This window comes from Haliotis asinina, chromosome 12 (genome assembly GCF_037392515.1).
Source record: "Haliotis asinina isolate JCU_RB_2024 chromosome 12, JCU_Hal_asi_v2, whole genome shotgun sequence".
Taxonomy (NCBI): Eukaryota; Metazoa; Mollusca; class Gastropoda; order Lepetellida; family Haliotidae; genus Haliotis; species Haliotis asinina.
Genome location: NC_090291.1, coordinates 48,348,039 through 48,414,304, shown reverse-complemented (window position 1 = coordinate 48,414,304; position 66,266 = coordinate 48,348,039). Strand labels below are relative to the sequence as shown.

Below are 66,266 nucleotides of genomic sequence, written 5' to 3'. Positions count from 1 at the left end.
ATCGAACAATGTGAAATTCGAACCCAGGAACCTATGATGGTAGGACGGATGATGGACGCAACTCGAAGCAGGCAAAATGAGTATATAACAACTTTGGTGAAATTGCAAATTAAGATAATGATAAAAACGTAATTGTTTCGTGTAAATACATCAGTTGTACTCATGGAAACGAATAAGGAAACACGGGAAATTGCAAGTGTTCCTGTATTCTTTTCAAGGTTTATTCCCAAGGTATATATTGCACTGCGAGTGAAATACTTGAAATAAATAAAGGAACACTTGTACGTTCACGTGTTCCTTTAATCGTTTCTAATTTTTACTTCCAACACATAATTTTCAAATTACGTCTGTCAACAGGCAAGTACGATGTCAGTATCCAACCCAACACTCACTCTGCACGATTAAACCTCGATGGAAAGTACACGCTGTCAGTGACCACCAGTGACGTGTCCATTCAGTCATCAGATGGTGGTAACGTCATTAAATGGAACCTTGGTTCCCTGAAGAGGTTCCACCTGGACACAGAACCAAACGCCAATCAGAGAAAGGTGTTGGTCATAGAAAGTGGACCGTAAGTTATTTTTTTAACCCTCCTTCGCTGATTTAAAAAATGTGTTCGATCTAACACTGTAATGGCGGTGTTCGGTATTTGGTTTTAAACTAATTATGATTGACCATGTCCATGTCAGAGATTTTCAGTTTAATTGCACAAAACATGACAGATGAAATTTTAAGGGCAAGTCATGCTGGGATAGACGACGTATGTCTTCAGCGTAGTGTGTTTGTGTGGTTTTACATCAATACTAGCACCGTTTCAACAGTATCACTTGGGGGTGATTCAAAAGATGGGCCTGGCGAATATCACCTATGTGAGGAATCAAACCTGAGTTCCCTTGTCAACATTGTGGCTATAAGTATACATGCTGGTTACACCTTTGTATTCCAGAAATTCCTACACCGGAGAAGGCACATTCCGCTTTTTGTCCAGTCGTGCAGAGGCTATCCTCAGTGCCATAAGAATGTGCATCAAGGAAGCAATTGCTCTAAAACAAAAGCAACGAGAGTTGGTACCTCCGGATCCCAACAGAGACAGGGCGGTGTCATTCACCGCCAGCGAGAAGAACTTCTCTGTGTTACTTGCCAGTAGCAAAGAGGACCGATCAGGGTCGATATTGTCATCGTCCTCGAAGGGGTCTACTATGCCTTCCCCACCATGCTCCCCAGCGTCCATTTCCGACAGTCCACCTGTCTTACCAGCTCGTACAGTAGGGGAGCCGAGGGGGATCCCTAAAAATGCAAGTGTTCCCAATATGGTCGGACATGGTGAGGATACGGGGTACAGCCATATCCAGGGCAAACTTAGAACCATGTCCCTCACGTCTCGCACTTCCGTTTCATCACGTGATTCGGGAGTAGTGTTCCCTGAAGCTGATGGAAAGGGACCCGCGGAGAGAGTTCGGAAGGTTTCTGTGGAAAAAAGATGCTTCAGCAACTCTTTCGATAGTGCCGTGTCCAATGGTTCTTTTGAAGAGGCCAAGCGGAAAATCAGTGACGTTGAACAGTCCATAGAAGAAGAGAGCCATCCATTACCTATATACAATGATATTGACGAGAAACTCGTCATCAACGATTCTAGGAACAAATCCACGGATGGGAAACAAAGGAGGCATTCTACGGGTACGTGTAAAAAGGAGAACGACTATGAGGATTTAGATAAGTTCAGGAACAAAGATAAGGAAAGTGAAGGAGCAACAGCGAAGAAGACACAAGACATCCCACCGGCGTTACCAGAAAGGCCTCTTATCCTTCGTCTACGTCAATCGTCCAACGAAGAGAGTCCATTACAAAGAACTGGATCGGGCTCTAAAGCGTTCAGACACAGCTGTATGGCCAAACTTCCAAACTTTGATCAAGGACGAAGAAGTTCTTCAGCTGACGTTACGAACGAAGTCGGTGATAATACTGACCTCTCAAGATCAAGCAGTAAAGACTTGTATGCATCAATTCCAGACTTGGGTTCACGAGACAGCGTGGTTTCTGATGCGATTCCTATACAAGAAGGTAAAAGGCAGGCTTCTCCTCCAGGAGACGTCAATGATGTCTGTCTAAACATCTTTGCCCCCTCTGTTGGTGACTGGAGGATTTCAACAGGAACATCTCCACCTGAAGTAATCTCCAGATCATTGCCACCTACCCCTCCAGAAACAAAACCTTCAAACCATACTCCAGTGGAAGACCTTTTGGGCCTTGACTCTCCTCTGACAAACACAGATCATCTGCATGCTCCTCTTATCGATATTACAGAAAGCGAGGACATGACTGTGACCAAACCAGCTGATTTGTTGAAAGATTTTGATCCTTTTGATAGCAACTCAATGAGCAATGACTTATTGATCCAAAGTGATTGGACGTGTGCAGTAGCCGATAATAAGACCGATACAGGCCAGGAAAACCCTTACTTTGACATGAGTGGGAACAATAAGGCCGAAACAGAAACGGAAACAGAACTAATTTACGTAGCGCCCTCAAAGGAATGAAGACATGAACATATCACTCCGCCTTGGGCGCATGTCAGTTTCTGTATTGAGGAGGAAAACCGGCACTGAGGCTGCTTATGCACGTTCAGACGATGATGGTGCGGAGACACCTGGGATGACACCGAACGAATCCTGAATTCGAACCCGTGATCAGCAGATCCTGACACAACAGTGGGACATAACTCTGCACAGCACTCGTTCTCAAGGATTGTTGTGCTGACATTTAACATAAGACTAACTGTAGATATAATCAACACTCAATATAATGTGTCCAGAACTATCATTACGTCATTATTTATATGTAGTGATGTGATAGAAAATAGATGATAATGTGCAACCTGAGACAAAAAAGTGCAATACTGCGACATCTTCCAGAAACTATTGGAGCATCTAGCTTTGCCTGACAAGAATATTTCCTATGGAGAATTTGTCTGAGGTCACCGTTGATGACATTATTATGACAAGGTACACTTGTATATGCTGTTCGTCAAAATATGTCGACGATATTTATAAACAGACGTCGGGTCACATTGTGTATCACAGTTACCCCAAAATCAGTTTTAAACATGAACATGCCCAAATATGGAGTTAACCCTTCCATATAAAGAAATAATATAAAAGTACATTGCAGTGGCTATGTTTAAATCAGTAGAGAACATAATGCTCTTCAGTATTATCTAAGTTATTTCGGTCCACTCTGTCTTCACACCAGTTCCAGAGCATTACAAGTTGGCAGAACATCCAGACATAGGACTTCTTCCTTTTATTCTGAGTGTCTCCAAATCTTGTCACGACTTACAGACATACATGGTGAAGTCAACGTGACCTTACATTTTTGTCACAGCTACTGGTGCCTATAAACATAACTTACAACGTCGACTCACTGTTGGGTGTGAATCCGTTTATTGAATCATATCATGGGAAGACGAATACCCCTTCTATAAGACGAATTTACCCTTAGACATCTGGTCGATGTGAATAACACTAGGAACATGTGACTAGGTGATACAGCTGGTGACTGCTCCTACTCAACCTCACATTGTGAGCACTCAGAACCCAATGTCAACCACAAGACACGAGGTATGATCACTTTTAACCAGATAATCCATCCAACCAATCAAAATCATCCGTGTTATAACAAAGATTCCCATAAATATGGAATGCACGTGAAATGCTTATTCATCAACTTGGCCTACCCAGAGCAAGCACAAATACAGTTGGTCACAAAACTGAATAACATCATGAAACGTTTTTGTATGATTTTTATTGACATTTTAAATAAAACAAAATATAGAATACAATGTGGAACGTCACTGCTACATTTTATTCGTACGTGTATATAAATGTAGACCCAGTGTTATTGTATTGATACGTCATCCCCATCAACGTTTTCAGCAACATCTCAATCACCTCTTGTGTTTCAGAGAATGAATCAGTACAACAGTACAGTTTAGAATTGCGTTACAATTGATCTTCGGTAACTCACACCAGCCCCTGGAGGCGACTAACGGGCCCTTTGGTTGAGACATGCCACCGAATCCCAATTGCGTAAATTGATGCTCATGCTGTTGATCACTAGATTGTCTGACAAATATTTTCAGACCGGCGTCATATAGCTAGAATATACTTAAGAGCGATGTAAGAAAACTAACCAAGCTAAACCATAGTGCCAGAACGCTCTGACGTTAAACAGAAAAATTCGGTTTGATTAAAATGAAAAATCAGTGGTCGTTTGAAACATGGGGTGCAGACGTTGTAATATAACTGCGTGGAGCTCTTTGTCAGGATTATCTATCATAATTCACCTACCGTTACACTCCGAAAGAAGAATAAAGTTTAACATTGTGCTAGTGACGTATACTACGAGTAGGAGAAGGAATTGTTATTTTTTACCTGGAACATCTTGTGTCATCACTGAAAAGCAGCCGTCCAGCCATATACTGTCATATATATGTTGCCCTTTGCGCCCTATGATATTTGAAAGTTTGGCATGAGGACTGTCTCTGTCCTTACCTTTAGATGATTAAAATTATAAACGAACACTGTACATTGTCCAGATTGCAAGATGTCGAGACAATCGATTCTTCGAGTAATTACGACTGTACTCACAAATAAAGGGCATTTTGAAAGCTTTTCTGTGATATTTTGCTGAAAAATATTTTTCTGTAAGTGATGACACTTGAATACTTTAGCCGATTAGAAGACACCCTCCCCCCACCACCCCCCCAAAAAATAAATAAAAATAAAAATAAAAAGGAAAAACTAGTAAACAAATGACCCCCCCCCCATATAATAATAATAAAAATACACAAGATATACACGCTGTTTGTTTATGAAGTGCCTTGTTGAGCGACTTGTACATAACTATTTGTGTTGCAAAACATTTTACTAGATGCTAAACACACACTATTTGTTTATGAAAAACCCAGTTGAGTTGCACATAGCTGTTGTCATAGTTCCGCACCTTTTGACCAGTTTCAAAATACTGTACCAGAGGAGATTAATTGATATACAACCACATGTTAGTTTTTTTCTAAGGATAGACCAATTATCAATCAATGTATCAGACGTCATAATGAAAATTTTTAATATGTATTTGTGTATCACCATGCTCATCAATAAAGTGCTATTATCCTACAGCTGTTCGTTGTTGTTATGTGACCATCTGTCGGTGTAGAGGTTAGAGCGTCCACCTGGAGAACAGAACATCGCGGGTTCCATCCCCGGCCGCGTTATGCCAAAAGAACTTAGGTACTTGTTGGTCCCTGCCTGGTGCTCGGCATTGGTGGGTGAAACAAGGACTCGGAGTCAGTATAATGTGTATGAGTGAGCTGGCTCTACAAACCTAGCATAAGTCTGGGCTAGTACAAGCAGCCACACATTCACACGCATGCACGTCGCCATTTGCACGAAATAATCATAACATGACGAACCCCATTTCACCCCACCTAACGTCATTATTCCCCCCACCCCCTACACACACAGACACAGACACTCACACCTCAGATTAACAGACACACAGGATTTCGACCAACAGCGTCATGAGTCCTTTCTGTAAGTATTTCGTGCATGTGACTATTACATCTACCTTCCACTGATTCCAATGACGAAATGATGTTAACAAAAGCGGCCAGTGGATTAACAATACTTTCTGTTTGTAAGCGGGCTATAGCTTGTGGAGCTTGTCTGATATCTGAGCAATGTTTGGGTGTGAAACAAATCATAGAGAAGATGAGAATAATATGAACAGGCCTGTTGTTACACTACAACTCACACAATGCAAAACAATAGCAAACCAGACACTATTTCAGTTGGCTTTTATTGTCCAGAAATGTACCTTCAAACTGTCTTTCCTAAAGACATACAACATTCAGGTGCAATGACAATGTTGCCATACTATAATTACACATGGACGTACGATAACACTGTACAGTCATTTCAACAGGGTATAATAGATTTGATCACTACCGACCTGTTCGTCAAATATCTTCCACAGGGATCAACTCATTAGATCCATAGAGGAGGTGCAGGGGTGTGCACCCCTCATTTGTCCTCAAGACTCATCAAATAACCACTGAAACTTGTCATGGTAAAAATGAACAGTGCAGACACCTGTGCAGCTGTATCCACTCATGTACATGAGCCTCTTTCCAAAAGATGCCTATTCACCATAATTTAAAACTAACAGAATAAGCATATCTTAGCAAGTCTTGTAAGTAAGGTTCGGGCGGCTTCTGCATCAGCAATAACACCACAGTATATCTGGTGGGAACACAAAACATTACAGTATATTTGGTGGGGACACAAAACATTACAGTATATTTGGTGGTAACACAAAACATTACAGTATATTTGGTGGAAGGACACAGATAAAATTGACAGGACAAGGATACATCTCCAGAAGCTTGCTTTGGTCAGTACGGGCGTGGAAGTCAATACAAGTGTTTGCCATTTATCACTAAAAATATGCAGTGTTGGCAGATCTGCAGGGAAAAAAGTTTGGAGATAGCTTTGTTGGGGTGAAGTTGATCTTGAATTTTTTCTTTTCTTGCCCACACAGTTTAACACAATGAGTAGAGTGTTCTGCTTGAGGCTGGTTTAGTTGACAGGTAGGTAGTACCCCTACAGCTGCATAAAAAAAATACATGTTTCTCGGGCACATTTTTTCAAAAGTGGCAAGAGTGTTAGGGCTTTTTAAATTTTTTTGAAAGAATAAAAGAGGTGCGAGTGGAACACATTTTTGTGTTTTTTTTCTATCAGAAATACAGCTTAGGAAGTTCGGCATGTGTTAATGAACTGTAGATTCAGTCACACTCATTCTCAGACTCTCATCCTGATAGTGGACAAATGGATGATCAGGACATGGCAAGTCAAAATTATTTTTTTCAAATAGCAATAAAAAATTGTTATGAGCACAAAAAAAAGTGACGTGCTGATGCTTGAGAAACATTTAACTTTTTCTGTTTAGCCTAACCAGTGTTTGAAAAAGAAAATAATGCAAAGCTGTTGTCACAATCCATAGATTTTAAACGCAGGTCTTGATTAAGATTGTTCAGGTGATACATAAACACTCCATAAACCTGGAGCTTATTTCACACATTACATGCACATAACTTCACTTTTGAGCATAAAGGCACATGCAATTGTGAAATTACCTGCTGACTTCAAATCTGTCAGGAGCCTGAGGGGAGGCTTTGATTTCAACTTTACCATATTCATATTTCTAAAAAATAGCTGTAGGAAGCAGTTTTTATGCTGTTTTCAGCAATATTTTAGCAATATAACAGAGGGAGACACCAGAAATAAGTTTGACACATTGTTCCCATGTGTGAAATCGAACACAGGTCTTTGGCGTGATGAGTGAACACTTAAAACACAAGGCTACCCCATCGCTCTATCATGGTAGTATCATTAAAACCACATATATGTACTGTGGGAAACCTGTTTATTCTGGATCTCAGTAATCAGAAAAGAGGTCAACCTATTACATGATTACTTTTTGGAATGACAACACATAGAAACATGTAACTCTCTATCCTTGATTTGACAACCTGGGTGAGATACATCATTCTTGATTAACATACTTTTCTTAAAAGAAATTGTAACATATACTACTCAAAGGAACTTAGGAACACTGGATTATTTCATATTATTACATCATGTGTTCTCAAGCTTCCAATAAACAATATCTGTATTAATCACAGCTTAAAATATACCAGTTTGCATTACTTGCAAAATCTAATTTTGAAGATGCTCAATATCACTTGAATTATTTACTTCATGTCACTAAACACTGACTAAGCTAGTCTATGAAATAATGGCGGTGGGAGTTGGTGATATGTTAGCCATGAGTGAATCAGTTGAATAATCACATTATTACACTGTCAGCTATCTACAGCAAATCTTACTATGGACTCTAGATCTTCTTCATTACTTGATGAATATCAACCATACAGGCCCGACAAGCATTCATGCTGTGTGTGAATTACATATATGTAGAATTAACATAAACATGTACCCTGAACAGACTTTCAAATGAAAGAATTCCTCCCATTTTTAAGAAAAGTGGAGGAAACTTTAACCATTTCGTCAGTCATTGTCATTGGTCTAGTCTGAACAGACATTCAGTTGCATCAAAATGTGTCAACCAATTGAGGCGGGAAAGTGATGCAAATCTCATGCAAATGTACCACGCTGGTAGAGTGAGTCATGCCACTTTCAGCAATATTAAAGCAATATCAAGGCAGAGGACACGAGAACTGAGCTTTAAACATTGAACCCATGTGGGGAATTAAACTCAGATCTTTCATGTGACAATCAAACACTTTAACCACTAGGCTACCCCATGAATATATTGTTGGAACCACAAACATATGGGTATGGTACTAATATACCTAGAAACATGATTAACTACCCTAACCTATAGTTCCAAGTTCCTTGACAGCACAAGGGAATCAAGGAGCAAACTGTAATGTCTTTGATAACTTTGCCATCAGTGGCTACTCTACCACTTTAATATGAGCAACAGCAGAGCCAATTGCTAAATGGTCATGAAGTCTGAAATGACACACTGTAATCATTGTGCTGAAATATTGAGGTTTAATATCGGATTCTTAACCTGATATACAGATCCTGAGAAATCCAAGGGAAGCAACCCTGCATAACAGTATATAGATATGATTCTAACAAGAACATTAAAAATAAACGTTTCCTTGCTCACAGCAAATGATCATGAGAGAAAGGATTCAACACAAATTATTTTCTGATGGAGCTCAGTGAGACAACCTCAACAACCTTGCACATTGACTGATTTGAAAAGCTGGTGCAAAATGGGGACTGACAAGCATGACAATGACTGGTTATACAGACTTACATATATACAGACAATGTACAGTAGAATGTTCATCAGTCAGGGGGAATTTGTGGTTGCTATGGAGACTATCAAGGTACATAAAGTATTTTATACATAATGTTGCTTTCCCTCCCATCACAACGTTAATTTAAACAACACTCTTATATTTTGTCACTGTGTTAGCTAGGGTTTTACGTTTTATTTATGAAAATGATTTTTCATTAAATGACATTTGTCCTTTTGGGTCTTGTTAACCAGCCAAATCAAATACTTATTCTTGTCATTTCTGATTGGCATTCTTTAAGTTGAGGAGATGAAGAATGAGAACAATTTTGTGTGGATATACAGCTTCTCCATTTTGTATAGACAATGTTCCCACATAGATTTCTAACTTGCTTCACAACGACATTAGAATCCACATCGAAATGCCGCCTATACAGAATAAAAAGGTTGTATGTCCCTAAACATTGTCGTCATTTTACTTTTTCTTGTGTTTACTCCAGTTGAACTTGAAAAAAGAAATTGCCCATGAATATTTCCTGCTTGTAGTCAAATCTGAGATTGTTTGAAAATATGAAAGCCATTGCCAAACCTTTAACTTGATTCAGACAAAACATTCAAGCAAAACAATCATAACAATTGGAGTTGTGATTATTATTGCACTTTCAGTTATTATGAATAATGAGTTGTAACTCTGTTGGAGACAGCTCTACCCTCCTGTCTTCATTTAAAGCATCTTTGAAAATTTGATAAACTTCTAAACAATGTTAACATTTCAGGATGTGAAATGGAATGTGATTGTTATAAAAGCTATACAATCCTTGGAATGAGTTGAAACAAAACGGAAAGGTATTTCCTTAAATATTTTGCTGAATTTAACATGATCATATTGAGAGCAATATGCTCAACTTGTATAAAATTTGATAGATGCAAGCAGAGATCATATAATAAAATCACATTCTCTCTGATATGAGCCAGTATCTTAGATACCAACATCCACAGTGTTATACCTCCATGTATGAAGAGTTATGAAGGCTGTTCCAAGTTGTCTCCCTTTGTACAATTTTGTGAGCGCAATCCAATCAAATAGTTGAATGTGCATCAGGCTGGGCAATAGCCTTTGCATCATTACTAATAATAACATTAATTTGACAAGCATTGTAAATATTGTCAGTAAGTAGTTCATAGCATATAACATAAACAAACCAATAAATATTCCATCTTGTCCTGTGATATGATACATAAAGAAGGCTTGTCAACTGCCAAGAGTCAACAATGCAGTATCTGTCAGATGAATTTGTTTGGATTTTTTCAATACAAAAAACTGAAAAAAACCCCTCTGAATATAAACTATAAATATTAAACATATTTGGTAACATTTATTTTGATGAAAATGCAAGGTGTTTGACTTAGCTCAATGAGTAAAAGACAAATGGCAATAACAGTCTCACCCACTCCTTCTAATAAGAGCCCACTTACTCAGGCAGGGGTGAAGAAGGAAAGAATGAAATATGATCCAAGATTTCCCAAGCCATAACTTCTCTTAAAACAGCTTGCTCTATAAGGTCTGAGTGAAAGCAGAAAGTTTTAAATAAACATTGCACAGTTTCAAGTGACAGTTCATTTCCAATATAGTTGAACATCCTAAACATGCCGAAGTATCCTGTCACCATCTTAAATAAATCAGTGTGTTAGTTAGGTTTCATGCTGCTTTTATCAATATACCAAAAATGGGTTTCACACATTATACCCATTTGAAGAATTGAACCCTGGCGCGACAAGTGACAGCTTTACCAACTAAGCTACCCAATGCCCCCCAGATAAAGACACTGGGGGACAAATGTGGATAAAAACAAGGTCTGTCCCTAGCAAGGTGAAAACAGTAGAATTATGGGCCTTGGATCTCAACAGTGGGAATACATCCACTGTTTGTGTGATGAGCAAGACTGACACTGGTAATCAATGACAAGATATATCTACATGTGTACATCGACACACGTCAGTTTTTATGTGACAACATTTATCTGTTGCATGTCATTCTCAGTATTATTCCTGCTATATGACAGAGACAACTACACACTCCATTTGGGACCAGGCGAAGGGTAGCCACTTCAATCTTAAGCCGAACAAATGTGTTTTTCATTTTGGTTTGAGTATCATTTTTAGTAAAAATAGCGTGATTATGAACAGGAAATTGAAAGACATTCACCACACATATGAAAAGATTTTACTGTGATAAAAATATAATTATCAGGAAGTCATATTGTTCATGATATATCAATGATATTAGCTTCAATGTGAAACTTATCAATACATTTCCTTGTCAACATGGCTCAACACAGGACACCTTATGTCGATAAAACATGCACCAAATAGCACAGATGTTTCATTAACTGTACAAACATGGCTGAACAGAAAATAAAGTCTCTTTGATTATAATTAAAAACAAAAAAGCAAGCACAATAAATAAAATAACATATCTACAGGTTATGCACACACGTTCATGGTGAAAGCATGGTCAAGGCTACAGTGTGTTCAAAATATATACATATATATGTATAAAACAAAACATGCACAGACAAAGTTACTCTGTGTGATTACCTTGGTTTTTCCTTCTGCTTAGATGCAAAATATACAGTGCATCACTAAAAACTATGCATTGAGAGGACACCTATTTTCACATGTTTTGATTGTTTTTATTTATAATAATACTGATCAAAAATATATACTGACAGTTTTTAAAGCCCTAAATTAATATTTTACACTACTGTCATCTTCAAAGCTTCAATATTTTCAATATGCTTTATTACCACATTTGTAATTACCATTTGAAAGACAGGACTTTAAAGGAAAAACTCTACCATATATGTTTATCACATCAACATGAGCAAATATTTTTCAAAATGACACTATTACTACTGATAGTCATAGTTTATACATCTCATCATAAAAATAATACATGTACCTTTTGGTGACACCTGAATCTTATTTAAGTAGCCTAAGGTGGGTTTTCAGTCCATACCACGGTCGAAGAAGACTGGTTTCATTATGAAATCTGAATGAATATTGTCCTGTTAAACAAATTAATTTTAATCATGAATTTGTAAAAATATATGACAAGCATACCGTGCAGGTCTCTTGATATCAATACACATGGCACTGCACATGATACGGCACCTTTTCACATTACCTTAAAAGTTCAATCTTTAATAACAAAGCAGGCAATATGCTGAGTCATCAATATTTACTAAACATTAAAAGATTTAAACAGAATTTTATTGAATATGAATTCCAATATCTTTGTGATAAGTCTGTTTGGTGAAGCGACTGAGTGAGTATAATTTTACACCACTTTCAGCAATATTCCAGCAATATCTTGTTACACAGATGGGCTCCACATACTGTACCCATGAGGGGAACACGGGTCTTCGGTTGGATGAACAGATATTTCAATCACTAAGTTACCCCACTGTTCCCCTCTTAATTTGATATTTGGAACTTTCTGCCAGGCATCAACTAGATGATGAAGACAGCAAACTGGACAAATAACTATCACTGCAGAGAAAAAATACTGAATGTGTTGTTTTAACAGTATTCAAAATAAATCATGGCATTTGTGCTTGGTGTATGAGGAAAGACGTTTATTACTTGGGTGAAACTCACATGCATGAGGCAATATACTGTAAATCATGAAATTTATGCATCATGAATATGAGTCTAATGCGAGTACAAGGGTCTAGTCTAAAATGCATCATAAAATTAATGTAGGCCGAGGAATCTGTGTTGATGATAAAAGGTGACACACTGAATCACTGATGTTGCTCATGTCTTTTCACACTTCACAAATATCCTGAACTGAGCTTGTTTAGCAATGATTGGAAATGAGCTGACAATGTTTTGATTACGCTGCCATGTTTAATCAGGTGATTGCTTGTTACCACTTATTTAATGACAAGATTTATAAACATATTTGGAGAATGTCTTTTCTGGCTCGTGTGCTTAAGCGACTTTAAACAATGAACAGTGATTGTAACCAGTGATAATTCATGTGACTTGAGTTACTTGTAAAGAGGAAATATCAATTAGTGCCATGGAAATTAGTGCTCATTTGTCAGTTAAGTTTCTGACAGATGTCTAAATTGTTGCTATGGTCTATATTGTTAAGAGATTTATGTTTTCTGTCTTTTATTAAATTCTCAAAGTAGACATGGTCAGACACATTTTTCACATTAATAAAATGCATGGGTTAATTTCATGATTTACAGTAATCAGAATGAATCTGGGATTCAAACGACTATCACAAGTTCCTGGTATTTCTAAGGGAGGTAATTCATTTATGGACTATGTCAGCGATCAGAGGGTAATTGTGATGTAGGTCTTAAACTTTTAGTAATAAAGGGGGAAAAAACAATCTGGAGTATAATACCAGCGCCTTGAGCAAGCAATAGTTGCATGGATATGTGTGCTATATAAATATCCTATAATAATAATAATAGTAATAATGCTGATAAACACAACTATATAATCAGGATGAATCTTGGTTCCCGGCAAACCTAGGGGAGGTAACTCATTTGGACTGTCTCGATGAACAACAGAATATTACAACAGACAATAAATGTATAGTGCATGGGACAGGCAAGCACGTGACTGAAAGAACATAAATGGAGTCATGCTGTCAGCGCTGACGGCACAAAGGCTGTGTGACTGAAGTGAACATCTAGTTCAACACAAGATTGTCCACACAGCACTAACACTTTGTGATCAGAACTTTCCCTCAGTCATGAGTTTTTCACATAGTCTGCAATCACAGGTCCAAGGGAATGGATCCAAGGGTTAGTGTAGGAATAATGAAATGTGAGCCCTAGGTTTGGTTGTATAAAAGCAAACTTCAGGTCATTGAATGGCATTTAGAAGCAATCTTAGTGCTACACCAATCGTAAGTCTATGTTATGTTCTGGGAATAATGATCACAATAGCACTGCCCTAGTAGGAACTCTGTGTTATGGTACGGGAGTTACGATCACCTTAGCACTACACCAGTTGTAAGTCTATGTTAAGGCATGGGAGTTACAGTCAACTTAACACTACACCAGCTCTAAGTCTACATAATACAATGGGAGTTACGGTCATTATAGTGCTATGCCAGTTGTAAGTCTAAGTGAAGGCATGGGAGCTACGATCACCCTAGCGCTGAGGCTGCTTTGTAGGATGGCACCCTAGAGCAAGATATGGAGTTTGGCTCTCCTAGAGAAACAACTCTGCTTACACATGTTAGATGCAGAGAGGAAGGTTCATAAATATAACAAAAACATTTTCTGTAATATGTTTTGGTTGTTTGGGCAAACAATGTCTAGTACACATAACTCTATTTAATGTCTTCTAAAGGAACGCTCATATAGTCATAGATATAAATTTATATTCTTTGAAGACATGTTGAACCGGCAACACAATACAGATGGGCATGTAATTTGAACATGATACACAATGACGAAAACTATTCATTCACTCAAACTTGTGCTCTTGTGAAAAGGATGACTAAATAATTAAGACTACTTCCAATTTCTTGTGTATAAACAAATTCACTTATTATGAATCATCAAAATGTACATATAGTCCATAAAAAAGAATAAGCCTTATGTTCTGATATCAGTGCAAAATTGTTACATATGTTTTTTTTCATTATCAGCCTGTATTCCTTCTTCTTGGATAAAAGGTCAAGGCCAATGTAAATATTGCATGCCTCGTGAAACATGCCTGAGTAAGCTATACTTCTCGGTTAACAAATAATCCAAAATAAGAAACAATATGTGTATTCATAAATGAAATGACATGGGAAAGACAATGGTTTCCTTAAAGAAGCAACTTTGGTATTAGTGTCAAGTCCCCTTGCTTGACCTTGACCTTGCTCCATCTGCCTCTCCGCCTCCCCCTCCTCCTCCGCAACACTTCCCCTTCTTCCTTTGTTCATCTTTGCGGCGGAGGTTGACTGTGCTGCCATAACGTTGATTGCTGAAGTCTTCTGGAGGCAGCTCTTTTGCTGGGAACATCAGACATTTACGAATTAATACTGTACTTTCTTGAAAAATAATCTAAGGGCCATAGAAATTGCTGTTTATAAAATTCAACTCCCCGAAAAGTATACAACCTAAGTCGCCTGTGAGGAGCTCACCATACCATCTCTTCCTGTGTAACAATTTACATATGAGAGCAGTGAGTGAGTGAGTGAGTGAGTGAGTGAGTGAGTGAGTGAGTTTAGTTTTAAGCTGTACTCAACAATATTCCAGCCATATGGTGGCACTCTGTAATTAATCAAGTCTTGATCAGACAATCCAGTGATCAATAGCATGAGCATTGATATAAGAAATTGAAATACAATGACATGTGTCAATCAAGTCAGTGATCCGACCCCTGATCCTGATAAGACAAGCGTGGGTTACTGCAGATCAATTCTAACCAGGATTATCAAGGGTTGATGAAAGCAGAGATGTACATACGGAATATATATGACAATGTTAGAAGACAGGGTTGAACTGTGGGAGAAGAGGATGGCAAACATAGAGAGGCTAAGATAACACAATTTTTTCGAAATTCTGTGATGGTCTCTATCCTTTACTAAGATCAGATGATTTTACAGTGCTCCACACAGACAAATCACACTGGGACATTTGAGGATCTTAACAACTCTGGACAGGATATTCTTCTAAATCATTACTAAATTCAAAACTTAAATTGAGACATTTGTCACAAGTACAGATAAGTGCAGGTAACATGTTACATGTATGGCAATACAAGACGATGATTGGTTGGTTTGTTCTTAAACGTTTCATTCAGCAATATTCCACACTGAACGTACTAGGCTACCCCACCTATCAGGACAGAATCACAGTCTGACTTACATATGGCATCAAACAGCTGAGGTACGTTGACGGCTGTCAGAGCGCTTGTTTCACAGAATATGGCATTGATGTCTCTAGCGTAGTCTTGGGCATCTGCAAAACACAATAGGTATTGACTTAATTTTGATAATTCATGATGGTGTTTTTTCTATGATTTTATTGATAACACACAAAGCCAGTAAGTCTCAAATTACAGTTTCAACAAATGTCTTATGACATGTTTTCTACTATCTTCTAAAACTAACCATTTTTGAAGTGGCTGAATGCAAACAAAACAACACTTGACAAAACTTATGAATGGGAAAACTTTGTTCTACGTTGTACTAATTATGTTCCATGCTCTGAACATTTTGTTGCAGTCTTTCTACTTAGAGACTAAAAGTACTAAGCTGCAAAAGATTCTAGATTTCATAATTCTAGAATGAGTCAGTTGCTGTAGCTTGAAACTGGCAGACATTGACTAATGGAGGGCAATGTTGGATTACAATTACAGCTTACAAGCAGTGTTAGAAATAGATTCAAACTGTCCCGAGCCAGTGGGGATAGTGATCCAAAAATTTCACTGGCCGTTCAGACACCTCACTGGCCCAAATGATTCAAGGTAATTTGTAGTCAATAAAGCAGTGCATAGAGAACAGTTCAAGCATTCATTTCACAGACTAATTGTTTCAGACTATTGTTTCAAACTCTGAGTCGCTGACATTGATGGGACATACGCTAAGAATACCCATACATTTTCAAACAGGAAGACAAAGTCATCAGCATCCCACACAATGGCCAAATATTCTTTGTGAATATGTCTACTAGTTATGATGATGTCAAATGTTTTGGTGTGTATATAGCAAAGTGGCAGGAGAGTTTAATAGGTTTTTAAGTTCACTCCAGAAAGGAGCACTGCCACCAGTTCATCACTAGATAAGTGTATGTACGAAATTTGGTGAAGAAACAGTGACTGATATACAGGTTCTACTCCAGAAAAGATCATTACCACTAACTGAGACAAGTCAAACATGTTGCCATGGAAAAGCCAAAAATAATTAATTTTATTCAGAATCCCCAAACTACCAAAAGGCACCAATACATAACCAGACTTATCTATGTGCCATGTTTGGTGAAGAAATATTGAACGGATTTTAAGATCTGCTCACAAAAAGACAAATGTGCACACGCTCATGGACAAAGTCAATTTTAATACCCCCACAAGATGCATTGTGGGGTACAATTATCTCCATATTAAATTATCTTAATTATCTCCATATTAAATTATCTTAAGGACTTCAGTCATCAGTGGAAGAATCCTCCACATAATAATTGTCTGCATCTGAGATGCAGCCATCACTATCATTGCAGCTGTCACAGTCAGAATCTTGAGCTGTTTGGGTCTCACCATCCTGTGCCTAATATGCATGCAAATCTATCTGCTCATCTTCTATGACTTCCTAAGATTTTTGGAGTTGGCTCCTTAGTGTTTGCTTTCAAGCAGTGGTGAATTGGAGGAGTCATACTCTGGCACTTCCGAACTGACCAATGATGTTACTGCTTAAGATTCAGAGAGTTTTTGGTAAGAACCTGCATTTGACTATTTGTTTTTGTCTTTGAGGATGATCATTTTGCAAAAATTTGCAAGTCGTGATTCCGGAAACATAATCAGCTCCTAAATAATCACTAGCCATATGGGACAGCTTCAGTAACTTTTGACAGGCCTGAGCAAAGGTCAGCTAGCATTTTGTTACCAGGCTGGCTGTTATTTTGAATACTGGTTACAAGTACAACAACATGATTCAGGTATGTCTGGAAATCAGAAATTATGAATGCTCCTTTTTAAAAATCTACATGTTGTACTTTAACTTAACATACTCAAAACAACATTGTTTTACAAAGATGTCCTCTACCTTCTGATATAAAGCACTCACCCTTTTTCCTAACTTCCCTGAGATCCTCCAAGTCACACTTGTTGCCAGCAATTGCTATGACGATATTTGGTGACCCTTGCCTTCTCAATTCTTGGACCCAACTTTTTACTGATCTGAATGTGGACTGAAATACAAAAAAACATGGTAAATGTCTGAACAAATCATATCAGTAAGTTAAAGAATATTAATAAATGTGACTAAAACATCTGCCCTCAACAAAAAATCTATACGAGGAGAAAGAAACATGCAATACTGATCACATGCTGAAAAGGAATTATCGACATCAGATCAGAGGCAAATACTCAGATACAAATCAGTTTGCAGCAAATGATCATTAAAATCCCAACTTTGAAATTAAAACATCTCCATTCCTTGGAATTAATGAAAGGGGCAATAACAAAAAATAAAATACATTTCAAACAATATTTTTATAAAATTTGCCTGCCAATGTCACTTAGTTTAGAGTAGAAGGCAAGGCCGTAATTTATCAGTCCTCTGTTGAAACTGAAACCAACTCGTATCCATGGAAACCCTAGAAATACAAATGTTAATGTTTCGTATTACAAAGAGGCAATCTTTAATGAAAAGGATTATGCTGACTGGGCTTTAAGCATACACCCCTGTCTAGTTACCTCTCGTGTGACGTCGTACACTATAATGGCGGCAGCAGCTCCCCGGTAGTACATAGGCGCCAAGGCTCGATACTGAAACACATGACAACGTTTGAAGAACAGAATGACAGGAGTGAGTGAATGAGTTCAGGTTTTTGGCGCTTTCAGCAATATTCCAGCAATATCATGGTGGGGGGTAACAGATATGGGCTTCACACATTGTTCCCATCTAGGGAATCCAGACGCTTTAGCCATTAGTTGAATGGATATTGATAGATAATTCCACACTGTAACTGTTACTTTGAAACAATTTCAATGCCACCATGTGACAGATGCACTGCAGATATTATTGACAATTCCTACAGAATATCGTGGTCTACATTCGTGTCGTGGTCAAAATATCTGGCAATAGCTACCTGTGTTATTCAAAACAACCTCGAAACTGCGGGGGGTCAGGTTAAAACGATACATATACTTGTAAATTATAATCTATAGCATATATCCTTTCCAGCTATTCTCCATGCAATTGACATGTTAAAAAGAAACTATATCATCTGACTATAAAACCAGGGTCCCGTTTCACAAAGCTCTCGTAAGCCTAAGATTTCGTAACTTTTGTCGTAGCATTCGTACCCCCGAGTTCGAGTCCTATAGTGTAACATAGAAAGTAGGAATGCTACAAGAAAGTTACGAGACTTTAGGCTTACGAGAGTTTTGTGAAAGGGGCCCAAGGGCCTAGATTTTCAAAGCTCTCTTAGCGCTAAGATAGTCATAGATGCCATACCTTAACATTAGCTTGCGACTATCTTAGCGCTAATACAGCTTTGAAAATCTGGGCCCAGTTCACCACAACTGTATCACACCTTCACAAGGATTTTGTGTAACAGTTTTCAGTAAAGAGATAATACTGTTAAAACACTTATAACTTCCATATACTGGAATGGAGATGGATCACTCACGCAATTAGGCTTTTCTATAATACAGAAACACAACAGGGACTGGGATAAAGAACCTAGGCAATAGGCCATTTTCAGGATTATTAGCCATTTTCTGAATTTAGAATGGGCTACTGCCCTTCTTTCATTAGTAAAGTTCAAAATGTTAAAGGGCCATTTTTTGTTCTAATGTGCAAAATGGCCCATGGCTTCTGCCTTTCCCAATCCCTGCTGAAAAAATAATCATCCTCAAGTGTGAGATATTATGAATATTCAACAGTTAAAGATTAGTTAACTGCTTTGAAACAAACCTCAAAATCCTTGGTTTGTTTATAGGGTTACCATTCCAAAGACCAATGTGTATTTTCTAATAATAATACGCACATAGTCTTGTAAACTCCATTCACCAGGTGAATGCCTATGGTGCTAACATTCGAAGCACAGCACATTATTACCTTCAATAACCCAAGCTGCCTGCTAACTGCTAGAAGGTTAACCGTCACATGACTTATACCACCAGGTACCCATTTTCTGCTGGTCGAACAGACGCAATTTTGAACAAACTCACTTGCATGAGGTGCATGACTGAAGTCCTAGAAACTTTCAGGAGTCCAGCTGCCAAACATGGTCAGCCATGGAGCACTTTCCATGCCCAACATGGCTGAACTTCATCTGCTTTGTGATCTAAGCTCTGTGCACTGGACCATACACCACCACCAATAATTCATCCTTTTTGGGGTGATACTTTATTCAGAACAATTGTAAAAACACAGTATAATATAATAATAATGTGTGAAGCACATCCTTGGCTCAATGCCATTAACTGATTAAGAGGCAGGAAAAGGCCAGGATAGAATGAACCCCAAATCCTGCACCTGTTCATTTACCTTTTCCTGGCCTGCTGTATCCCATATTTGGTACTTGTATGTATTGCCATCCACCAACAGTGTCTTGGTCATGAAGGAGGCACTACAATATATTCAAAATATACATTTATTCAAGCAGCTGGTGGTTTGGTCTTCATATGTTAGGCCAAGACCAATTTTATTTCTTGTTTTACAGATTTTTGTCCTCAGAAAACCCACAGGCAGGAGAGAAAAATAATAAAATAAATAAAATAAAACCACCATGAAGTGTATATGGGGTGAAAACAATCTAAAAAAAGATTTTCTCGTAAGTTTATATTTTTGGCCAATGAAAACAATAGGATTTTATTTTTTAAGCGGGGAAAATTCACTTTTTTTCTAATTCTTGAAAAAATACGGCAGGCGGATCTGTAAGACAAGAAATAAAATTGGTGTGGCCTTAGAGCTGTCCAAAAAAAGTCAGTCCATATATTTGTGCTACAATGATGGTCCAATGCCATCTATATTTGCAGGTAACATGTTATATTTGGGGATTACAATTTCTCTGTTAAATACATCCTCGATAATCTCCAAAGTACATGTTCTGATAAATCTCCACAATACCCTGGATGCATCAATGGTTCGGTGTAGTGATTTTATTACCTCCCTTGGCTGGCTTTTCATCCAATGAGGTGTCTAAGCTGAGGAGCTGAGCATACCAATTCCAACCCACTTTTGATTCTTAAATTATCTTAACTTGGCAACACAAATTTGATGATACTGAAGTCATTAAACTGACGTCCAGGCGATAGTACAGTGTTTAAAGTACTCTAGTAGTATAGGGAATGGGGGTTCTGGACCACTTTCACAAAAAGTCTCTACAACGCCTTATTTACTAAATAAGACGTTGGTGGGCCCCTTAGCTCTTGCTACTATTACCCCTACTACAACTGTGCCTTGGTAGGAGGTAATACTGTGCTGTACGGTACGATCAATAATTCTTCTCTTACAAACCCCCTACCCGGCCCATCCCTCAAGTAGTACAAGTTAGGTTCGTCGGCTTTCATATCCACTTTATCTATGTTGTAAGTTTTGACTGACCATATAGGATCGGTGGCTCACTTACGGCTATCGCCCTCGTGTTCCCCCGGCTGGTATAGATACCTCACTAGGGCCCTATCTGGTATCTGTTTCTCCTTCCCACGCAATGGAGCGGCCGACTCTGCAACTATTGATTTTAGTTTGATAGCGTCTGCCGGTTTCTTACCGGTGAGACGGGTGACTTCATGGTTGATTGCCGACACCACCTTGGGTAACCTCGTGACCCATTCAGTCGATCGTTTTCCAGGGGTGGCCATCTCCCTAGCATACTGATAGCCGAACAAGCGCTCAGCCAAAGTCCTATTAAATCTCTCAACTATGGCTTGGCTGCGATGGGCTCCGGCCGTGCCACGCCTGACCTTTGTATCGTGTTTGGCTAGCAGTTGTGACACGGCACCCATGAACTCCCGTCCGGGGTCAACTTGCAGCTCTGTTGGCCACGTCAGTGGGCTGCGTTTGTATATGCGTTCAAATCCTCTGGCTACCTGGGCCGAATCTTTCGTGGTCAAGGGTTCGGCTTCCTTGTAACGACTGGCTACATCCACTACGGTTAAGGCATACTTGTACCTCTTATCGTGGGGTAGGAACAGTAGGTCTGCCTGGTGAACGCTATTAGGTATGTTAATACCGAACCTCCTTCTAGGCACGTAGCGTGGTGCCGGTAAATAGATCTGCCACAGGGCTTGTTTTTTAAGCCACGCTTTGGCTTCCTCCGGGGGTACTCGCGCTAGTTTAGCTAGCTTATCTACTGCGCTAGCTCCTTTCCAGTACCCACGCGGGCTGTAGTAAATAGCCTCAAATTTTTTCATGTCCATACGCGTATGTGTTTATACCATCAATAGCTATCCAACGTTTCGTGTCCATAGGCGACAGGGACGTCTTGTTTATAGTCAGTCCGTATATCTTATGTCCATCACTTCTAAGTGTGTTCATTTTATGTCTAAAGGTACGGGTCTTGAACAGGGCTTCCTTGAATCTGGCGTGTTTGATGTGTTGTTTCACCACATACTTCTTAACCCCCTTAGCCTTCCGGATCTCACTATTGTCGGCTTTCAGTATGGAGTACATCTTAGGTCTCAAACCTATGTACTCGGCTATGGGCGTGCCAGCACACTCGTCTTTCATCTTACCTAGGACCTTTTTATTTACCGTACTGTGTAGGGTATGGGTCTTAGGGTAGTCGCTGGTGTCGTATAAATCGAGGTGTTTTTTCATGTCCTCGTACACGTCCTCGGTTCGAATCTCCATTAGTAGGGAATCCGTGTCAGTGTACAGTACTTCACACCTGTCGCCGTACTGTTTCTTGAGCTCGTTGTAGTAAAAGTCGTACATCAGGTGTTTGGATAAATCGAGGATGCTCATCCCCACGTAAACAGGTCGGTTGAATTTTATGTGGCTTTTCTTCATGTGTATGGCAACCAGGTTGTCTGTAAATATTTTATTACGGTTGAATGCCGGACTGGCTATCAATTTCCTGAGCTTGTCTTCCTCACTAGATCTAACCAGCTTCACGGTCACGCGTTTCCTCAGGTTCTCCATAGTCTTACCAAACACCGAGTTGTTCATGAGCTTGTAGAGATTTTTCTCAAAATCACTGGTGGCTTTTTTTCGTAGGTCTGTGTTCATTCTGATGTAGGGCTCCATCCATGGGCTCTGGTCGAACATGAGCACCCTGTGTATTTTGGTCAGCCTCATACCCAACGACAGGTACAGCTGTAGGTTGCGATAGTGAACGATGTACTTGGTCTTATTCATTAAGTTAGGCACGAGTTTTTCAACGTCGGTCACACGACCACCTGACAAGTTATGTTGGTACTCAGACATCCAGTCTGGGTTGACCCTCATACGTTCGGGTGCAAGGGGATAGCTGTTGTGCGATGTGTGTAATTCCTTGGGATACTCTAAGTCAACTTCGAGGATATACCCTTTGTTCGAATCTGGTGCGACCCCCATAACATCAACGTGGGGTACCCATTCGAATCCCCCTGTAGGTAGATACTGGCTCATGGCCCAGCCGTACAGGTTGTTTGCGTCGAGGTAGAGAATGTGATTGGTTGGTTTGTTAGGATCGTAACCTTTCACGTATTGATTATTTGCTTTAGCGTATCGTTTGGATGCCATGGAAATCCCACCTCGCAAGCCTTTCTCAATGAATAGGTGCATGTCGTAATCTGTGAGCAATTCCAAATTAACTCCGGTCTTTTTAAGCAAGGCGTCCCACGACAGACCTGGGCTGGTGTAATACCATGCGGGGTCGAGTTTATACTGCTTTAAACACGTCCACCGAAACGTTTCAAACACGTCGGCTAACAGCAGTACATCTGTCCTCAAGTACAGGTCGTGATAATCACCCAGGTTCTTACAACCCAGTTTATTCCATACGTTAGTCGCGTGCGAGTAATCATCTCGTGAGACGGACGCCTCATTCAGCTTGCTATAAAAGCAGTCAATAGGGGGTAGTCTGGTCTCGGTGAACTTGGCCCAACTATCCATGTACTCATAGGGGTACACACCCTTCCTCATAAGCAGGGGTCTAGTCTCGGCGTCTGTGTATCGATCGGTGATAGGGAAGGTATTGTTGGCCTTGACCAGACTGTCGAGTGACGACAGGAGGAACTGAAACGAGTCAATGAACCTAAGTCCGTTTAAACTGAAGGAGATGTATCTCTCCATGTTGTTGGGGATGCACGTTATATTACCATCGATTTTCGCGATGGCCTGCATGATCAAGTGTGAGTCGTACCCTCTCAAGTTGTGAAAGACAACGGGGATGTTTATTGTCTTAGGGTTGATTTTAAGCTTGAGGTTGCACGCGTTGTGAGCGGCGCCTCTATACTTACCAGTTATGTGGCAGTGATCTCTCACCGAATCACCGTTAAGTGGTGAGTCGCACACGTGACAGTTAGTGCTACTAGCGTGAGCTAGCCTGTCGGCTCGGGTCAGACGCATGGGAGCGATTTTATACAATGCATTCCTAATAATTTTTTCTTCCTCCTGCAAACACTTTAGAAACCTTTCAGCCGCGTCAGGCCCCCTATATACTACCGGAGCTTTCGTTTCCCCGTCACAACGGACGACAATGTATCCAAACGAACAGGCTTTATGCTCTTGTGTCTTGTGGGTGAAGCTACCACTGGGGGGTGTGGGGGATTCACCCACAACTAAGGCTTCGAAGTCGGCGTATATGATATAAGGCACAGACATTTGGTTCTTGTGGTTACTGAATTGTAGGATATTTTCACCTTCCTTAGGCATGTCGACTGGTATGGCCGTCTGCCCCACACCTTGACAATCATCCCGGTGGGATTCTAATAAATTAGCTCGACTGAAACCGTGTAGGCATCGTTCACAGAAGTGGGTCTTTTCTCTGTGTGCCGATTGGTCATACAACAGCCTGCTAAAGTGTTTTATCCATGTGTAGTGATACTTGTCACCTCGCTGGATCATGAATATATTGATAACTTGGCGATCCTTCACCGGGCTGACCCTGTGTACTATTGTTGTGTTACCTTCGTGCCCAAAGACATTTATAGCCAGGTTATTCTGTTTTTCTACTTTAGTGATCTGGGATATTGGGGTTGGTTCATCTATACCATCCCAATTAAGCCCATCATCTTGGGGATAGCTAGAAAGCCTATCTGAATGAGTGCCAGCTGGAAATAAGGCTGACCTGATAGCTAACCTCAGGCAATCGTTTCCTCTATTCTTAACGTTTACTATGGCATGTTTGTTCCTATAGTAGGGAGGCAAGGCTAGGTATGACCCGCCTCTGAACGGCACGTAGTTAGCTATGTCTAGATAGACATTATCGATTTTATCTACAGCCCACCCGGACCCCAAGTGTGTGTAGCGTTCTAGGTATTCTCGTATCTGCTGAAAACTGGTATCGATTGATGCGTCAATGGTCTCTGCATGTGTGACGACCTCTTGTTTACCTCGGAAGTAAGGCTGAACATACTCAGTGGCCCCTGTGGAGACCTGCTTATCGAGCGACATTTTCACTGTGATCTGAAACTTGATACTTCCTAGGTTATTTAGTTCCTGGTTGACCTTATCAGCTATCAGAGGCTTGATATCTGTAATGTTTATGTTTCTATCAACGCGCATGCGCCAACCTCTCAAATAATTGCCTACGGCGTGCTCAGTGTGCACGAACTGTAGGTCAATAGCTCTATTCTGTCGTAATAATTCTACAAGCTGTGGTTTCCTCATACGAGAATACCCGCCTAAACCCAAATCGTGTGCCTCGGCTTTCAGTTGTTTTACAGTGGGACGTGCTACGGGGGCATGTGATAACAATGCGGTTAACCCGGCTCTCCCCAGGTTTGAATAACCCGTGTGTCCAAGCTGTTTTGCTTGAGCTTTTAATTGTTTTACCGTAGGAGGGGCTTCTAAACCTAGTAATCTCAACAATGCTGACTTCCGCATTCGAGAATACCCGATGACACCTCTCTGTTTTGCGACCCGCTTGAGCTCGCTTACAGTAGACATCGTGTTTACACCTAAGAGAACTAATGTCTAATTGGTTCACAGTAAGGGGAGGTAACCCTTAAGTGGCTATCTTGAGCAGTCGCCTACGTTCTTTTATGTAGCCTTTTTTATTCTCGTAGATGAGTTGATGTCTGACTACGTTCGCTCCGTGAGCTTTACATAGACAGTAGTGTCCTTTAACCCCGATACCACACACAGAACACGTGTAGTTAGGACTTCCCATATGGAAACAACAGAACCCCTGATTCCTGCATTTCCTACCACAGGCCTCGGTCTTCCCCATAAGTATGTATTCGCATCGGTATGGAGCGGGTCTCATGTTTACTTATATAGGTATTTTAGTTTAATTGCTTCGCAACCAACGCAGTAGCTGCTATACCCAAAACTATGAAGCCCAGTTCACGATTCATTTGTCCCTTGGATGGTGTGTAGTACTGAGCGAGTGTGGGTTTATTGAGCGGTTCCAATCGTTTACCAGTTAGTAGGTAGTATTCTTTCATTGCTTCATCGACATCGTTGAATGTTTGAACGGCATGGTTTTCACGCTTGAGTTGTTCGTTAATAAAATCGATCCTCTGGAGGCGTTTTTTAGCGTACTCAGCCTGTGCTCTTTGTAATTTCTCAGTAGCGAGATCGTGCCGTTTCCTTTCTTCCTGTATTTCAGCCGCGTGATCATCTCGTAGTTTCGAGAAGAGGAAATTACTCCCGGAAAATGCCAGGGCATTCACTAACGCCCCACCGACCATCATAGCTATCGTGGCCATCCCTATATTTATTTCATTATATTATCAGGTATTATTCCTTGTTTTACTAGGATGTCTTTTGTGGCCATCGCCATACCAAGGTTCATTATGAGCATACCCATATCCTGTAGGTTGAAATCTAGCTTGATAGTTGGTTGTTTAAGCACCATTTTAGTCAACCGAGCGTACCCTACGGCTAGACTGGCGACCACTGTGGCGTGGTATGCGTCGTTGACGAACGTTTTCCCCTCAGACATTATGTATATGATATAAAATATTAAAATTATAACATGATATGCGGATCTACAGTGGGGCCTGCCGGCGGCGTGGGGGGCTCACTGTTTGGTGGTGGCTCACTGTGGGAGGGTACCCCCACGTATAACCATGTTATAACCACGGCAGCAGTTACACCTACAGCCAACAACAGTCGGGTTGGGTTGGTCACTTTATGTTGCCACCGTTTTTTACCGGCAGCTACTCTTTTAGGATTCTTCTGCCTGGTCACTTCCCTCACTGGTTCCTGTGAAGGGGTCACTGTTGGGGGTACCTCCACTGGGGTTTCCTGTGCAGCATCCATCTATACTATTATTATTATTCTTTCTCTCAAATTGGCAATGTTTTGCTGTGATAATCGCCGCCGTCACTGGAGCCAACAACATGCCATATTTGTGGTACAGCCCGCAGCTGATAGAGCTCACGGCGTGTTCGATAAAAGGGTCTTTCTCGAGGTCCTCCCACAGGTAAAGTCGGCGCTCTGGTGGAATGGGAAGGAAATGTGACACAATACCGGTGTATATCTGGGTCATAGCCGATCCTATTGTCTTTGTCATTTCTGCTCCGAGCCGGGACTCGTATCTAGCGTACAGCTTATCGATTTCTTCGGCTGACATTTTGTGAATTTTATCAGGAGTGTAGTCTCCAAAGTAATGTTTGGGTTTACTGCCAACAGCCAATGCCACCAGTTTCTCTCGCTTGGGGGAATCCCCCACACCCTCCAACGACAATTGTTCGAGCAATTCCTCACACTCCATCTTATAATATAACAAGTAAGATTTAGTTTTAACTATATAATACCCGATGCAGACAAAACACAGAGAAATGAAGGTTAAGTTGCACACGACAAACACTTCGAATATCATAGCTATATGCTTAGCTTTGCTTAGCTTTAGCTTAGCTTTGCTTAGCTTTAGCTTTAGCTTAGCTTTGCTTAGCTTTGCTTAGCATACTATATATGCTACTGGTTGGTCGGTCTTTAGTACGAGCTTAGCGTGTTTAGTTTCAGCGAGCTGTTTCTTCACCCGTTCCCGTTCTAATTTGCTCATCACATCGTTCTCTCTCAAACACTCCTCGAACGAATCCCTGTCCTTGCAGTGAAATAAGGCCACCCATCGCGTCTGCTCCCTGAGGTCTTTCAACACCGAGTTGAACTTCTGCGTTAGCACCCAGACGCTGTGATTTGCATGCCGGCCAGAGAAGGCCAGGTACGATAGCATGTCTCTCTTTTTTGTTATCTCGCGATTAGCGCTGCAGTCGTCCAGTATGAACAGCGTCGGTTCCCCTTTAAATTTCTCGTGAAGAGCTTTCAACCAGTCCTGCAGGCGTGTTCCAGGGTCGATTTTGTGTACGTCCGGGTCCGTCATCACCCAAGGTCGCGCGTACGTTTTATTCATGCTCAGAGTAGGGCACATGATAACGATGTTATCGAAAACATCCTTGTAGTAACCCTCTAACATATCCAACACGAAAACGGTCTTCCCACAGCCAGTCTGCCCGCATATGATAGCGCAGTGTGGGTCAGTGGGTAACCCCAGGGGGGTGTGGGGGTCTCCCCCACTAGTAGATGGCTTGCACGAATCTCCCATTGTCTATATTAAGTTGCGCGTCCATAATAACGTACAGATATAATTTCAACTTACCAGCGGTTTGAGCCTTCTTAGTAATCTGGATGGTTATCCCTTCGCTGCCGTTATCTATACGGCGCCCGCTACCGTGCAGTTTATCATCATCCGTGGATCGCATGTCCAACCATAGGGCGTACTTGGTGGTCAGGTATTCACCGATCTGCACGGAGCTTAGGTCCAGGTCCTTTGTTATGTAATCCCCCACTGGTAGCTTTTTTATCTCATCCCACTGCTGGTGTGGTCTCATACCATGACTGAACAGCTGGTTGGGCACGCCCTCGATGGTCACTTCCACCTTTTCAATCTCGAGGTTGAAAAACTTCTCGCTGTCCCTCTGGAATGGCTCGTAATCCTCCACGGGGACGACCAGGATACCTTTCATCGATCGCGCCGGCACGTTCAGGTTGATATTCCACACAGTGTCGCTCTTATCTCGCACGACTGATCTATGCCTCAGTACGCGATCGTACAGGATAGCCATCTTCCCAGAGTACTGACTTCGAACCTGCCTGGCCAGCTCCGGGCTAGTGACCATGTCGAACTCCAGAGAGATGTTGTCTATGGCATAACTGGCCTCATCACCGTTCGGCGTACGCACTACTTTGCTATAGTCGTTAAACGTGAGCTCGTATTCGAGCCTATCACCCAGCGCGGCCTGGTAAAACGGCGCGTGTCCCGTGAGCAACTCGAAGTCGAGCGGCACGCAGAATCGATTCCCGTATGCTAGAGCGATGGCTTTTTCACCATCCGATAGCTTGTCTTGCTGGTCTTGCGTGAAGACATACCCTATGCGCGCCCGGGTTGATTTGCTGATGCCCTGGTACACATCATTGACTCGTTCTCCATCGCTTTTCCAGAGATCCTTGTAGCAGTGAAACACGTCGCTGTCGTCGATGCTCAGCACCTCGTTACCGCTGATCTTGACGGTCGTTTTCTTGATGATGGCTCGCCCCACGTTCCGCACTAGCTCGCGTTTATCGTTGTTGGAGGTCAACGTGATATTGAACGCCAGTCGAACAGTGCCTGGTACAATGAGGTCATTCTCACCAAGGTTTGGAAATCTAACCAGCAGAGTTTGATTCTGGTCTATCTTGCTGGGATTGTTGGTGATGGTCACCGACTGACGCACGGCTCTGGCTCCTAATGGCTCTCTCAATCTTCTGAAAGGATCTAATTTTCTACCGTACATTGTTATATAAATGAAATATATTTTTAATACTAATGGATGAAGACATACCTATGGATGATATGTGGGACGATAGTGCCCAGGCATTCGATGATGACCAGGAGACCTCATTCTCGCAAAGTGACGAGCTCCTTAAGGGCGCCGTCGATGATTATTACAACGCAGTTGAAAATAAATCCAAACTCAAACCGTTGGGAAGGAACTATTCCGATTTTACCCTCAGCAATGGCACGCTGCGTTTGAAGTCTCGCCCGGAGATCGATCTCATGAATAAACGCACTAGAGAACCGCTTGCTTTATCAACATTGGCCGGTAAACATGGAAGTCAGTTGGTCCAAGATGAACTAGGCTTCACAGATTACGGTGGCGCGCGACCTAAGCAGTATCCTCCGAAGTTAGTTCAAGGTCTGGAAGGCATCAGGGACGCCACATCAGATCAAAACATGACTTATGATATTAAAAAGGTGTTGGCCGACTACGAGAACAAACCATTCCCAGGGCTCGAATTTACCGTTCGGGAACTGCGGGGGTTGGATCTGACGATGCAAACCATTCGCGGACATCTCGCGAAAAGCACAGCCAAAATGAGTGAGATAGACGACCACATCGCCTATGAAAAGAAAAAACTCGGTGAAACTGAGGACGAGTCTATGAAACCCACCATCGAGGAACGAATACGTAATTTGGAAGATGAAAAGCAGACCTGGCTGGAGACAGCATCCTCCTTCAAAGAAAAGCTTCGATCCCAGGTCAACCGTATACGGGAAACCATCAATCAAGTCCTCTACCGAGACACCACGTTAGCAGACAGGATTCGGATATTATTCCGGGAGCAAGGGATCACCATCGCCAGCATTCTGACTGCATTGGGTTTAATTATATCAACCCTGGTGGTGTCACTGACAGGGGGAACACCTGTGGGGGGAACCCCCACACCCCCCGGCGGAGGTGGTGTTAAAGACTGGATCAAAAAACTCGGGGAAGGCCTAGCTAAACTGGCTGGTAAAGCCGCCGAAGCCCTTCCCGGCATCCTGGGTAGCATCGTCTCGTGGTTGTTGAGCGCTCTATCTAAAACTGCCATGTGGCTCAGTCAAAACCTGTGGGCAGCCATCGTCGCCGTGGCTGGTTTGGTGTACGTAGCGGCTAAGAAATCTTTAACCAAATAAGTCCCAAAGTTACCCCACCAACCACTAAGGCTGTTTTATTATCAATATGCTGCTGATAGGGGGGTACCCCCACATGTATATGGGGGTGTGTGGGGGGCACATGAACTTTAGACTCCGGGGGTGGCGCCACTATACCCTTTTCACGTGGTGGGATGTGTGGGATATAGGGGGTGTTAATATCGGGGTTGATACCCAACTTTTGGTCCGCCGTGGCTATGACTATTTTGTTGTTATAACCCACCACTTTTTTTATTCTCAGTTGCATATCACTCGGAGCCATGTACAACCCCACGCCGAACACGTAATTGACTTTCGATCTGGCGTATTCTAACACGTTTTGGTAACGGTCGATGGCCCTCGGGAGATCAACTGGAGAATTGATAGCATCCTCAACGTTGGAAACGAATTGTGTCTGAGCGTCGTAAGCAGTTCCCTTACCGAGGATGTTGGAACGCGTCATCGACTGCGCACCCAACAGCGCCCACACGTACGTTCGAATCGAGTCGTTCAACCTGACTACCCCGGCACGAGTGAATCCTTTTGACGTGTCCAGCATGAACATTTTCCACCCGTCTGCGGTTGACTGCTCCACTTTCTGGACTGTGAAAGCAACACCACCTTTAAAGTTCATACGATCATCCCTCCATTCATTACTCGACAAAGCAAAGTCCTGGCGTAGTATATCTCGTTTTAGTAAATCATCACTGACTTCTTTCACTGATCGCGCGCCATCATAAGGTATACCCAACCCGTGGTTCGGCCCCGGCAAACGCCAATCCGTCTTCGGGTTTATTTCGAATTCATTGCAAATACGTTCGTAGGCCCGTCTATCGTACGGGTTTTTTGTTGCATCCCACGCTTTGTCCTGTGGGAGGGGGGCGCTGATCTCTTTAAGGATACGTCTGACCTGGTAGTACACGTGGAACTTGAACACAGACTGACTCAGCTGTCCACGCCGAGTGTCGGCCAATGTCACACCACACCCCGTTGTAGCGCACCACACGGCAAAGTTGAATTGATTCTGCCAGAACTGCATAGGGTTGTTGAACCAAGCGTGGACTGCCTTGACGTTAGTCACCGAAAGCTTATATTTATCAGGCATATCTATAAACTTGGCATTGAAAGACAACCCAGGAGCAACCACAATCTTCATGGTGGAGAAATCAACATCCAGTTTAGGGTAAAACACACCAGGGGAATACATTTTAAAACTATTATATAATAAATATATATGTAATATGTACATAACACTTCCAGGAATAACTAGCGGTGAGGCCGTTCAGCTGACGCACGCGATCGATAACACGTCAGGTCAACTCGAAGTCGCACTCTGCGATATCACCTACCTACCGCAATGGACTAACATTAATATCAGCAACAATAAGCTGTTCGTCAGTGGAACTCGCAGCCAGATAACTGACGGCTACTACAGCGTGTGCTCTCTAAACGACGAGGTCTTCAAACCCCTGGGAGCCGAACTCAAGATGAACGACTCAAACGGTACAGTGGTGTTAATCAACAATGGAATAAACCCTTTGAGGCTCGGCCGACCATTAGCAAGGATGCTCGGTATGTCTCCTGACGAGATAAAACCAACAACAACCGTCACAGGCACGAAGTTACCCGACCTAGTACCGTACCGAGAGCTGTACATTCATCTCGATCAGGTGAGCACAACGTACAACATTCAAGGAGGTCACCCTTCCACTATACTGAGAGCAGTGCCGGTGAAAACTGAGAAATACAACGACGGTAGAACCGAGTCGTTTTCACCACGGCAGTATAAAAAATTAACCCAGGGCAACATACCTGAGCTGACAATATCGGTGTTAGATATAAATCATAATCCTGTAAATATAGGATACCTCAGCTTAACGCTTCATGTAAAATGACCAGCGCACAAGGGCCCGGAGTGAAAAAATGCGTCAATATCGGGATCTCCGACCTCGGAGACACGCGCGGTTTCGACGCTCCCGGAGTAGATGGTACATCGTACGCCTTGCAACTGAAAAACAACATTTACAAACGCGTTGAAATCCCCTCCGGTGGAGCCCTAAGTGATATGATAGATACCACAAGAGCAACAGTAAACACTAAGTACTCCCTTGTCAACACCGGTGATAATAACTGGATAATATACCCATCGTTCGGGGGTAAACTGTTCGACTTAGACGATGTTGAGAGCACTACCGTCGCCCGAAACAAACCATATATGCTCGTCTTCACCGAAGATGACAAGTGGGTGTTGTTACCCGATAACGACGACTGGTTTCTCAATATTAGGCTCGTCTCTCCCTACGTGTTCACGGATAACAAAGACAACCACCTAAACAAAGTCGTGAACAATGGAACCATACTCGTGGCTTACGTCCCAACTCAGAGACGTAGCATAGTCGTCAGCCCACTCGACACTATGGCAGCTCACATGCTATCGAGTAAACCGAACATACAAAACGTGAAATTGCAGTTGGTGTCTGAATTCGAAGGTGTGGTCAGTATACTAGAGAGTCTACCGGCAAACTCAACACTGATCATCAAAGTCTACCTAGGGGAACCATCGGGGAATGATGTTGAGATCGTGAAGGGGATCAAACTCGGGTGGGTGAAACGACACCAGTATCAAGTTTGCAACGTTTACGTGCGAGTGGGTGTCGGCTCCAACACCAGTCTGCAGGGGGTCAACGTGACCGTGGAAAACAAGATATCACTAACCAATATCTTCCTGCCTGCCAACATACACTTCATGGGTATGAAGTTCACCCCTGAATTATTATCAGAAAACCAGTTGGAAATTATATCGTAATAGTATAATAATGACCAGTCATCGTCCCAACACTACGCTTAACGACCTAGGAGATACGGAGGGCTTCGATCAGCCTGGTGAGGAAGATGAATTATACATCCTGCACTTCAAAGACAACGTGTACAGACGGGTGCCGTTACCAGATTTAAAAGAGCCCAAATGGCTGATCAACTTAACATTCACCTCACCTTATATCACATTAAATAATGGGGTTGTCTCTAAGATTAAGAACAACGGTATCTGGGCCGGGGATTTCATTCCGGAGAGGGCATTAATACACATACCATCTACTGGTTACGGCAAAAAGGGGTTAAGTGCTTATCCAAACAATAAATTAACATTTAGCAGTAATCTTGATAGAATATCCTCCCCTTTCACCCTCATCATAGAAGTCTTCTTTACGGCTTTATTCGATGGAGACCCCCCAATAGTACACCAAATTTTACCCGGGGTGTCAATACGCTGGTCTGACATATACCAATATTGTCGTATTGTTATACAACGGGATACCACGGGTCCTATAAACCACTTAATAAGCCTCCAAGGGGTTTCTATTACAACAGAAGAGTTTATTAGCCTCTCACCTATTGCCCTGACTAGTAGTCTAGAACTTGTAGACTTCAAATTCATTGATAGACTATTAACTGAAACCCAATTAAAATATCTTTCAAAATATATATTATAGGATGGGTCTGTACCCAGTCGTAGAGGAAGTAGCGAAGACGCTGGAAACCGTAGATGGGTTCCGCTTGAGGCAGTTATGTGATGTGAAACGTCAACTAGAACAAGACCGTGACACGCGGAAAGCACTATGTAAAAAGTACAATAGAGCTTTCAATATCGTGGACGGGGCTGACACTACCCTTATGGCAACCAGCATGGGACTAGGGGCGGCAGGCGTTGGGTTGTTGGCTACCATCGTGGCTGCACCTATAGTGCTAGGTATTGAAATAACGGCAGGGGTGGCAGGGGTGTTAGGGTTGGCGCTTAAGTTAGTATCACACAGACTTAATCGTAAGGCATTGAAACACGACGAGATCAGGATTCTGGCCGAAGCAAAGCTGAACACAGTGAGTGAGCGTATTTCCACGGCACTCTCTGACAGTAAGATCTCAGAAGAGGAGTTTCGTTCAATCCTCTCTGAACTCAAAAAATATAACGGAATGAAACAAGATATTCGATCCAAGTCTCGTAAGTCTGCTATCAGCGAGGACGAGAAAAAAAAGTACATAGAACAGGGAATACAAAAAGCCCAGCAAGCCTTTATTATGAACACCAAAGAGATCGTAGGCGGTTCACGTTAAACTGTTTCATCGATATAAACATGAAATAGGGGAACACGAGGGCGATAGCCGTAAGCGGGCCACCGATCCTATATGGTCAGTCAAAACTTACAACATAGATAAAGTGGATATGAAAGCCGACGAACCTAACTTGTACTACTTGAGGGATGGGCCGGGTAGGGGTTTTGTAAGAGAAGAATTATTGATCGTACCGTACGGCACAGTATTACCTCCTACCAAGGCACAGTAATTTTGTAGTAGGGGTAATAGTAGCAAGAGCTAAGGGGCCCACCAACGTCTTATTCAGTAAATAAGGCGTTGTAGAGACATTTCTTGAAAGTGGTCCAGAACCCCCATTCCCTATACTACTACTCTGTATCACAAACAAGTGTCAACATGACAAGGCACCAGAGTATCTAAGTGAACTGCTAATCCCCTACAAACCACCCAGACACCTGTCATCTGACAGCAAATTCTTACTGAAAACTACTTCATAAAGTGTGGCCTCTTAAGGAAAGCTTTCTTTCAGTGTTTGTCTGCCCCTCACCTTAAAACTATACCCATCTTTTGCTGCATATTCAAAATCACATCTTAAAATGCATTTCTTTTCACAAACTGTTTACTCAATTCCAACACTACTTTGTAGCACTTTGAGCACCTAATTTGTTGTTAGATTTAGTCACATAAAAAGTTTTGGTGTTATTACTTTTGCTTGCATTGGATACAGAAGAGTAACGTGTTGGATAGGTAATTACATTCATTAGAAATTTCTGGCATATATCAGCTTTCTGGATCATGCAAACCATCAGCATGTTTAGCAAGTTCAACAGGGTGTGACACTACGTTTTGCATAATTACTGGTACTGGTACTAGCATACAACTTGTGATACAAGACCTCACAATACTAAATTTTAGCTACGATGATGTGTTGCCAGTTTTGTGCACTGAAGTTGTAATATGATACAAATTCCGATATACAAGTGGCGATACTATTAATATCATGATACCAAAAGCTTTAATTCTAACACCAACCATAAAATACCTTTCATCAAAACAAAACCACTTTAAAGTATTTTGTCAAATTCCACCAGCATTTTTCAACGTTCATTGAGAAATGAGATCATTAACTTTTTCATGAACTTTGTGAATGCCAAGAAAATGCGAACACTATAATTAACTCAGTTCCTGAGTTCCATAGTTCTTGAGAAACTTACGAAGGGAAAATAAATACACATATATATTTATCACCAAGCAAAAGTAAGTTTTTCTTGTAAAATACTGTGAATTCGTAAATATTTGAAGTGAAACATCGATGTATTGTGGCCCACTTAAAGTATTGTATTGGGCTATGACGACAGCATGTGGAGCTCCACAACCCATGTTAACAAAGGAGTTTTTCACACTGGGATGTTTTCTCAATGAAATTTTATCATTTTATAACAAGTTTTCATCTACATGTGGATGCAAAAAATGTAAAGGATGAAATGAATAGGTTATTTTTTAAATGAACAGTGCAAAATGTGTAGTATATGACGAATCATCTGGCCCAGATTTCTCAAAACAAACTTAAGACTGAGTTTTGACTTATGTTAAAGTTTTTACTTTTTACTTGAGAAAGCTCATTTCCCAAATGAACACAGTAGTACAACAATTGACTATGGAGGATAGAGTACTTAAGCTGATGGGACTTTTTTTGTTTGCAAACTGCAGTATAGTTAAAAATGTAGCTGTTTCAAATTGTCAAACTCTGTTTGAAATTGGAGTAAAAACTTCAGTTAGTTAATAGAAATTGGGGCCTGGTGTTGGTTGAGGTACAGTCATCTGGCAGTGGCATGTAGACAGTTTCAATGCCATTACTGGCAGTGAGTGAGTGAGTATGGTGTTATGCTGATATGAGCAATATTCAGGTGATATTAAAGTGATATTATGATGGGGCCATCAGAAATTGGCTTCAAATGAACTCACGCCCTCATCCTGACAAGTAAATGTTTTAACACTAATAACTAAAGGGTGCTTTGACTTACCCTATTGTGCTTTCCAAGGCATTCTTGAACTGGTTGTTGACAAACCTCATGACAATACTCGACTTGCCCACACCAGAGTCCTGAAACCACAGCAGTGTTCACGAATAGCATCTGACCCTCTGACAAATCTGGTAGATTCGCCAGTGGTCAGATAGAAATCACCATCCCGCCAGTCCCAGTGTCTGACTGAATATTTCACAATGTCTTTGTGTGAAGTTGTTATTTGTGGCAAGTGACACTTGTTTGCTGACTAGAAACCCTATGTTTGTTATCACATAATGTTAATAATTTCAATGCCAATTATAAAAAATGTCAAATCTGAAATGTTTAACTATATTCTGTGGGTCCTGTGAATTTTCAGTGTGTCAGACAGAGATCTGAAACTTACAGGACCCAATGTCCTGTTACTTTGAAACACCATCATGAACACTGCACAGCATCCTGAATGAGTGAGTGACAGACATATGTTTTATGCCACTATCAGTAATATCCCACATCATGGCAGGGGACAACAGAAATGGGCTTCACATACTGTATCCATGTGGGATTTGAACCCGGGTTTTAGGTGTGGTGAGCAAACACTTTAACCACTTGACTATCCAGTGGTGTTCCAAATACAACTACAATGTTACATCATGTAGTGGAACACTATGGATATATCAAACCCACAGATATGATAAAATAATAATTTTGTTCCAGCCACTTCCTGTATCAACTGGTAGAAATATGTGGTGTTTGTTATAACCTTAGGCATAGACAACAGACAACAGACAATTATAGACTATATATAGACTATAGACAATTACAGACTGGTGATGAGGTTAGTACCTGCTTTTATGGACCCATGGACAATATAAATCAGAACAATAACAATTCCAGAGAGTGAATCTGCGCCTATATCAAGATAAACACTGACACTGGAAATAATAACTTATCAGCTGACACAACTGATCTAAACATATACAAATAGCAATATGAAAGATACAGATTAATCCATAGTGAGAGCTATTCATGAGCAAAATGGATAAAACATGTTTTGGAGTACATTCCATTTTCTTATTTCTGAGACAAAGTTATGTTCATTTTGATAAATAGAGTTCCCAAATTACTTAACCCTTCTTTCTTCATCTAAACACAAACACTGCTTATGCTGACGCTATACTATTTACAAAGAAGACTCTTACTGCTGAGCACAAAGACCCCCAGTAAAAATTCATCCACTTCCATGTTTGTTGTCACCATTCAAAGTATCCAAAAAGAAATAAAAAAAGCCAGTCAATCTGGATTCTGGTTATAGCCTCGTACTGCGTTAACAAAGTTGCTATACATAGGAAAGCTTCCTGCTTCAGAAGTATTTACTACGACTGTGATCATGATGGTTTCAAAACAAATACTGAGTAAATACTGACCAAAGTAAATACTATGCTAACAATTAATATCACTTTTTACTTATCGTCGGATTACATGTCTTACAATTTCATACATTTTCAGGCAGCAGTGTTATAATAATAATAATAATGAGGGTACTTATACTGCACAATGCTCCATGCCACTTAAGGGCATGCTCAAAGCGCACACAAACAGTTAAAAATAACATATTAAAAGACATATGAGAAAAAGGGTCGTAAATACAAGCTTCGAGAAAGTTATGGTTTGTATCGGCTGAAAAGGTGTGTTTTGAGGTTACGCTTGAAAGCTTGAAGAGATGGAGCTGCACATAGTTTAAGTGGAAGTGAGTTCCATAGTGCAGTTGCAACAGAAGCAAAAGAGCGAGCACCAAATGTCTTGATGTTGAATGGTGGAGGATCCAGCAGGTGTGTGTTACTGGATCTGAGGATACGAGCAGGAGTGTATGGTGTGAGAAGACCACATAGGTAAGAGGGCGCCATGGAGTTAACACACTGGTAAGTGAAAGTAAGTTTTGACTCGCTATAATGAGGCAGGTTGGGCCATACAGACACACATACTCATGGCCATTTTGGCTAGGGGTTTGTGGCCATTTTGAATATTTTTGGATCATTTTGACGTGAATGTTTTATGGCCATTTTGACGTGTGGCCATTTTGACCAGGACCAGGACCCTTAATAAATACTCTGATGATAGCTAGAGTTGGAGATAAATTGTCTTAATAAGTCCATCATAATGAACAGTTGGTAAGAGTTCCCCTCCGTAACCCCCACTTAAAATGTGTTCTGGGGTTTAGGATTAGGGCTAAGTTTAGGATAAGTTTTCATAAAAAGCATATGTTCCTGGGCATTGTTTGATCTAGAAAAAAGAATGGGGGTTACAGACAGAAATGTTTCCAAACAGTTTTCATCAAAATATGTATTCAACAACATTCACTCTTTCTCACAACATTAGTGTGGATAACCATGATCAAGATGATGAATATCAGTAGATCATGATTATCTTATCGAATCACATTGTACTTCCCTGATCTGTGATCACATCAAAGGCGAGTGTAATCATTCTCTCAGACATGGTCTCTGTCATGTATTAATAAAGTGTGAATTTCATGGCAGAACGTTGGTCTACAAAACATACGATACTTAGTTAAAACGTTTATATAAAATGAGAAACATGTTGCGATTTCTAGCTTTGGGAGTTGCTAGGCAGGAACGGACGTGAGAAAGCATCGAATGATTCAACTTTATCAACAGTCAAACAAAATCGTTTACTCACGCCAAGGAGGCAAAGTTTGACATCTCTCAAGGACATTTTACACAAATTCCAGTTCTGGTGACTGCGAAGTAATCAAGTAATCTCTATGTGTGGTTTCACGAAATTCTAAAACCGAAATGAGATCATCGTCCCAATATAATGACAAGCTCTATCGCCATTTTGGACGTAAGTGTGTCACATGACATTATGTGTACTTCCGGTTCTCATATTCCTAACTGCGAAGTATGATTACGCCGTGCAAGGAGTTTCCGTACTGTCACATGCAATGAAGTCATTTTGGCACGACAAGTCCAGACATTCGAGAACAGCTCGTGGACAAGCGAAATAGCGATGTTCTTTGAGGTTATGGAATGGGTCGAGTGGTGACGATAGACAAATTCATTATCTTGCGTTTCTTTAAAGAAAAAGTGTACACGAAAATCACTTTTTGTGTATGTAAACCAAAATGGATTTTTCACTTGCATAATCTCAATGTTTGAAACTATACACTTCTTTTTCTTGCAATGAAAGTATAACCCGCACTGAAAGTGCTGAAATGTTTATGAAATAAATGAGATTTATTTGGCACAATCATAGAATCGGAATATATCCGAGACTCGTCAAACCATTTCCTCAAAGATTGAAAGATATGTATTTTCAATATTTGCGAGAACAATTACCTAGTTTAAGGAAATATTTGACACTTACCTTATCTGTAAAATAATATCCATATGGAATTCTATTCATCAGGTTTAAATGTTTAAAAAATGGAGTAAGTTTAAGGCGATTGCGATCTTCATCGCATGATCATGAACTTTAAATTGAGAGAGGTAGATACGCAAATGTGAACAGAAGATAACTTGAACTTGTCGGTTATGTAATTCAAATGCAAATGAAGACGATTATCATTTTCCCCTTGTATGCTGTAACTACAGTAATCTTCGAGGCAAGTATATAAAAGAAACAATGCTAAGTACGTCCAACTAATACGCTTAAGGTTTCCTTAGTCCTAACTAGTTCAAATAATTGGAAGCCCGTCCATGTAAATTTTCTACGCATTTGTACATAGAAAGCACATCTTGTCTTGAATGTGTAACAACGAATGTATGCAATCTACTATGGACTTGGGGCGTTTGGAGTAGTGCCTGAATAAAGACTGAAACTTCTGGGAACAGGTCAAAATGGCCACAGGAAAAACTGCCTCTCTGACCCTTGTCAAAATGGCCACATAAAAGAATTTCATATCAATAAGTATTGTTGTTGAAATGCTTTCTTAATTGGTACTTTGGGATTGTTACTTCAATATTTTCAGAAGTTTATTTTTTTCACCCTGTACTGTCAGTTACTTCTGAGTATGGTAATTATAGAACATATCGGAAAACGTTATCCGTATTAAAAGATGCAAAAATAATGTATGGCTATTTTGATTTTTTTCTATGGACATTTTGACTTTTTGGTATGATTATTTTAACTAGGGGTTTGTGGCCATTTTGATCTTTTGTTTTTGGAGTGGCCATTTGGATGGTGACAGTATTCAAATACACGAACGTGTGTTTGTTGACATGACGACTCTCACTGGTCCAACTGAATGGTTTCCTGCCAATCTTGTGGGAGTGTTGTGGTGATTGTACGTGCGCTTTCTGCAGTTTCAGGAAATACGACCATAAATCGCCAGAAACAATAATATTATATCTGCATAACTAATCAACGTTCACCTTTAACACGGGGTATATTATTTCACATCTTTGAAAATATTTTGGTCTCACGTTTTTGGTTGTTCATATGTTGTTCAGGGAATTATTGGAATCAAACAGGAATAGAGTTATCGTTCCTTCTTACGCCACTATGAAATCCTTCGAGAGGGGTACGAGGTGCCATTCGGCTTGACCCGGAATAACACGAGTTGGTTACAAATGTTGAGGTTTGTGGCCATTTTGACATTTTTGTGGCCATTTGGATTTGGATGTTTTACGGTCATCCACCCAATGTCTGACTGTCCTTCTCAGACACGCCAGGTCTCTCTGTACAGAATGTCCCCGTTCACCCAGGGTCAGTCAGGATGATGTGTGTACACACTATGAACCTCCCCAGGTTAGGAAATATGCATCCTGACAAAAATACTTCCAGTCATAACTGTGTTTTCCTTATTTCTGAGATAAAGTTGGTTTAATTTTGTTAACAGTGGTTCGATTTTACTTCACCCTTCCTTTTACAATTTGATTTTTGAATCCCATCAAAGAATCTGTAAACTAGAATCTGTAAACGATAACGGAATAAGAGTAACGGTCCTCTAGTTTGCCGGCTATTTTCAGTGAGTAATTGTTACCCATAATCTCATTTCGGGGATTTGAGTGGTCAAGGGTTCGAACTCTTTAATTACATGGCACCAACTTGTTTTGAGTGTCCTGAAGCTGCGAACACCGTCAGTGAAGTTCTCAGTTATTCCAGGAACAAACACAGCGATCATCAAGATCAAGTTCAGTTTCACACTGACACTATTCTTGCCTCGTTGAAGACCATGCATTTTATCATCAGGATGAAATATACAAAAACGTTGAATTGCTAAAATAACAAGATCGAGTGAGTGAGTTAATATTTAACGTCACATCGGCAATATTTGAGCCATATCGTGACAAAAACCATTAATATTGTACATAATAGTGAATGGTAAAAATCTGTCAACGATGGACAGTAAAACAACTGGACTATCACAATTAGCATTGACACTAGCGTGGAAAGTTAAAACTAATATCACTATTTGGCCAATGCAATATAAAAACAGGTTACAGATCGCCGACAACCGAGAGTAGATCACCATCCTAGGGACCATGGGGACATACAGTACCTTTGCTACCTGTATGGACCCTAGTTGGACTTACATCATCTCATCTGCCGCTGGCGATTGTACGAAATGCTAGCCAAAAATAAAATAACAAAAATACTACGTCTAAAAATCCCGGTAAGTTTAGTTTTACTTCAAATGTTTGGGACGTACCCTCTTACGAGAACAGTAATTTTACAATGCTTCAAACCCTCTTTGAGGGTACATCAATTAATATTCTCAGTTACCAATCTAAACTAGCAATAATAAAATATTTACCTATTTCTAAACCATGTAACAAATCTGCCAATTCTTTTAAAAATGCAATAATTAAATGGGAACCAAAGCAGGTGTGAGTGAGTGAGTTTAGTTTTACGCCGCACTCAGCAATATTCCAGCTATATGGCGGCGGTCTGTACCAGATAATCAAGTCATCAATAACATGAGCATCGATCTGCACAATTGGGAACCGATGACATGTGTCCACCAAGTCAGCGAGCCTGACCACCCGATCCCATTAGTCGCCTCTTACGACAAGCATAGTCACCTTTTATGGCAAGGATGGGTTGCTGAAGGCCTATTCTACCCCGGGACCTTCACGGGTCCCAAGATAGGTGTAGCCAATATAGGGTTCTATAGCATGTTATTTATTAATACCTTCTTGAGTGTCCTATTTCTTCTGCAACAGATCACGGACGTAAGATCTAATGACTGCTTAATAATATGAGTGTGGAATAAAGTGGAGTCACAGATTTGTTGAGTGCTGCCTTCGCGGTAAGATCGACCATTGTCTTCCCAGAAATGCCTACGAGGCTCGGTAACCAACAAAAGACGATGTATTGGCACGTAGCAAGATCATTGTACAATTCAATCATTTCTAATAAAAGTGGATGTTTACACGATAAGTTGTTAATCGCCGGAAGGCAAGAAAGAGACGCTGAATAGATTATATATTGTTTATGTTTGTGAGTCTTTGAATATATTTTAAGGCTGTTAATAGGGAGTTGTAAAAATAGAGCAATAGGGAAGATATTGTTCAGGATATAATGATAGTGACACAAGCTACAGAGCCACCATCCTTGGACCCATCTGCAAATAAGGATTTATATGTATTATATTATAATTTAATTGACTAAATTCTTTTTTATATTGTAGTTCATTAGTTTCTAATTATACAAGTCCACTTGTGGCCTAACCATTTGCCAAGGAGGAGAAGAAAGAAGACGGTAAGGAGACATATTCTCCAGCTCAGTGCCGGCGAAAAGCTTAATTCTCAGCCCAAGAGGCGGAACAAGAGAAGATTTCTTCTTGTACAAATCTTCATAAATCGGGTTAAAGACAGTTATATGCACGTTTTTGACTCAGATATATATGCTAATTTTATACGTCGCTTTTCAAGAGATGGTTCATCAGCCTCGACATTACAGGCTGCCAGCAGGTGATGTTCGAAAAGAGCCAAGACAAAGTCTTAGACATTGATTATGGACAGAATCTAATAGTATTCGGTTCACCGTATACAACAACTGAGCCAAAAACATTCTTCGAACGGAGGTGTCGGAGAGTAGCTTGATCACCTCCCAACTTTGAATTAAACAAGCAGTGATAGTAGTAGTAGAAGTAGTAGTAGTAGTAGTAGTAGTAGTAGTAGTCGTGGTGGTGGTCGTGGTAATATACTGAGTCGATAAAGAAACTTAACATTCTTTCTTCAGGGCACTATAAAAGAACAAGAGATGGTAAGATGGTTAAATTGTTATTACTTCATTGCTGAGATCTGTGTGATGTACTCGATACACTGACAGTGCCACAATCAATTCCATTTGGCTACATCGCCGTTCCAAAACATGGATATATTTTTTACCGTTTTGTAGCACGTGTTTTACATGTTTGTGCTGTTCCTCCTTCTGTTGCCCCCCCCCTTCATTTTACTTTCTCATTCCACTTTATGTGTGTGCATTGTGCTTTCACATTCCACCTTATGTGTGCCTCGTTTCGTTATTTTACTTTCACATTCCACGTTATGTGTGCATCGTGACATTATTTTACTGTCACATTCCACGTTATGTGTGCATCGTGACATTATTTTACTTTCACTTTCCACGTTATGTGTGCATCGTAAAGGTTACAAAAATACCATGTCTAATTTCGTTATGTTTCTTGGTTTCTGTAGATTGTGTTGTGGATAGGTTCACACCTTGTTGAAACATCTACCGGTATAATGAGCTGGACACTAACTGGGTGAGTAACAACAGAATGGGAATTACCGACATTTCATACAATACGTATGCACTGAAAGTTTGTGGAAGGTCGTATCCCGAAAGTGTAGAATTCCACTAGAGGAAAAACGCCTGTGAAAATTGTTTCAAACGCGACTGAGTTCTGGGAGATCACTAGTAGTCAATTGGAACAGTTGCGTTTAAAAACCCTTTGGGGAGTCTTCTAGGCGTATCTATGTCTAATGTGGGAAGAAAACCAAGCTGCAGTATGTCTCATACGACTACCACTTTGGTTAAACTCAAAACAAAGAGCGTGGAGCAGACAAACCTGGAGAGCAATTGCGGCAAGCATGCATTCGAACCCAGAAAGAAAATAAGTTTTAAGCCTCCAAGATTACAGTTCGTTTTTGTTGCTGTTGTCTTTTTAATTTCATTCCTGGGAAAAGTATTTTGTCGATTGATCTTATTTCTTTGTGTTTACATGACCAGAGTTGTATTTGTGTTATGAAATTTGTATTTGTATTATAAAATATAAGTTACACTCATCCATCCATACACACATTCACATCCATTTGAATCCACCCACACCCATTTTCACAAGAAAGGTTACTGGCATTACAAAATGACTGAGCTCTACACAGCCCGCGCCTTACCCAACTGGAACGCCTCATAACACAGTAACTCCGAGTTTCTGTAAGTGTGTTTCTGTAAGTATATTATTCTGGAGTATCTTGGGGGATGTAGATGGATAAGAAATACAGGGTGTCACACAACTGCCTGTACAAGCAAATGCGGCTGTGAACTACATGTGTCTGATTGTGGTCTCTGGGTGGAATGTACAGGTCAAAATGTCGAAGAAAACCAGAATAGATGAGTGGGTCCAGCCTACAACTACATTTCTGAGTTTTCTCAGGCCGTTCTACTCTTTACTCACGCGGGATATAACTTTCATTGATGTCAAAACTCTAAGGATCTTTTCACCACTGCTAGTTCTCCCTTAATTATTGTTTTTTTTTAAAAAGAAACTGATTTCATGATTGAATTTTGATGAATGCGTGCTGTAGATAGATGTACTTTAATGATTGGTAGTATAAATTAGAAACTGGTATTGCTAGTGGCAGTATCCTCAAAGGGGTTAAAGTGTCATAAAAGTATTGTCCTCCTGAGAGGGTACGTAAGTCCCCAAATCTTAACAGTTTAATGTTTGCTCGTCAACAGTGGCAGCACAGCAGTCTCAATGTCTCAATGACGTCACCAGGGGTATCACAGCAACCCTGTTAGACTCGCAGCATCAAAGGCAGCACACCAGTCTTCACAGGGTGATGGCATTTTTAGAAATTGAGGAGTCTGATAAGGACAAACTTCATCCAGGTGGCACGGCGTTCATCCAGGTGGCACGGCGTTTCTTCACGTTTCAATACAGATCGCATACTCTAATTACAGAGGTTGTTCATCCATAAAGTTTGTCCTTATCTTCACTGACTCGGTTATGCGTTGAACAGTGCCCTATATTTATCGGAAGAAAGATGGTTCACTCTCCGAACCATCAGATTGTCTTGTCGATATGACAAATTGACATAGAATAGTCATCAGTTCAAGGGAGAGGGAAATGGCTCGAAACTTTCTTAGATCATTAAGACTCAAGTAGAAAAGTGTGTAAACAAAATTCAAGTCCAGTGTCTGTTTCATTATGTTTTCCGGTTTCGTTCGCTGCCAAAAAGTTGACACTGACTTAGTCGCAAACAGGAATAAACTCAACAGTTTCGGTTTTGATTGTTACGGGGTTAAAATCATCTTGGAGGTAGTCCTCTATGACACCCTGAGGCAAGTGGGGTGTTTGCTGAGAATCTGACTCGCTTGATATCGTTTCTGTCTTTACCTTGCAGCTTCCATTTTGCTATACTCAGTGTTTATCACAAATAAAATGAATTTAGTGGTTGTATTATTCTCGTTAACTATGCATTAGTTAAACGGAAGTCACCGTGGAAGATATCGGTGTGATACCAAACAAACAACAAAACAATAAGATATAATTACCAGATGTATTATGAAACTAAAAACTTCCACAGACCAAAGCAAATGTACTACCTTGGCAGTAATGTGATTATAGTGTTCAGGACACAGAACTAAGAGCAGCAATGGTCATATCTACCCTTGGCTAGGTATTCAGGGTAAGAATGGCCTCCACACAATGCTGGTATTCTTGCTAGTTGAGATGAAATGTGTCTTGAGAGGAAAAGGTTAGCTCCCATTCTGTACTTGCACAACATCTACCAGATGTTTCCATCCATAATGTTCTCTGCATCAGGAGGGGTGAAGTACATTCTAGAATTCTGTCTAAATATAGCACCAATGTAATTACAGACCACACTACAAACCCGTATTGTATGTTAACAGGGACTGGATATTGCACTTGAAATAGTATTTCTCTGCTATACTGCTTTATATCAACGCTGTAAGAGTCATACATGATGAACCAGGTTTAAGAAAAGTCTCACAAACACTTAGGCTTTGTCCCGGAGTTCAATACTCAGCTTGATGGTTTCTTTTGGTACAAGTCTTCCAATGGGCAGGTACTCCACCTCAACAAGTTTCTGTAACGAAGTGATGTACCCTTCATATATCTGTGGTTCTATTTGTGGTTCTATCTGTGGTTCTATCTGTGGTAATATCTGTGGTTATATCCGTTGTTATATCTGTGGTTATATCCGTGGTTATATCCGTGGTTATATATGCATGTAGATCTTTGTAACCTCAAAGGAATTCTTATGTATATGGCATATGTTTTATCGATTGCGTTAATATTTCCAAGTTCAATTCTGTAAAATCTTTCCAATATGAAAGTATCAATCATCAGGAATTACTTAATAAACAAAATGCAACTTTCTTCAAGATAGATAACGCAATGTGAAATAAGGGGTAAGATTTAGTAAGAAGGTAGCCTCCCATATTCTGCTTACGTGGTGATCTGTTTGTATATAATCATGAAACGTGATTTCTGATCGGGCAGTGTAAAGAAGCTGGGATACAGTTTCTACGATCCGGTAATACATGTATATTTATTTGTACGCAGATTGATTCAAAGATACCAATTGCCTCACACAGAAGATTTTCAAAGGTCTGAATGAAAAGCTTTAGAACGTTTTGGCTTCATAAAAGAAACATAAATAGTGCAAACGACACTTACAGGCACATCATCGTGCGCGACAAACTTAACCCTTCTGAGAACATGGATGACGGCAATCTTAATCGTGAGCATGGCTAGTCTGACTGCAAGGCACTGACGTTGACCATAGCCAAATGGAAGCCAAGCAAGTGGGTTGATGTTGCCTTTCCATCTGAAGACGAGCAAAGGATGAAAGATAAATTGTGTGATACTATAATTACGGCACTAGTCAAACTCGTCCTGTGACGTACTAGAATTGCACATTATATGTAACGCAGAACTGGAACTTTCAAGAACGTTCATTTCCATTCTTATATTTAGTACGAGATCAACAACAGCTACATAATACAGTAAATATGCCTTACTGTACCGTCATTTCTAGGAATACATTCTACTGTTGGCAACACATTTCCATAAACTGTTATCTTTAACAAACTGTCGTACTAATAAGAAGACTGAAAAAAAGGTTAGTATGTCTGCATGATCATTTATTACTTCCTTCCACACCAAACTGGCCACCTGATATAACTGTGTTCATAATATTCCAGGTGGCGTTTAACCCAAACTCGTCCACTCACATTTAAACCAGTCTGTAGCTACTGTACACACACATATCATTTTGATGTACCAACCGATCGGGCCGAAAGGCATGTGGATGATCAAAGTAGTCTGGATCTCTCTGTATCTCCAACGAGGGTACGATAACAGTTGACCCTTTAGGGAAAGTGTAACCCTTGATGGTAACAGTGTTTGCTGTTTCTCTGCCAATGCTGCAAATCACACAAATTCCAAGATGAGTAAATCCTTCAATCACACAATGTTGTACCACATGTTTAAAGACACAGAAATACAGAAATGCATATAAGAATATTATTTGACGAATGTTGGCTGGTTTAAACAAGATCAAGAGTAACATCATTGTTTAGGCTTGTATTTGTGTCTAAAATTTACTGAGTTTGCAGAGGTATCTGGTCTCCTCACAAATCCACAATGTCCCACCTACTACATGACCCCTTTGATATTAAAGGGGCACTGATGCGGAGCGAATAATGCTTCTCGCCAACGGTCTAATTACGAAAGCAGACCGCAAATTGGTCAGCGCCCACTCCTTCGACCGTGACGGACAAAGGAACTGGGCTCCTGTCCATATTAGCAAAATTTCTTCACTTAAACAGTCAGGAGGCCGGATGCCCATCACATGCCATTTGTTTAAAAATATCCATGGTATTCCTTGTCTGATCGTAACCATATATCCCAGCAGTGTAGTTCTTTTAGGATGCTTGGATGGTATACTTACTGATCCAATTTGATCCTATTTCTGTGTTTTAACCTCTATATTTAATCATGTTACATGAAAATATGATGTCTACAGGCACGTAGCAACCCATTTGTTTCAGTACGGAAGATTGCAAAGCTTTATATTTAGGTAGTTTTGAGTGTTGGTTGAGCTGTGATAGCAAATAGCATGCGTAAATTTTGGTAGCTATGGTAGCTACAATGGTTTATTATTTATGATAATAAAACACACAGTTGATTTATTTGAATTCGTAAACAAAAAAACGATGACCTTGGCTTTGGTAGAGAAATCTGAAAATTGTCTTACGTAAAAAAAACTTATTTCACTTATTTACCAAAGTACACAGCAAATGCCTGTGTGTATTCCTTATGTAACGAAATTCCGTTGGTATCCTCAAAACAGTTTCGGCCCATAAGTGTTTTCAGGCTGCATGCGACACAGAGATTACATCTTCCTTGCTGTAACTCGCGTTTGATGGTGTAAACCTACACGTGTTATTTGTCATCATTCTCTTGATGGTCAATTCATGAATTTATAACAGGTATAATTAGTAGCAACACCACTTCGGTTACTCAACAAAGGTTCCCATTTGGCATTTCTCCTGTCTGGAGTAAATACTCAACATTATAAATTAAGGTCTGTAATGGCAAATGTATTGTATATTATGTAATATGTGCATGTAAGTGATGCAAGAGGGTTTATCACCTGAGTTACAAAAACAAACATCGATCAAAGGATTAACCGATAACACACTGATTGATTAATTACTTTTGTTCTTCTAGCGGATTTGTCAAAAGGCAGTGTGTGTAGATGACTACACCCTGTCGTAAAGTGTGAGTGCAAAAACAACATCCTCCCTTCAAAGAATTAACCCCCTTGCGTTGATTGATTGATTGCTCAATATTGGTCAACTAAATTACTTAGAATAGTGGACATCATACAATTAGTTGCCAGGTGTGCTATCTTGGGAGACCAATGAGAGGTTTATCTAGTTTTCACCAACGAAAGACGTGAAACGATGTGTTACTTTTTCGCAAATGAGACAGTTGTAAGACATGCGACACAGAGCAGGATTATTTACCAGCTGCAGATGAATGGAATACGATTTCTTTTACGTGGATATTGATGGATACATTCCTGAACAAGGTAGTAGCCTGACACTGTTGCTATAAAATATTTTACGTTCATTGTTTGCATTTTGTTTTAATTTATTTGTTGTAGCATTCAGCAGAATCTGTATGACAGAAAACACACACTAGATCGCGTATGTATGTGAAATAGGATCCACATTGGCAATCTATACAATGTATAAATGTTGCTGTTATGTCAGAAATTTACTATGAGTATGAGCAAATCGTGTGTTCTTTTATTAATTTTCAGAATCATACAAATATGACAATAAACTAATTAGGGTTATGAGACAAAATATAGAGACGTACATTGGCTTCGTTATTTTTCCGTCCTAATAGTTTTTTACCATTTCTACCACTGGCAGATGATTAACCGTCAAAGTGTTTCATTTGTTTTCATCATACATTTGTAATGAAGTACAATTGACTTCACCTCAGTTGACCTGTCTATAATTAAACTATCAGTTGCACATACGGACTGCGCAGCAGAGGTCACGAACCAGTCACGAATTCTGGGATATCATCCGGGTACTCACGGGAGAAAAACAATAACAAAAGTTTACACCAGTCCACGGAAAATGCTCCGCATCAGTGCCCCTTTAAATGATCTTAGAGTTCCAAGACTTGTCGGTTGTGGAGTTAGCGTCAGTTGTAATGATGGTTCTTCGACACAGCCAAACTAGTCTAAATTCTGAAATACTACTTACATGGGTATTGGAGGATACAGACGAAGAGTCTCCCTGATAATGTGATCAAGATACTCGAGCTGTTGTATTTTGTCATAGGTAGGTTCCTCCTGTATCAAACACTGATACGTATGGTAATATGTCACGCACAATATCATAGATTTGAGGCAAGATATCGTCATCCCCAAGGACCATAAATCAAACTATGTATCCTGCTTGCTGATCTTTTTCTTTGACCACGCAAGAATTCCTTGTCAAATATTGCCCAAATGAAAACACCTAATTGGTCAAGATGTTGTGGCAAGCTTTAAGTATATTGTTATCCAGGTTCTTTCCAATGATCTGCGTATCTGTACAAGTGTGAGTGAGTTTTACGCCGCACTCAGCAATATTCCAGCTATATGGAGTAAATAATAATAATCGAGTCTCTACCAGACAATCCAGTGATCAACAACATGAGCATCGATCTGCGCAATCGGGAACCGATGACGTGTCAACCAAGCCAGCTCTTGCTACAAGCATAGTCATCTTTTAAAGTAAGCATGGTTTGCTGAACACATGTTCTACCCCGGACCTTCACGGGCCACCTGTACAGTAAATATAAGACAGCACCTACATGTGTACCACTTCATCTGATTCATTTCATTTCTGACCACAATTTCTATAACGTTTGAGCTAGAATCTATCGACAGTCTAGTTATTTTACTGTCAATTGTCAACATATATCGAGCAAGTTTTTATTTATCAATATGCTACTCTCATAGTCACGATGAAATACTGCTTACGATGTGACTTGAATTTGTAAGTCACTCTCAATAGAAAAGATTTTTACTCTCATTTGCTTTGATGTTGTGTATGAGATATGTGATGAGAAAGGCTACAATGAACACTTGTGATTACATTCATATTTACATTGGCTTAAAATGAGAAATTGTGCCATTCTCTTATTAACGGCAGGCCGCATACATCACCGATTGCTGAATGTATTTCCTCAAAGAGCCTCGTTTGTATATCGGGGTGAGCAGCCAGGATATGTGAAAGGAACGACAGGGATGTTGATATGCCGTCAGAGGAAGCAAAGAAGAGCAAACCCTGTGCATTCATTTCATCAGGTGACATCATATCTGGTGGATAAAATCACACTCTCATATGGAAAAGAAAGATGTTTGTAACTAAATGACAGCCAATATTATTCACTGGGAGGTAAACTATAAAATACGAAGACACTTGAATTTATGACACACAATAATGTAAGGACACGAGCATAGACTACACATTGAGCCTTGAATAAGAATATAAAACACAACTTAAGCGTATACTCACAGTTACATGGACGCTGTGTTTTCCTTTCAAGAATACTATTCTGCTCCGAGTCAATCAGTATTTGCAGAAACTCCACGTTTTTCTACGGAATGGAAACGCCGTTGTGAGTCTTACAGCACAATCGGTAGTATGGTCAACTAACTTGCGTTGCTAGCGATCTCTAACCGCTTTGCGTCTCGCATTGTTAATTCTTAGGATATGCTTTTAATTTTCATTCATCTACTTTTAACAAATCTGTGATAATCTATTAACATCACTGTTCATCTTTGTATATGTATGAATTTGAATTTCAAACAACGATATGGCTGAAATAATTATGAGTCAACTTAAACACAATCACACCCATATAGCAAAACATTGTTATAATTAATTAGTTCTATTTGTCTATCCAGTCTACAGTCTTTAAAACAAACTAATATGGAAACTTACTTGTGAATCTAGTTGCTTTTTCCGTTTGTCAATAATACCTTTAAACAACGTTCTTAAGAACTGGTAAGCACTTCCTTCCAGTGAGTCAATTCTACAAATCGTCAGCAGTGGTTTAATGAAGGGTAACGCAACTGTGAAAATAGATAGATGGATCCATTACATCTAAAAATGACTTTTCAGACGCAGCTGATTATGATTAAAGATATTTTATTCGAAATAGCCCTATTATAGTGTATGTTTTAGTATACAATTGATGTTCCACTCCCTCTTTCACACAATACCGAAAAACATCAGCATTAAAAAAATCCTGTTAGGTGTGTTAAATAAATGGTTCAATGAGGAATAATCGTGTTTGATTTTTAAAACTGACTGCCCAATGTAAACAAACTGCAAAGAAAAGCTATAAGATATCTTGACTCTTACCAGAGAGAAACAGTAAATATCTTTTTAAGAATCCGCTTGAAAACAGCTGAGTCGCGTTGATGACAAAAGGGTGGGTAACATCATTCTGCGAGTTGGCTTGGAGACCAAAGGCTGTCCTTATAATTGTGTTCACAGCATATGGAATGTAGTGACTGGTAACAGAGTGCATCAATATTCAGTATAACTTAAATACAAAACGTATTATTTTGTGAAAGTTTTTAATCGAGATATTATATTCTTAATCTGTTTCATTTGACACTTTTCGCATTCTTGTTAACGTGACATTGAACATGATTTTGATGTAGCCTATCTAAAATCATGTACAATTTGGGGACATGGCATTTAGGTACTGCATGGGCGCTCATCCTTCTCCTTTTTTGAGCACGTGTCATTGTGTCCCAGTTTTATCTGTAAGGTAAGACATGCTCATATTTCATCATTGAAGGGTTCTTTACCTTCAAAATAATTGAACAATACTTTCTTCGGAATGACGTGTTATTAATATTTAAATGTGCTCTTGCTGTGAATAAAATCAACACAACACTTTCCACGATCATAAGGAATCTCTGCATAATATGACTGGACGACTGAAACGGTGTTCTATATCACATTTTATGGGCGCCTTCCCACACAACGTAATTTAGGAGACGAGACCACCCTAAAACGTATAGTAGGGTACACCGAGTGTGACAATTACGTATCCTTAATCAAAACAACTTGTGATCATCTTCTAATATATCCTCAAAAGTTCTCGATTGTATCTGATATTTTCTGTTTTCGCTATAATTACCTGAAAGATGCACATCTATCGCTGGCACATGGGATACCTGAGTTCTATTCCCCTTATAAACACCATGTATGAAACCGTCCATGCAGGTAGCAAAGGTACTGTAAGTCCCTATTGTCCCTTGTATGGTGATCTAATTTCGGTTGTTGGCGATTCATAGCCTGTTCGTATATTGTATTGTCCAAATAGTAACTTTTGACGCTAGTTTTAAGTCTGATTGTGATATTCCAGGTGCTTTGCTGTCTTTGACGACAGGTTCATATAGTATCCACATCCACATTTTAATGTATAATAATGTTAAATATGGCTGAAATATTACCGACGTGACGTTAAATATCAACTCATTCACTCATGTATCAAACCATGATGGAATACAAAAGCAGTTACTGCATGAATTACCCTCAGTATCCTCAAAACACTACTCGCTGTAAGGATCTTACTAGACTGTCTGATCACAGGCTTGTCATGTTCAAAGTAATACATACTCTCTCACAGAACAGGATTCTTGGTTCTCTGCAGCCACGCCCAGGTTTCCCGCTAATACTGTTGCTACAGCGTTGATCTGACCACACATCTGTTAACAAGATGACTCGTGATTAGTATCTCAACAATGTTTTACATCAATTCAATGTTTTACATCAATTCAATGTTTTACATCAATTCAATGTTTTACATCAATTATCTCCTTCCCATGAGTGGGTGGGTTATTATTTATGCCATTTAGTGACGAGAACATGTATATTGAAATGAAAGATGTATACATTATAAAAACATGTCGTCAAAGGACAGTAAAACAACCAGAATATCACAGTTACGATTAAAACTAATGTAGAAAGGTGAAAGTAGTAGCACTATTTGGACAAAACAATATATATATATATATTTGTTGTTTATATGTTGTATATATATATATATATATATATATATATATATATATATATATATATATATATATATATATATACATATATATATATACACACACAACATATAAACATATATGTTGTATATATATATATATATATATATATATATATATATATATATATATATATATATATATATATATATATACAACATATAAACAACAAATCTGTTTTCCGATCATGCTTAATCAATACTTGATAAATCAGTTGATAACGCATTCACAAATATTGATAACATAATTAAATATGTCACTAATGCTCTCTATTTAGCTGCGGAAAATATGAAACGGAAAATCGGTACATTAACGAAAAAATACAAATGGTATTACAGTATATGTGAAAAACTTAAAACTAAACGTTCTGGATCCAGAACAATCTCTTCTAGATTACCGGACGACAGTTCAATTTTTAGAGCTGAACCAAACGCCATATTAACGGCTCTTAAATACGTTCAAAGACATCCAAAACATAAACAATATATTATTTATTCTGACTCGCCTTCTTTGCCTTCAGGCTATTAAAATATATCTTGTAAACATCCACTTTTAACAGAAATTATTGAGTTAAATAATGATCTTGCTACTGGCCAATGCGACATCGTCTTCTGTTGGTAATCCAGCCACGTTGGCATTTCTGGGAACACAATGGCCGACCTTGCTAAAGCAGCACTTAACAAATCTGTGACACTACTTTACAGCTTTAGAACGTGCATCCGTGATCTAATGCAGAAGAAGTGGGACACCCAAGTAGGTATAAAGAAATTACCTTTACTTAGTGAAAGGTGAGGGTCCTCCGTTTTGCACCCCTTGTGAATCACAGTCAAGCATGTCTTGTTTGACTGTGTTGAATATTCCATTATAAGGGATGATTATTTCAAATCTCGTACTATGAAGGATCGTTTTTGCAAAATAAGTTCTCATTTAATGATTGTATTTTAAAAAGAATGAGATTTATTGGTATTAATATCTTATGAGGTTTAATTAGAAACTTAGATTGTTAGTGGCTGTATCCTCGAGTGGGGTTAAAGTACCGTAAATACTGTCCTCCTGAGAGGGTAGTTAAGTTTCAGGGCATTCCAAATAAATTTAAACGTTCCACTTTTTAATCGTAGAATATGTGCAGTTTTAATTTATAGCTAGATGCGTCTCAAGAGCTAGCGACTGAGGGGATGATGTAAATTCAGCTAGGGTCCATGCAGGAAGCAAATGTACTGTAAGTCTCCATTGTCCTCAGTGTGGTGATCTGCCTTCAGTTGTTGGCAATATATAGCTTGCCTTAACCTTGTATTGTCCTCTATGGTTAAACTGTTTTAGATCTATTTACTAGTTTTACATTAGAATCTGTGGTAGTCTAGTTGTTTTACTGCCCTTTGCTGACAGGCTTTTACAAAATACCTTTAGTTATTTTGTATTAAATTAATTGTTCTCGTCACGGTATGGCTGAAATATTGCCGATATGACGATAAATGTAAACTCACCCACTCACTCACTAGATGTATTGATCAACGCTATCACCACGGCTGCAAAATATGTACTGGGATTATGGCTGTCTGGAAACATTTGGAAATATATTATTTGCATCAAAAATTAATGTAAACACACACAAGAAGTCACCAACCCTCGCACCCCAATCATTTGGTTACGCATAACAAATGCATAACCAACGCTAATATTTGTATCACGGAATATAAGGGTGCAAAAGGAAAGGCATGCCTTGCGTCTTTGACAGCACCTGCCTCTTTCATACAGCTTTCACTTACGTACTGCCTCACTCAGTGACAAGGACATGCGTTTGTTATAAGCACTTTTGTATTCTTCCCTGACTTTCAAATCCATTTAATTGCATGGGTCATGTTGCCAAAGGCCGCTCCAAGCAAAAATCACAATGAATAGCTGTTGAGATTCTGAGCTGGGCGATCTGGGTGGAATGTAGGGCTGTAGGAGGTCACAGAGAGTGATATGGTCTGATTTTGGAGAGAGTGAAACAACTCTCAGTGCTTTGTTCTGGATTGATTGCAATCTTCTGGTGACATTTTTGGGAGAACCGGCTCTTTGATGACCATTTGTATATTCATCCATCTGTGTACCCTATATTACGTATGGGTGTACCAGAATATGCCCTGAAATACTCACATGTCTAATTTTTGATCCAGTAAATGCTGCCGTCATAATCCTCCGTAATCTATACCACTGGGTATCTCTTGAAAAGCTGAGCGTTGTCTCTATTGGCAGTGCATTGACATTTATGCTATTTATCACTGTCTGCAATAAACCAAAACAATACTATTCTCACTCAAGCTAAACACACCTTACATCTTTAAGTACAACAATGAGGCAATGTTTCATCCATGTAGTGAAAAGAAATTCTGTGCACAAACAACATATTCAAGGTGTTAAACAACTGTAAATGCTGAGGGTTTTTGTAGAAAACATAAATTAATGTAACTCCGCGAAGTGAATGAGTTCCTATGAATGTTTATACATTCCATAAACCGAGATGTCATTCCCGAACACCAAAACATCTAGAGTTTCACATACACAAGTAAATCTAAAGCTATTTTATTCACAAAGACAATACAATATATACTAGGTTATAGGTTTAGGTGCTATAGCAAAAACAAACGATGCTCGTATACTTCCCAGTACCACATATGCTATTTGTTCTCCAGATGAGAATTAGCAAATATATCATCACACACCATTAAGTATGAATCCAGCGTACAGTTAATATGACGTTAAGGTTGAAACGCTACAAACAAAAAGCAACTAGTCTAACAAAGTACTAAAAGAAAGCAGGATAGATTGTTAACACGCCTACCTTTCGGTTTGTAAAATTATCAAACCTCTTCACAAGGACTTCTCTCAAAATGTCCAAATCATGCACGAATATGAACGGTTGTAACCCAACATACTGCCTGTAAAACAAAACAGATTAAGACAGCTTAATATGTGCTGAATTACATAAAAAGAGAAGATGCTATCATAGCCTTCATGCTTGAGCTTGTACATTCTTAGACATGGAGTTTACATATAACAGTTTTATCATAGAAGCGACAAAAACCTTTACACATCCATAAGAAATATGTACTAAAAGCAGAACAGATTGTGGAATTGGAATCATGAGTAAATATACAGTTGTTGCTTGTAAACAAATCGAATCTGGATCAGACAATTTAGGGAATTGCATTGGACTTGACTGTTGTCACTGATGCATCAAATTTCGAAATACCATGACCATGAATTAGTTTTCAGCTCACCTGTACACTTTCCCATATTGTTTCCGTAGACGGCGTGATGGATCCACCAACCCCTTACAATGCGAAGGGGCGAAATATACTAAGGGGTTCATTAAACTAAAGGAATATTTCAATGTATGATACCAATATTGTAGAACATATACTCTTAAACAGTAGGTGTTAATGAACTTTCAATTTGGATAGGAACAAACGTTTCAAGGACAGACATCTTATGAACGCACCACCATTTCCCTCTACAACCACCCCTAAACACAATGCATGATGTGCACGTGCACAACGCATACACCTGCATGGAATCCCATTCTTGATTTTGACGTTTTATGACTTAGAACATTAACTTTGACACTCATCTTGCATCACACATTTCTTAATGTTTATTTCTAGTCGTTTGTTTTAAATTGAAAGTCGTATACATGTCATACACCAATCATCTTTCAAAAGCGACGACATTCCAAATAACTATGGTTGTAAGGAAGTGCAAATGGTAATGAGATAAGTCTCCTAAATATTTTAACCGTAAATAAAAAGAATTTCCAAGATCCCCAAGAGTATATATGCTAGGAAGGTGGTGGACGTACAAGGGCAACTTATAACTTGCGATGAAGACAAACAGATATGTTGCATCATTGAATAAACTGTCCATAGTAAAAAAATTTAAAAATGTATATATGGTTACTATTAATGCCCAATACTGCGTTAAATGAACAAATTACATTAAATACAAATTGTTTGAAATGCCCGATGAATATTGTTGGAGAGGGTCCAGGAATTCCCGATGTGGAAAGCACGAGCAGTTGCCATTTTCTATATCTGAAAGTAAGTTACTAATTTTAGTTGGGTATTCCAGGTGAGCGATTCGTTGGATTAGTGAAAAAAAGAAGTTTGTTTGTATATGAGTTTGTCGAATACGTCACTCTGCAATATTCCAGCTCTTGCTGGTTTTCTGTACAGAATTGATTTTGGACAAGACAACCCACGTATTCATATCTTGCACATCGATACTGAATCAACCTTTCGATAATCACATCTGGCAACTAGCTTCGCCTGCTAAAGATTCATCTTAACCCAAATCTTCTAGGGTATGTATGAAGATACTCTTGAATCCTAATGATGTCTCCAGGCGTTATCAAGATCACATGTTTAGATCTTATATGGCAATCTCAGGAAGGATTCATTCTGAAATTAGTTGTTAAGAAAAGACTTATGCACTTACATGTACGTCAGCAGAAATATGCCCACAATACAGCAAAGAACAAGAGACGCATCCCAACACCCCGTGAAGCCCATTTCTAACATGTACATATGTTACAGGGCTGTTCGTATTTATATGCACATGCCTGTCAAATAGTAGAAACCATATAAGGAAATGTCGTCAGTTGAGAGTTGATTCTATTGGTCAACGAACTGTTAGTCAGCATGTTGGTATTCTAGTTTGTCAGATTATACATAAAATGTCATTACGTGTATGTCATAAGAGATATGTTTGAAATGAAACAGTCTCCAACCAAATATGCGTAGTGACACGAAAGAAGATAATTGGGAACGTCACTAGAAACATTTTGGTATGAGTCATAACTACTACCTAACATTCGCATCAACCGTGCTGATCATACCAGATGGTACAAGTATATAAATATGTATTAAAATGTCTATCATATAACGGGACTTGAAACTGTGCTGTAAGGTACTGTAATTGAATCTCGAACAAATGTTGAAAACTACGTACTTTTACAATTTTTCTAATTTCGTGATCCACCATTCCTTTTCTTGTTTGAATCACTTGTGAATGCTAAAAAGGCTGTTGGTCATGTAATCAAAGGTGATTTCGCTTTTGTTGAAAATAATAATCTTCATCCATAGAAGTATGGAACTGCAGCATTTCATTTTCCCAAAGTTTCAGAGACCTTAGTTTTCAGTTGATACAAAGACATTGCCACAAGTTGTTTCCATTTAAGAACCATTAGTGATGTCAGAGGCTCCCTAGCAGTCATCACAAGCTAGATACTTAGAAATATACACGATAGACTGCACGCAAAGGCGTTGCTTATGGATTTGCCAAAAACAGATAAGTGTTCTAAATTACCACAGCCTGTATGGTCAGCAAAGTGTTAAATCGAGATGATGTGAAGGAACAAGTTTTATGGATGATCAACTTCTTTATTTTCACAATGGCGACGTTTCGGTATGGATTCTTATACCGTTTTCAAGCATGAGAATCCATACCGAAACGTCGTCATTGTGAAAATAAAGAAGTTGATCATCCATAAAACTTGTTCTTTCACCTTTAGCTTAGCAACTTCTAAAATGCCTCTAAATGCCCAGTTTATAGCAACACTTGCACTTCAAGCTTGAGATTGGTTTGACAAGGCCACCAGTCTTACTTTATAGTAATTCATAAACGCATGTCCATGATAAATGCGATATGTACCAAACGTTTCGGTAGAGATTGCTTATGGCGTTAGAAAGGGTTGTGTTGTTGTCATATTTTATGAAAATGTCATCCCCAAGGTATCCCCCCATCTGGTTGGATTTTCAGGACATGACAAACAATATATTTTTGTTCGGTTTTCCAAGAAGAGGTAATGATACATCGGTTAGATGAGGTAAGCTGGCTTGGCCCAAAGCACATGGCACATTATGTCATGAATTATTTCTGCACATACATTTCACATGTAATACCATTATGAACACACCAGCTGTTGGTGACGAAAGAGAAACGTAACTATCAAAATATAATGGGTTTGTGTAGAATATTACTATGACTTATATCAGAGACTACACAAACTAACAGCTTGTCCTTATTTGACATGAACAACTAGTGGCAACAGATGGTTACTGTTGTCACACAGACATATAACACTGAGTTGGGCAATGGCGAATAGAATGTAGCAACTGCTTTACTAAAATACGACTCAGAAAAACATGTGGCAATCATATTTACAATCATATTTACAATCATATTTACATTCATATTCAAACATCTTGCTGAATTGGATTGTCATCAATGGCAAAGGAAATGTGTTGTCTTATAGTTATCTCATCGCTAGATCAATGAACATGCCACTGCACAGTGTTGGTTGCGCCAACAGTGTCAGAGATAGTTGTCTGAAAATCCTGTATGACCAAGGTTAGGTCGTATATTTAGTACATACGTAAGTGATTGGTAACGGGCAATTGGTAACGCCATAATGTACTGAGATAAATCGAAACACATGATGAAGTGATATCCATGACTGAACACCACTATTAACGTGTCTTGACATACACATAACAAAAAGCATAATGTCTGTTAAAAAGGTTCAAATATCGGGGTCTATAAGCCAACGTGTGTGTGTGAGTGAAAGGGAGAGGGTGTGAGGTGGGGTGGTGGTGGTATTGATAGTTCTTCTGATCAGTTGGTAATATCGTGTATACTTTTTCTGCCGGAAATTACGTTATAACAATTTATGTACATTTCAAAATCCATTTTTTTCTGATGTGGTGGTAACTGTCAGGACATTCCCCTACTCTATTAATTACTTATGTATCACTTAACAGCTATATTAGTACATCTGAGCCTGTGTGTTTGTATTTTATAAATAATTACGTTTTTGAGATTTTATTAGAATACAGATCAAATCAATTTTGAGGAGTTTGCTTTTACTGTAATAAAGAATTGAAAGTCCTGCCAATTTTGAGGAGTTTGATTTTACTGTAATAAAGAATTGAAAGTCCTGCCAATTTTGAGGAGTTTGATTTTACTGTAATATAGAATTGAAAGTCCTGCCAATTTTGAGGAGTTTGCTTTTACTGTAATAAAGAATTGAAAGTCCTGCCAATTTTGAGGAGTTTGCTTTTACTGTAATAAAGAATTGAAAGTCCTGCCAATTTTGAGGAGTTTGATTTTACTGTAATAAAGAATTGAAAGTCCTGCCAATTTTGAGGAGTTTGCTTTTACTGTAATAAAGAATTGAAAGTCCTGCCAATTTTGAGGAGTTTGCTTTTACTGTAATAAAGAATTGAAAGTCCTGCCAATTGTGAGGAGTTTGCTTTTACTGTAATAAAGAATTGAAAGTCCTGCCAATTTTGAGGAGTTTGCTTTTACTGTAATAAAGAATTGAAAGTCCTGCCAATTTTGAGGAGTTTGCTTTTACTGTAATAAAGAATTGAAAGTCCTGCCAATTTTGAGGAGTTTGCTTTTACTGTAATAAAGAATTGAAAGTCCTGCCAATTTTGAGGAGTTTGCTTTTACTGTAATAAAGAATTGAAAGTCCTGCCAATTTTGAGGAGTTTGCTTTTACTGTAATAAAGAATTGAAAGTCCTGCCAATTTTGAGGAGTTTGCTTTTACTGTAATAAAGAATTGAAAGTCCTGCCAATTTTGAGGAGTTTGCTTTTACTGTAATAAAGAATTGAAAGTCCTGCCAATTTTGAGGAGTTTGCTTTTACTGTAATAAAGAATTGAAAGTCCTGCCAATTTTGAGGAGTTTGCTTTTACTGTAATAAAGAATTGAAAGTCCTGCCAATTTTGAGGAGTTTGCTTTTACTGTAATAAAGAATTGAAAGTCCTGCCAATTTTGAGGAGTTTGCTTTTACTGTAATAAAGAATTGAAAGTCCTGCCAATTTTGAGGAGTTTGCTTTTACTGTAATAAAGAATTGAAAGTCCTGCCAATTTTGAGGAGTTTGCTTTTACTGTAATAAAGAATTGAAAGTCCTGCCAATTTTGAGGAGTTTGATTTTACTGTAATATAGAATTGAAAGTCCTGCCAATTTTGAGGAGTTTGCTTTTACTGTAATAAAGAATTGAAAGTCCTGCCAATTTTGAAAATGTCCCGCAAAGGATGAAGCCACAGTGGAAACAGACGATGAAGAGATCTTCTTAATTAATGGAAAATGTGACATTTTTTTCCAATTGTCTGGAAATGTTCCATCTGTGTAAATGTACATCACTTTTTCTCATTTGCATTGGTTAGTGATATGCTCGCAAGAATAGTGTATCCCATACAGTTTCAATGATTTGTGTACAATGTGTTGACTGGACTGTGTGCAAGAGAGGGGCCATTATGAGGCCTGTCGTTGCCGAGTATAACAGACAAGATTTCATTATGAAGCAATTGGTGACATTTGATTTAGACAGGTCCTCTAGTCCAAAAGCAACAAGACGTAAATACATACATTAATAACGTGAAAAAGTATGTAAAATGAAAATATGAAAGTGACCGTAAATAATTAAGGTAATGGGGAGGTTCCTTTAAGACAAATGAAGTGACACTGTATACTTGCATTTCAGGCCTCCGGCCTATGCACATTGGATTATACAATTACATACAGCTTGAATACACAGATGCTTTTCAAGTATCACGCTTCGACATTACATTTTGAATGTATTGTTTCAAGTCAGGCATTTTATAAATGCTTCAGTAGGTGACTTGCAGAGGCAAGATTCAGGAATTAGGGGGTAACGAATCATACCGTGAACTAGTATCTGAAACTGAATGCCAGTCTTGATTTAAACATGTTCATACCTGTTTCTTGGAATCGATGCAAAAACAGATTTACATTGCCAGCTGACTGATTTAACCACACAAACCCATAATCATGAGAAAACATGTAGTAGATTTTTTATATGAAATACCCATGTTACTTTACCCAATTCATCTCAGAAAAGCATATTGTAAGCATTTTAGCTTTTCATGCATAAATGTACTTTTTAGCCAGTATTTTATTAATCTATTCTAAGAATTGATGTACCAGGGATATCTCCCACATTGACCATATACCAAGAAATACATCACTAGAATGTTTTCGATACTTTTAAAATGCGGGAATCCTCATATATTGGATCCGCAGAGTAAGACGGCATCATGAAGTTAGTTGAGTAAGATACGGCTGTATTTGTGAATCGAATAGCTTAAAAACTACTTTGGGCCTCAACACGCCAATACGTGTTGACTATAAACTAATCAAAGCTGTCTTTGCTGTCAAGGCTAGTTCAGCGACCATGTTTTCAGATTAATGGTTGCATTAAACATAAAACCAAGATACTGAGTTCTAACAGGTTGATAAGAGACAATTTCCCCTTCTCTTGCCGCAACAGAGTCATCTTTTCTGAAAATAGGTACGTTTATTTTGTCGGCATTCACGGATAGGTTCCCTGCCGTTGTGTAACGTTCTACAATATGTATTTGTCTGGAGTCCAACAACTGATTCTGATAAAAGAATCATCGGCAAGTTCAGGATGTCTGATAGATCTGGAAGCATTTGGACGCAATGTTTACCGTTTGCTATAATTTCGTAATATAATTCACTGATGAAAAATGAAAAGAGGATGGGGCTGAGAACTCAACCTTGTCTCATGCCAATCGGATAGTACAAATCGGTTAAATTATCATCCCAACGTACACATGTTTTCACATATCATACATAGCTTTCTGAAGTAAGTACATTTTCCCTTCAAGTCCAGAACAGTACAACAGTTTTGCAATCCCTACAACATATTCATCTAACTTTGCATACACTGTACACTGAATACTTACTACTGCCGTGAAATTATGCCGTCACCTTGGACCGTCGGCTGTGTCTACTTTTGGACTTTGCAAGCACTGGAAAGGTTGTCATTCCTTCACAAGGTGTCTATGCTTTTCCAAGTGAGAGGTACGGTAGACAGGAATGGGTCCTCATTTGGGAAGTGTACAATATCAACACTTTTGACACTCATCCCACCTTTTTAATTGACGCAGGTCGACGATGAAACAACAAGAGATTGGAATTAAGCTTCAAAATCAATGGGATCGGCTCCTACATACATAGACATCTTTGTCTCTTTTGCGTGGCCTTACATTCGATGCGCATGTAATTAGTTTTGGAGAAGAAAATTGAGGGTGTGATTTACCTGAGTGCATCTCTTGTCTCTATTTGCGCTATAAACGTGTACTTGACTACAGCAACCAAGAAGCGCGAACGCCTTTTTCAGTGCCGACAGCCTGATTGTCTCTGACGTCAGCTGATTGTTGACGTCACTGCTCTAAGACGTGTCAACAGGTCGTTCCCTAGCTCCATTGTCGGCATCAAGAGTATGTGCTTGGCAACCACATCTTTCCCTTCTTGGTCCTTTGCCCTCCCATGTTCATCTTGTGTCGCTTATCAACCTGCTCCTACCTAGGTCGGGTGGGGTTGTCTTTCAGTCCTACTGCTTGTCGTGTGTCCGTAGTGGTGAATACAGCCACTGCACAAAACTCTTACCAGCCTCTGAAAACCGGGAGGGGGCTGCAATCCCTACAACATATTCATCTAACTTTGCATACACTGTACACTGAATACTTACTACTGCCGTGAAATTATGCCGTCACCTTGGACCATCGACTGTGTCTACTTTTGACCTTTGCAAGCACTGGAAAGGTTGTCATTCATTCACAAGGTGTCTAATATCCTTTTCCAAGTGAGAGGTACGGTAGATAGGAATGGGTCCTCATTTGGGAAGTGTAGCATTTGAATATCCATACTGTCAGTCAACGACAAAGAAAAGGCGGGGTCCAGTTTGATGAATGTTTACCAACAGGGGAAAATACCGAAACCATCAAGAGAGAGAAAGCTGTGGGCCTACCATTCCTTGTGTGTCGCCTTGCGACTGATACAAATGACATCCAAAACGGAAGCTTTTTACAGACATTCAGTTTCCAGTGTTTTGACAACCTATTAAGGTAAACCGAAGTGTCACCTCCAAAGAAAACAATGAAACAATCCACCCCAATGAACTGTGTCACATCTTACACGCCACCAGTATCTCTATATTGTCTTACGAATCATCGTGAATGGGAGTACCGGGAATGACTAACAATTATATGGAACGTCTTCCGTAAGCAATTATGAAAGCTTAAAGCTACAATATCAACACATTTGACGCTCATCCCACCTTTTTCATTGACGCAGGTCGACGATGAAACAAAAAGACATTGGAATTAAGCTTCAAAATCAATGGGATCGGCTCCTACATACATAGCCATCTTTGTCTCTTTTGCGTGAACTTAGATTCGATGCGCATGTAATTAGTTTGGGAGAAGGAAATTGAGGGTGTGATTTACCTGAGTGCATCTCTTGTCTCTATTTGCACTATAAACGTGTACTTGACTACAGCAACCAAGAAGCGTGAACGCCTTTTTCAGTGCCGACAGCCTGATTGTCTCTGACGTCAGCTGATTGTTGACGTCACTGCTCTATGACGTGTCAACAGGTCGTTCCCTAGCTCCATTGTCGGCATTAAGAGTATGTGCTTGGCAACCACATCTTTCCCTTCTTAGTCCTTTGCCCACCCCTGTTCATCTTGTGTCGCTTATCAACCTGCTCCTACCTAGGTCGGGTGGGGTTGTCTTTCAGTCCTACTGC

The 66,266-nt window shown here is 39.6% G+C and overlaps 3 protein-coding genes across 4 annotated transcripts in view; 1 reads left to right on the top strand and 2 right to left on the bottom strand.

Annotated features, from left to right (window-relative positions):
* The window catches only part of LOC137258356 (uncharacterized), an 11,813-nt gene extending 7,002 nt beyond the window's left edge, over nucleotides 1-4,811 (top strand). The window contains exons 3-4 of the mRNA XM_067796008.1: nucleotides 358-571; nucleotides 947-4,811. Of these exons, the coding sequence (XP_067652109.1) occupies nucleotides 358-571; nucleotides 947-2,537 (1,805 nt within the window). The 3' untranslated portion in view covers nucleotides 2,538-4,811. The remainder of the gene's footprint in view (nucleotides 1-357; nucleotides 572-946) is intronic.
* A 9,747-nt stretch (nucleotides 4,812-14,558) lies between these two features.
* Nucleotides 14,559-39,657, bottom strand: LOC137259007 (ras-related protein Rab-22A-like). The gene is made up of 7 exons (XM_067796709.1): nucleotides 39,470-39,657; nucleotides 36,788-36,867; nucleotides 20,132-20,213; nucleotides 18,331-18,402; nucleotides 17,699-17,822; nucleotides 15,786-15,878; nucleotides 14,559-14,926 (listed from the first exon to the last, which is right to left on the bottom strand). The coding sequence occupies exons 1-7, from the start codon at nucleotides 39,503-39,505 to the stop codon at nucleotides 14,766-14,768; spliced, it is 648 nt and encodes a 215-aa protein (XP_067652810.1). The 5' UTR covers nucleotides 39,506-39,657; the 3' UTR covers nucleotides 14,559-14,765.
* A 3,553-nt stretch (nucleotides 39,658-43,210) lies between these two features.
* Nucleotides 43,211-59,206, bottom strand: LOC137257963 (cytochrome P450 3A24-like). 2 transcript variants are annotated; one of them, XM_067795484.1, is made up of 15 exons: nucleotides 59,119-59,195; nucleotides 58,619-58,715; nucleotides 57,906-57,958; nucleotides 57,467-57,563; nucleotides 56,782-56,910; nucleotides 54,209-54,297; nucleotides 52,937-53,088; nucleotides 52,514-52,644; nucleotides 52,085-52,166; nucleotides 51,728-51,885; nucleotides 50,783-50,871; nucleotides 48,281-48,418; nucleotides 47,670-47,820; nucleotides 46,981-47,076; nucleotides 43,211-43,982 (listed from the first exon to the last, which is right to left on the bottom strand). In XM_067795484.1, exons 1-14 carry the CDS (start codon nucleotides 59,190-59,192, stop codon nucleotides 46,987-46,989), a joined length of 1,530 nt encoding a protein of 509 aa, XP_067651585.1. In that variant the 5' UTR covers nucleotides 59,193-59,195; the 3' UTR covers nucleotides 43,211-43,982; nucleotides 46,981-46,986. The 2 variants fall into 2 exon arrangements, with proteins under 2 accessions (XP_067651585.1, XP_067651584.1); XM_067795483.1 differs by lacking the exon at nucleotides 43,211-43,982 and having other exon boundaries at nucleotides 46,511-47,076; nucleotides 59,119-59,206.
* Nucleotides 59,207-66,266: the final 7,060 nt, after the last annotated feature.

Bases quoted from the DNA above. Each gene is read 5' to 3' on its own strand.
- LOC137259007 (XM_067796709.1), bottom strand. From the start codon at position 39,505: ATGTCCTTGAGAGATGTCAAACTTTGCCTCCTTGGC. The intron at 36,868-39,469 runs GTGAGTAAACGA...CTGTGGTTTCAG, and splicing joins TCAAACTTTGCCTCCTTGGC to GACTCTGGTGTGGGCAAGTC. The intron at 15,879-17,698 runs GTGAGTGCTTTA...TGTGTTTTGCAG, and splicing joins CAGGGAAGTTAGGAAAAAGG to ATGCCCAAGACTACGCTAGA.
- LOC137257963 (XM_067795483.1), bottom strand. From the start codon at position 59,201: ATGTTAGAAATGGGCTTCACGGGGTGTTGGGATGCGTCTCTTGTTCTT. The intron at 52,645-52,936 runs GTAAGAGTCAAG...CTATTTTCACAG, and splicing joins ATATTTACTGTTTCTCTCTG to TTGCGTTACCCTTCATTAAA. The intron at 48,419-50,782 runs GTAAGTAGTATT...TGTGATTTGCAG, and splicing joins CTGTATCCTCCAATACCCAT to CATTGGCAGAGAAACAGCAA.